Below are 70,920 nucleotides of genomic sequence, written 5' to 3' on the forward strand. Positions count from 1 at the left end.
TCAACTTACTGAAAATATTGTTAAAAATTGTAAGGCCTGTCAGCTCACCAAGGCCCCCAATCAACCAGTTACTAAAGGAGCTCACTTCCATGTGGATAGGCCAGGAGTGTATTGGGAAGTAGATTTCACAGAAATTAAACCTGGAAGATTTGGATACAAATATTTGCTAGTTTTTGTAGACACCTTTTCAGGATGGGTTGAAGCTTATCCAGCAAAGCATGAGACCGTGAATGTAGTGGCTAAGAAGATCCTGGAAGAAATCCTACCCAGGTATGGCTTCCCATCCACCATTGGGTCAGACAACGGACCGGCCTTCGTCTCAAAAGTAAGTCAGGGAACAGCTGCCACACTGGGGACGGATTGGAAATTGCATTGTGCTTATAGACACCCCAGAGTTCAGGACCGATAGAATGAATCGGACTCTAAAAGAGAACTTAACTAAATTGGCCTTAGAGATTGGTGCAGACTGTGTGTCACTCCTTCCTTTTGCTCTGCTTAGAGTAAGAAATTCTCCCTATCAGCTTGGCTTTACTCCTTTTGAAATAATGTATGGGTACCCCCCGCCCATTATCCCTAGCCTTCAGACTGAATTGCTTGCTGATTTGGATGATGCTGAATTTTTGTGTAAACTTGATTATTTGCAGCTCATGCACAAGAATATATGGCCCCAACTTAAGGCATAATATGATTCTGCTTCTGCCCTTACCCCCCATTTATTCAGACCAGGGGACTGGGTGTTCATCCGGAGGCATAACCCCAAATCCTTAGAACCACGGTGGAAGGAACCCTACGTAGTGCTACTGACTACTCCCACTGCCCTCAAGGTAGACGGCATTGCCACTTGGGTACATTGCTCCCCGCCAGGCTAGCTGACCCCTTTGCCCTGGACGATGACTACCGTGGTGGAACATGGGAGGTCTCCAAGCACCCGACTCAGCTGCTTCGCCTTCGCCTCAAGAAAAGAAAGTTAGACTGAATATTGTTATAATTTTCTTTTTGCCTTCTTTCCTTGCTACCCTGGCTAATAATGTTGATGTTAACCCTCACCAGCCTTTCCAATTATTTTGGCAGCTCACTCCAAAGTGGGGTGACCCCCTTATTTTAGCAACTAAGGAAGCCCCCTAAGGAACCTGGTGGCCAGACTTAGTAGTAAACTTATGTGATCCGGCCAAGGCAACTGGGATGTGCCAGATCACTTGGACCCGAACCTGAATAAGTGACTTCCTGAGTGTGATGAGCAGGAGTCCTGTCCAGTTTGATGTATGCAGTCCCTTGGTAAAGTAGACTAAGGTTATAGGTTCCTGGCTAGGTAAGGTCAACGCCCCTGAGTCAGCCTGAAGAAGTTACAGAAGATGGATGATCTTCACCCATCAGCCCCCCTTTAAAACTGAGGGACCAGAGTTGTTTTTGGGAAGATGAGGCAGGATAAACTAGAGGCATGCAAAACAGAGGTACAGAGACTGTACTTGTGAGAAATGGTGACAGGCCCTTTGGTTACTACTTTGGGCCCTATTGGCCTGTGCCTTATCTCTATATCATCCCCTAGACATGCAAGCCATTGAAATGGACAGAATGGAGCCATGATTGGCTCCCAAGGTACCAAAGAAAAAAAGGGGAAATGAAGTGCCAGACTTTGAAGTCAGGCCCCACTTTACCACACGAACCCCACTTTACCACGTGAACCTGAGATAAGCAGGCCCTGTGAGCAAACCCAGGACAAGCTTATTAGGGCCCAGTTGGTCAAGAACTCTAACCACTGGGAATGCTTAACTCTGACTGCCCCCAGAATGCCTCGAGCCCTGAGCCAATCAGATTTGTACCGGTGTCCTAATCTTGTTTGCTTGAACACCTGAGTGCTATAACTTTGTTTTTGCCTTTATAAGCCCTGTGTAATCGCAGCTCGGGGCTCCCTCCTAACCTCCGTTGTGTTGGTGGGTAGGACGAGGCCTGAGTTGCAGCTAGCTAGCTTAAATAAAGCCTTGCCTTGCTTTTGCATTTCGGAATGTCTGAGTCTTGGTGGCCTTCTTGGTGGTCGTCTCGCAACTCGCGACTCGGCATAACAGTAGGTAGTGAGTAGGAGTGGCTCATTAGGTATGGGTGGATCTGGGGGTTAGTGGGAGGTGAGGACCTGAGGCTAACAGATCCTGTCTAAAAAAAAAAAAAAAAAAAAAGGAAAACTTTTTAAGTTTATTAGGAAATTAATGTTAATTTTTTTCCATTACATTATACGAATTTGGGCATTTTGAGTGAAAAAAAATCCCAAACACCTCAATGGAGTATATGCCAGAATAAAATAAGAGGGTGGTAAAGTAGGTTCACACTCCATCATCCTTGTGCAAATTTACTTAGTGCCTGATAATTATTTGCCCACACTCATCCATCTTCCTAATCTTTACCTTTTCTTCCTTCTATTATTTTTCTCCTTCTCCTTCTTCTCCTTCTCCTTCTTCTCCTTCTTTTTTTGTGCCAGTCCTGGGGCTTGAATTCAGGGCCTGAGCACTGTCCCTGGCTTCTTTTTGCTCAAGGCTAGCACTCTACCTCTGGAGCCACAGCACCACTTCCGGCTTTTTCTGTTTATTTGTTTTGTTTTTGTTGCCAGTCCTGGGGTGTGGACTCAGGGCCTGAGCACTGCCCCTGGCTACTTTTGCTCAAGGGTAGCACTCTGCTACTTGAGCCACAGCACCACTTCCGGCTTTTTTCTATATATTTGGTGCTGAGGAATCGAACCCAGGGCTTCATGTATATTAGGCAAGCACTTTGCCACTAGGCCATATTCTCAGCCTGGCTTTTTATGTTTATGTGGTGCTAAGGAATTGAACCCAGGGCTTCATGCATGCTAGCAACCACTCTACCGCTAAGCCACATTCCCAGCCCTCTTTTTCTTCTTATGAGACTTGAACTTTGCATTTTATTCTCTGGTTTCTCCAACTAGGTAAGGTGTCATGCCCAAGTTGGGAGACGACCACCAAGAAGACCACTGAGAGCCAGACGTTCTGAAATGCAAAAGCAAGGCTTTATTCAGGCAGTCTGCAGCTCAGGCCTCGTCCTACACTCCAACACAGCAGAGGTTAGGAGGAAGGCCCTGAACTGAAATTTCACAGGGCTTATAAAGGCAAGAAAACCACAAAGTTACAGCAATCAGATGTTCAAGCAAGATTAGAATACAGGTACAAATCTGATTGGCTCAGGGCTAGAGACATTTCGGGGCGGTTAGAGTTAAGCATTCCCAGGCGGTTAGAGTTAAGCAGGGAGTTTCCTGACCAGCTGGGCCCTAATAAGCTTGTTCTCCTAGCCGGGATAATTGGTGGCCTGGGTTACTCATAAACAGTTAACAAAATGGCTACTGCCTCAAAAATGGGGTTTACTTCAACTCTACAAATGTAGCTTTGTACCTTCTCTAACATAGCTAACTGCTTCTAGCTTCTTACTGATCAATGTCATAACAGCATTTATATGTTTGGGTTCTCCGTGTCCTTATTGGGAGGGAATGTCTGCTGTTTTCAGTCTTCTCAGGGTTCTTAACTAAGTGTTGGCTTTTGAATCTCATTGCTTAATAGATGTTATGTTCAGCAATGTCCTCTCTGACTGCCAGAGTCCTTCGGTTTTGTCTAGCTCTGGAAGTTTCTTTCACAGTTTTGTCCCACCATCTGCATTTCCTTGGTGAGCTCACCCTTTATATCAGCACTCCTTCCCCTGGGTCCTGCTAGAAAAAAATCAGGTACCGGGCTGGCGATATGGCCTAGTGGCAAGAGAGTTTGCCTCGTATACATGAGGCCCTGGGTTTGATTCCCCAGCACCACATATACAGAAAACGGCCAGAAGTGGCGCTGTGGCTCAAGTGGCAGAGTGCTAGCCTTGAGCAAAAAGGAAGCCAGGGACAGTGCTCAGGCCCTGAGTCCAAGGCCCAGGACTGGCCCCCCCCCCAAAAAAAATCAGGTACCACAGCTGATTCAGGCAGTGCCCCTGTCCAGAGGTTGCCATTCACATTCCTTCCCCCCAACTATGTTAGCACCAGGTTTGAGAAACAATCCATCTCCACTGCTTCCAGTCCAGCCTCCTACAACTTTTCCACTTTTGCCAATTTTGGGGGGGAAGATCCTGGTAGCCTAGTATTACTTCATCTAGAATATGGATCATTTTCTCTCCTTGTTGGTCTTGGTTGTCTATCCATAAATGTGACAATGGTACAACTCTCAATATATAAACCTTATTCTGAGCCAACTAATAATACAAAGGTCAGGGCTGGGGGTTTAGCTTAGTGGTAGAGCTCTTCCTAGCATGCAGAAGGCCCAGAGTTGGCAGGGTTCTGTTGTTAAGTAATAGGCAAAGAGCGAAGCATCAGGTACAGAATTTAAATCCTGATCTCAAACCTAAAAAAGAAAAGAAAGGCTCAATACTCATTGCAGTGAGAAATTAAAAACTTGTATAGCCAGGTGAGCACTGCTGGCTTATGCCTGTAGTCCTAGGGACTCCGGAGGATGAGATTTGAGGATTGTGGTTCAAAGCCAGTCTAGGCAGGAATGGCTGTGAAAGTATTATATATATATATATATATTTTGGCCAGTCCTGGGCCTTGAACTCAGGGCCTGAGCACTGTCCCTGGCTTCTTTTTGCTCAAGGCTAGCACTCTGCCACTTGAGCCACAGCGCCACATCTGGCCATTTTTCTGTATATGTGGTGCTGGGGAATCGAACCCAGGGCTCATGTATACGAGGCAAGCACTCTTGCCACTAGGCCATATCCCCAGCCCCCTGTGAAAGTATTATCTCCACTAGAAAACAGGAAGTGAAGCTGTGGCTCTGAGGTAGAGCACTGGCCTTGAGTAAAAAGAGCTCATGTACACTGCCCAGGCCCAAAGTTCAAGCCCCACAACCAGTAACAACAAAAACTGTACAATATAATTCCTCTCTTCCTCCTGTAAAGATTGTCCTCAGCATGAAGGAAAGAAGAATTTGGTAGCAAACATGTTTCCAAAGCTAGTATTGTGCTGTGGTTCTTAGAGTTCATGTTTATACTGTGTTAAAGTTATTCCTAAAGCTTTTGGGGGTTTTTTTTTCTTTCAAATTTTTATTATCAAACAGATGTACAGAGAGGTTACAGTAAAGCTTTTGTTTTTCATTCGGCTATAACTGGAATTATTGGTTATTTTATCTTTGGATCTTTCATTTTATAGTTACAGCAATGCAATTGATTTACACACATTAATTTTGAAAGCTGTTACTTGTCTGAGCTTGTTTTATCAGTCATCATAGTTTACATCTGATTACTTGTGATTTTCTAAATAAAATTAAGTCATATGTACATCAAGCTGATTTACCTGCCTTCCAATCTAGATGCATTCTTGTTTCTGTTACCCAGCCATCCTAATTAGTCCCTCAGTACAAAGATGAATAGGTGTGAGAATGGAAATATATGTTACATTTTATTTTTCACTTTTTTGTGCTTCTTTTGGAGCTTGAATTCAAGTCCTAGATACTGCCCCTGAGCTTTTTGCTCAAGTATAGCATTCTACCACTTGAGCAACAGCTCCTTTTCTAGGTTTTTTTTTATAGTTAGCTGGAGATAAAAAGTCTCATAGTTGGGTGGCTCACACCTGAAATTCTAGCTACTCAGGAGGCTGAGATCTGAGGACCACTGTTAAAAGCCAGCCCAGGCAGGAAAAGTCTATGAGACTCTTATCTCCAATTAACCACCAGGAAACTGGAAGTACATTGTAGAACTGTGGCTCAGAATGGTAGAGCACTAGCCTTGACCAAAAAAGGACAGTGCCCAGGCCCTGAATTCAAGCCCCACAAACAACAACAAAAATGTCTCATGGACTTTCATGCCCAGGCTGGCTTTTTTTTTGGGGGGGGGGGCAGTCCTGGGCCTTGAACTCAGGGCCTGAGCACTGTCCCTGGCTTCTTTTTGCTCAAGGCTAGCACTCTGCCACTTGAGCCACAGTGCCACTTCTGGCTGTTTTCTGTATATGTGGTGCTGGGGAATCGAACCCAGGGCCTCATGTCTACAAGGCAAGCACTCTAGCCACTAGGCCATATCCCCAGCCCCCCCCCCCCCCCAGGCTGGCTTTGAACTGCAATCCTCAGATCTCAGTCTCCTGAGCCACTGGTACCCAGCTGGATATATTTTTGGTTTTTGTTTTGTTTTTTGCTAGTCCTGGGGCTTGAACTCGGCCTGAGCACAGTCCCTGGTTTCTTTTTGCTCAAGGCTAGCACTCTACCACTTGAGCCACAGCACCACTTCTGGCTTTTTCTATATTTGTGGTGCTTAGGAATCGAACCCAGGGCTTCATGTATATGAGGCGAGCACATTACCATTAGGCCATATTCCCAGCCCCTCCCCCCAGCTGGATATATTTTTAACACACTAAGGATACACACAAAATTTACCTCTAGCATGGATTTAGATACTATTCATAAGGTTTTTGTTTCTTTTTTTTTTCTTCAAGTCCTGGGTGCTTGAACTCAGGGCCTGGACTAACACTCTACCATTTGAGCCAGAGTGCCACTTCTGGCCTTTTCTCTTTACATAGTACTGAGTAATCATAACTAGGGCTTCATGCATTCTAGGCAAGCACTCTAGCACTAAGCCACATTCCCAGCCCTATTAATTAGATTTTGGGGGGGGTTCCATTTCTGTTTTCCTCAATATATCTTTTGTACTATATACTTTATTTTTCATTAATAAATGACAATCATATATTTACATTGTATAGGAGCATTTTAGTACATTTATACATTATATATTGGTAATTTCAGGATACTTAGGCTACTTATCACATGAAATATTATTTGATGAGAACATTCAAAGTCATCTGTTCTAGGTAATTTAATTATACAATGGGTTTGTTTGTTTGCCAGTCTTGAGGGTGTGAACTCTACCACTAAGTCACATTCCAAGTCCCAGTTGTCACATCTAACCAAATGGCTATATACAGTCTCTAATAATCCCAAGGAAAGTAGGGGAAAGAAGAGGAGGGAAAGGAGAGATACAGGTAGGCAAAGACAAGGTGAGGGGCGCTGGGGTGTTGGCGCAGGGCGAGCATCTTCAGGAAGAATAGTCCTCGCACTCGAGCAAGTGCATTGGGTCCCTCCAGCTCCATCTGCAGAGCCACCCCCCAATCTCTGCTCTAGTTGGACCCTGGGCCTGGCTTGGAAACCTCAGCCGCCTTGGCTCAGCCTTTGCCGCCCTCTGCTGGTCACAGCTGAGTAAAACTGATAGGAAAATCATCCTTGGCACCAGGGGTCCATTTATCACCCACTGGGAGGAAAAGGTCGGTCCTGCAGTCACCCTTGCACCCAATGTCCTGATGATGGGCGCGGTGCCCAAAGCCGCTGCAGGGCTGGAGCATACCCTGCGCTATGGGGCAGGGGCCATGCATCATGCATGGGGTTCTCCAGGCAGCCTCCAGTCTTACAGTCAGAAGATCGCCAAGAAAGCTTCGGCCCCACTATTGCACCAAGGGGCTGCGGGAGAACGACCCATGTCCTATGATCATGTAGTTTCTAATGTAATGGGGTCCCCCCAAGGGAGGGGACCACAATGTAATGGGGCTTGAGAGGGGATTCCCCCATCTCTCCAAGAGTCCACCACTCAAGAGACAGTCTCAAGTAAAAAGATGGATTTATTGGGGAAGTAAAAAGTATACTGACTGGCCAGGGCTGCATTCCAAACTCGGGAGCTGGGGCGGTGGACCCTAGGCCATATTTGAGGTTGGGTTATAAAGGCAAATACCACATGGTCAAGCCGGCCACACGCAGGTGGCCAATGAGGTTACACTTACAGAGCATGCCAGGTCACGTGCAGGTGGCCAATGGAGTTACAGTCTGCCTCATAGCAACTGTTTGAACCAACCTATCATTTTAGTTAGAATTGGGGCTCAGATTTGGCTGGGCTCACATGATGCAGGCAGATACCCCTACTCATGGGAGGGCACAGGTTTAACCTTGAATGTTCTACTAAATTGGTCAAGCAGTTTACACAATCTTATCACAGGGGAACTTCCCTGGATAGGGCAGGGGAGATCTTAGTGCAGATGCTCTCTTTAATTTGAGATGGAGTCAATCTGATACCCCTCAACAGCCAATGATGGCGCTGACCAGATCTGACCATATTACATCTACCATTTGCTCCAGCCACTCCCTTCAATATTGCACTGGCGGCTCCACTTCTGACCAGCATCAGGGCACAGCCCTTCATAAAGCTCCCAGGTGGGTTGGCTCTATGAGCTAGGCCGAGCCTGCTCCAGGCCTTGGTTCAATGCACAGAATCTTGAAGACAGAACCCCCCCCCACACACACACACACATACACACAGACATGGGGTAAGGCTTTGTGTTTATTCTCTTTCCTTAGGAGGGGCCTGTAAGGTCCTCTCCCTGAGGGCTACATGCAGATGCGCCCACCTCATTAAGTCTCCACCCAGTTACCTGGGTAACCTGCAGACCTGGAGGCAGTTACCTCCCCTTTCCCTGAGGTCACATCCTAATCCACCTGGCCACACCCCTTGGCCCTTGCCCTAGATATAAGGCAGGGCTGGGTGGGGGTCGCTCTCTCACTCACTCTCTCTCCCTTCTCCCCAGCCATGGATCACCTCAGCCACAGGCCAGCAGTTCGGTAATAAACTTTCTCTCCTGCCTGAATACCGTGTGGCGTTCTCCTTTACCAGCTACCTACTTTAAAAACCTAACAGGGCCCAGTTGTCCAAAGCCCACCACAGGGCCTTGGGCTAAAAGTGAAGCTTCAGCCTTTAGAACTTCACCTTGCCTGGGGAATTTGTCTTTTATTCCATTTGAAAGTCCAGGAAGTCGGGGGGGGGGGGGGCAGGTGTTGGAAATGTGGCTTCATAGTAGAGTGCTTGCCTATCAAGCATAAAGCCCTGGGTTCAATTCCTTAGCATCACAGAATAGAAAAAGCCACAAGTGGTGCTGTGGCTCAAGTGGTAGAGTGCTAGACCTGAGCAAAAGAAGTTCAGGGACAGTACTCAGGCCATAAGTTCAAGTCCCAGGACTGGCAAAAAAAAAAAGTCCAGGAGGGCTAGGCCCTGGTCTAGAGTCTGAGCTGGAAAGTCCCTCTGACTTTTTTTTTTGGCCAGTCCTGGGCCTTGAACTCAGGGCCTGAGCACTGTCCCTGGCTTCTTTTTGCTCAAGGCTAGCACTCTGCCACTTGAGCCACAGCGCCACTTCTGGCCATTTTCTGTATATGTGGTGCTAGGGAATCGAACCCAGGGCCTCATGTATACAAGGCAAGCACTCTTGCCACTAGGCCATATCCCCAGCCCCAAGCCCCTCTGACTCTTATCTCTAATTAACCACTTTAAACCCTGAAGTATCAGCAGGTCAAAGTGGTAGAGCACTAGCCTGGAGCAAAAGAACTTAGGGACCTTGCCTAGAACCTAAGTTCAAGCTCCAACAATAACAAAAAAGTCAAAGTGAGAAGATAATATCTCATAGAGCCTTTTTCTAACCTTTTTGATTAAGAGACCCACCTAGAGCTGAAGGTATGCTAAGAGACAGAACATTGCCACCCTAGTTTTAGGCCCAGGGTTGGATCCCCAGTGGAGAGACTGGGCAGGAAGACAAAAGGAAGGCAAAACAGCTCCTAGGTCTCCAGGAACTCTAGGACCTTGGAACTCTCCCAGTTAATGATAATTAGTTTCAATGGAGGAGGGTTTCTGCTCTACTTTGAGAAATATTGAAGTGTGGAGATCTGACTGTATAGGCTAGGCTTTGCCCTGAAGGTCTGTTTTATAAAACAGCACCCTGCTTCATTTATAGTGCAAATGCTGAGGCAGAATAACTACATCTTGCTTGTGCAAATAAAGCACCACCCGTGGGAAACAACTTAATTATATAAATAACATATAACCACCTGTAAACTTACCAAATTAATTTTAGAACAAACTAAGATCCACCCCTGGGAGGGCTCCCTGCAGATGTCCCGCACCGATTTAAGTCTCCACCCAGTTACCTGTGTAACCACCATACTAGAGGCAGTTGACTACCCTCCCCCCCTTCTTTAAAGTTACAACCTAATCCACCTGGCCACACCTCTCTGCCCCTGCCCTAGATAAGGCATCACCTGCAGGTGACTCCCTCTCTTGCCCACCACACCTGCCCTGGACTTGGCCAAAGGCCAGCAGCTCAGCAAAATTCAGTTCTCTCTCCTGCCTGTGTACTGTGTGGTGTACTCTACCATTGGTTGCTTATTTTAATAACTCTTACACCCAGAACCTGTGTTACCTAGGTAACTGGCACACCTGGAGGCAGTTACCTCCCTCTCTGAGGTCATATTCAATCCACCTGGCCATATCACCTGCCTTTCCCTATAAAATCTGGCTCAACAGGAGTTCCGCTCCCTTTCCTTTTCTCTCTTGCTCTCTTTCTTTTTCTCTTCTTCCTTCCCCTCTGTCTCCCCATGCATCCATCTTGTGTGGGCTGGCAGTTTGCTCTCCCTTCAAAAAACTCTCCTCTGCCTAATCCTGTGGCAGTTTCCTTTCCTGTGAACCTTACACAAACCAGTATTAGAAAACCTAGGCCCATGAACTAAGTTATCTAACACAGCAAACCAATCAATGGCTGAAACTCTTTCCCCCAAATCCTATGGAAGGAGACACTTCTATTCCTGCCTTGGGCAAGGTCTTTGAACCCTTTGGTTGCTGTAGCCCTGTCTTAGCAATCCTTTTACCTTTAATATGTGTCTTGTGTGATATCACTGGATTCCATGTAAGGGTTTGTAAAGTTTGCCTCTAGAAGTAGATTCCTCACTTAGGGTCCTTGACTTTGATTGCAGAATAAGAATTTCTTGGGCTGGTGGCTCACGTCTATAATCCTAGCTACTCAGGAGTCTGAGATCTGAGGATCGCAGTTCAAAGCCAGCCTGGGCAAAGAAGAATGTGAGACTCTTATCTCCAATTAACCACCTGAAAACCGGAAGTAGTGCTGTAGTTCAAGTGGTAGGTAGAGTGCTAGCCTTGAACAAAAAGAAGCGGGGGGGGGGGGGGGGGGGGGGGGGCTGGGAATATGGCCTAATGGTAAAAATGCTCACTTCGTATACATGAAGCCCTGGGTTTGATTCCCCAGCAACACATATATATAGAAAAGGCCAAAAGTGGTGCTGCGGCTCAAGTGGCAGAGTGCTAGCCTTGAGCATAAAGAAGCCAGGGACAGTGCTCAGGCCCTGAGTCCAAGGCCCAGGATTGGCAATAAATAAATAAATAAATAAATAAATAAATAAATAAATAAATAAAAAAACTGAAAAAGGAAAGGGCTGGGGGCATGGTTTGAGTGGTAAAGTGCTGCCTAACGAACACAAAGTCCTAAGATCAATCCTCAGAACTACCAAAAAAAAAAAGCAAAAAAATAAAAATAAAAAAAAGCCAGGGACAGTGTTCAGGCCCTGAGTTCAAGCCCCAGGACTGGCAAAACAAAACAAAACAAAACATAAAAAACTTGGTAGAGCTTTACTGAATAACTAATCAAGCAGACAAGCAGACAAAAAGCAGTCAGACAAGTAGAAAGGAGGTGCTTTCAAAGGAAGAGAGATGTGGCAGGTACTTTGCCATCAGGGGTATTTATATGTTAAAAGCAGGGTCTGACTTAAAGTTATGAAGATAGGTGTTTATCTTTGCTCTTAATCACTCTTGTTACACTTTTACCACTCAAGGACGCTGAGACTCTGAGACTGATCTGTACTTTAAATACATGACCATTACGTTTGGACATCCCTTTTAGGAAAGAATACATTCTGCCATATATTTTTATTTATTTATTTATTTATTTATTTATTTATTTATTTATTTATTTATTTATTTATTTTGCCAGTTCTGGGGCTTGAACTCAGGGCCTGAGCACTGTCCCTGGCTTCTTTTTGCCCAAGGCTAGCACTCTACCACTTGAGTCACAACACCACTTCTGGCTTTTTCTATATATGTGGTACTGAGGAATTGAACCCAGGGCTTCATGTATATGAGGCAAGCACTCTACCACTAGGCCGTATTCCCAGCCCACATTCTGCTATATATTTTAAAACTGGTGTTTATCCTTGAGCTAGAATGCATTCTGCTACAAATTTTTATCCTTTGAGATAAAAACTTTGTGCCAGGAGGAGCCATTTTTCCAAGTGTTTGCTTCTCCAGGATACATGCTTTCTTTTCTTTTTTTTAAAAATGCTTTTTCTCAGTTTTTAGAGCACACTAATTGTGTGGGGTTAGCAAGCAAGGTCAGATGATCTTTTCTTTTTTTTTTCCCTTGTGTTAATACTGCACCTTATGAAGGGTTAAAACAAAGAAGATAGTGCTATGTATCTAAACACACTGTTTCTAATTTCCTGGCTGCCATTCACCTTATTTTCCTAGTTTATCCTGCCTCAATGTGACATTATTACAAATTCAGACTCAGATTTGCCAGTGGCATATGCTGTCAATCAAATCAGTTGTACTGGCAAATTAATGCCAAGCAAAATGGTTGTTGCTTGTAAATGTATGGTTTTCAATAATTTATAACCTTGTGGAAAGACATAAGCATATTTATGTTTTTTTGTTTTTTGTTTTTTGGCCAGTCCTGGGCTTTGGACTCAGGGCCTGAGCACTGTCCCTGGCTTGTTTTTGCTCAAGGCTAGCATTCTGCCACTTGAGCCACAGCGCCACTTCTGGCCATTTTCTGTATATGTGGTGCTGGGGAATTGAACCTAGGACCTCCTGTATACGAGGCGAGCACTCTTGCCACTAGGCCATATCCCCAGCCCCATATCTATGTTTTTTTTTTCTTTTTTCTTTTTTTTTTTTGGCAAGTCCTGGGACCTGGGCTCAGGGCTTGAGCACTGTCCCTGGCTTCTTTCTGCTCAAGGCTAACACTCTGCCACTTGAGCCACAGCGCCCCTTCTGGCCATTTTCTGTATATGTGGTGCTGGGGAATTGAACCCATGGCCTCATGTATATGAGGCAAGCACTCTTGCCACTAGGCCATATCCCCAGCCCCCATATCTATGTTTTTGACACAGCTCACTGACTACACTTAGCTGACGTGGTGCAAAAGATGCAGCTTCCAGTGACTCTTGTCTGATAGAGGTCAGAAGTGGGCATTTTCAGCCAGGCACTAGTAGCTCATAATCCTAGCTACTCAAGAAACTGAGATTTTAGGATTGTAATTTGAAGCCAGCCTGGGCAGGGAAGTCTGTGAGATCTATCTCCAATTAACCACCCCAAAAGCTGGGAATTGGGTGTGGCTCAAGTGGTAAAAAGCTAACCTTGAGCCAAAAAGCTCAGAAACAGCACTCAAGGGGCTGGGGATATGGCAAGCGTGCTTGCCTCATATACATGAGGCCCTGGGTTCGATTCCCCAGCACCACATATACAGAAAATGGCGAAGTGGCGCTGTGGCTCAAGTGGCAGAGTGCTAGCCTTGAGCAAAAAGAAGCCAGGGACAGTGCTCAGGCCCTGAGTCCAAGCCCCAGGACTGGCCAAAAAAAAAAAAAGAAAAAAAGAAACAGCACTCAAGCCCTGAGTTCAAGCCTCAGGATTGGCACACACAAAAAATAAAAGAGGGCTGAGGATGTGGCCTAGTGGTAGAGTGCTTGCCTAGCAGCATACACAAAGCCCTTGGTTTGATTCCTCAACACCACATACACAGGAAAAGCCAGAAGTGGCCCTGTGGCTCAAGTGGTAGAGTGCTCTAGCCTTGAGCAAAAAGAAGCCAGGGACAGTGCTCAGGTCCTGAGTTCAAGCCCCAGGTATTGGGAAAATGGAGGAGAACAGAAAAGGAATAGGCCAGACTCAATCCTCAACAGGCAAGGACTGTTTATTGAGGAAGAGTGAGGGGCACAAACCTTCCTGCGGGTTTGGAGGTGCTGCTGACTGGGTTTTGGGGTAAGCTTATATAGGGCTTAACAGGAAATAGAAAACAGAAAATGGATTATGGTCCCAGGGTGATGTCTTTGACCAGCCCTACAGTGGAATGCTCCACATGGGGTGAGGGGCTTTTGCCCCTTGGGGACCAAGGGTGGTGTCCTTGGCCTGGCCTGGATTGGAACTGCCTTGGACAGGCATGTGATCAAACTTGTTGTCTTGTTTGACCTTGGTTTTTTTTTTTTTGCCAGTCCTGGGCCTTGGACTCAGTGCCTGAGCACTGTCCCTGGGTTCTTTTTGCTCAAGGCTAGCACTCTGCCACTTGAGTCACAGCACCACTTCTGGCCATTTTCTGTATATGTGGTGCTGGGAAATCGAACCCAGGGCTTCATGTATACGAGGCAAGCGCTCTTGCCACTAGGCTATATCCCCAGCCCCTCTTGTTTGACCTTGGAAATGGGGCAGGAATCAATCCTTCACCAGGAATGGCAATAATAATAATAATAAAAATAAATAATAATTATTATTATAGAATTGGGCATTTTTAGCCCCCACACTATTCTACTGCAACTGCAAGTATTGCATAAATGTTTCACCATTTTAAACACTGAAAGCCCAGCCCAGAGATGGTGTCCCATGCCTGTAATCCAGTATGACTCAGGAGGCTGAAATCTGAGGATCTTGGCTTGAACCTAGATTGGGTAGGAAAGTCCAGGAGACTTCTATCTCCAATGAACTACTCAGAAGCAGCTGGAAGTGGAGCTGAGGCTCAATGGTAGAACACTGGCCACAAGCAAAAGAAGCTGTAGGACAGCACCAGGCTCTGAGTTCAAGTCCCAGGACAGGCACAAAACAAAAACAAAATCCCTGAAAGCTAAATCAACTGTACAACTCATGGAAGGAGATGGAAATGGGGAAGGGGGAGGCAAGGGATAAGTGAGGGAAGAGGTAACAAGTTGGATAAGAAATATACTCACTGTCTTACCTATGAAACTGTAACCCTTTGTACTTCACTTTGACAACAACACCAAAAAAATTAAAATTAAAAAATCCCTGAAAGCTCAACTGTTTTCTTTTTTTTTTAAATACACTTTTGTTGTTGTTAAGACAGAGCCTCAATAACAAATGTAGTGTCCCGCACTGGTGGCTTACACCTGTAATCCTAGCTACTCTAGAAGCTGAGATCTGATGATTGTAGTTCAAAGGCTGCCTGGGCAGACAATCTGATAGACTCTTCATCTTCAGTTAACCAGCCAAATGCCAGAAGTGGAGGAGTGGCTCAAGTGGGCCAGCCTTCAGTGGAAAAGGGAAGTGAGGTGAGACCTGAGTTCAAGTACCAGTATCCACAGGCATATATATATATATATATATATATATTTACTGTATCTAGTACAGCTGTACTTGTGTGTGTGTACAGTGTGCAGTTATTTATGAATGGGAACACATTCCAGAAAAGTGTCTACCTTATAATGTGAAGGGAAGCAGCCCCTTTGCAATGGAAACTTGGGTGACATTCAGGAACTTACACACTGAACCCAAGTCCTCACTTGTCCTCTCCACTTCACTTTCTGATAATCTCTGGATGTCACTAACATTTCTTCACTACAATCTATGCACAATTGGGTCATTTTGAAATACACTGTATTCCAGATTTTGCTAACAACAAACAACACACCCTACAATGCTTGTAGCCACAGTATGCAAGGCAAATTGGCCTTATATAGCTTGCAAAAACACTGTGGATCTCTGACATTTCTGGAAAAGAAGGGGAGGGAGAGCAGCACACCACCTTCCAAATTGTGAGAGCTCAGAAGTATTTAGGGAAGCTGAAAGCTAAGTTGCCAGCAGTTTGCCTTTGGGGAGGAAAAGTAGCACTCAGAGGAATCTGCATTTTTATTGCTGGGTAATGTGTAGTCTGAGGCTCCACCCCTTTCCCCCTCTTACATTTACTTAATTTGTTCCTGGTAAAACTGTAGAATAGGGGCTGGGAATGTGGCCTAGTGGCAAGAGTGCTTGCCTCCTACACATGAAGCTCTCGGTTCGATTCCCCAGCACCACATATATGGAAAAACGGCCAGAAGGGGCGCTGTGGCTCAGTTGGTAGAGTGCTAGCCTTGAGCGGGAAGAAGCCAGGGATGGTCATGCTCAGGCCCTGAGTCCAGGGCCCAGGACTGGCCCAAAACAACAACAACAACAAAAAAAACCCACACAAAAAAACAACACTGTAGGACAATCCAGTAAAGAAAACCTACTAATTTCCTATTAAAAAAGATTAAGAAAACTTTTCGCCATCACTTAAAATGTTTTCTCTATCACTGAATGACACCTCCACGCTCCAACCCTTCAATTTCTTTAGAAGGTCCTAAAGTCAGATACCACATGGTTAATTTGGAAATCTACCTTCCTCTCTAGTGGGAGGATGTTGAATCCCTGTTCCACTTGTATCCAAGCTCCAGGGCATGTGGGGGAGCTCTTCTTAGAGCTGGGATTTCTTGGACCAAAGTTGTGGGCACCACGGAGGCTGGTGGTCCCGTCCCGACAACCACGGAGAAAAAGACAAAGGGACACTGAGGCAAACACTTCTGCGGAGTCTCAAGAAGAGGGAAGGTGAGGAAGGCGCCTGGGGTGGCATTTTAAAAGAAATCTCTTCCTCAAGAGATGCAAATCTGAGTCCTACCCTTTGCGGATTCTGACTCCACCTTGTACTTGAAGGGCTTTGTCCTGGTGATAAGATTAGCTAGGTGGAGTGAGTGCTGAGGAATTGGTTCCATTCCAAACATTGCCCCCCAGGGAGAGAAGACCTTTTTTTTTTTTTTTTTTTTTTTTAAAAATCTAGCTGGGCACTGGTGGCTCAAGCTTGAACCCTAGCTGCTCTGGAAGCTGAGATTTGAGGATTGTGGTTCAAAGCTAGCTTGTGCAGGAAAGTCTGTGAGATTCTTATCTTCAATTAATCATCAGAAAACTGGAAGTAGTGCTATGGCTCATAGTGGTAGAGTTCTAATCTTGAGTAAAAGGGCTTGGGGATAGTGCCTAGGCCTTGACTTCAAGACTTACAACTGACCAAAAATCATATTTACAGAATATGAACTAAGGGCTTCTCTCATCCCTGAAGGGTCTTTGTCTATCTGCAGAGATCAACGCCAAGAGACCCAGAGATGAATCCCACACTGGACTCCTTGTGTGGTGATCATTGAGTGCAATGGCCCTCACTGAATGCAAATGCCTTTGGGTTTGGGTTGGGTGACAGAGCCAGGCTAGAGGTCGCCTACAGAGAGCAGGGCTTAAGGAGGGCTCTTTAGAACCAAGACAACACTCTGGGATTCTAGAACAGTAGAAAAGAGACACGATGTGACACTGGGAGACAGGATCAAGTATTGTAGCTCCATAGATTCCTTCAAGGTTCTAGATCTCTAACTTTTCCTGACCTGTTTTTTTTTGGCCAGTCCTGGGCCTTGGACTCAGGGCCTGAGCACTGTCCCTGGCTTCTTCCCGCTCAAGGCTAGCACTCTGCCACTTGAGCCACAGCGCCGCTTCTGGCCGTTTTCTGTATATGTGGTGCTGGGGAATCAAACCTAGGGCCTCGTGTATCCGAGGCAGGCACTCTTGCCACTAGGCTATATCCCCAGCCCTTTTAAACTCAGTTAAAGAGCTCCAAGTTGGATAAGATCTCTGTGTTAATAAAGTATGCATATTTTTTTAAATGGTAAAAGAAACATCACCAAATAGAATTATCAATGACAAAGGAAAGTTAAGGCACACTAACTGTTACTGGGGTTCAAAGGAGGGGATTCCCTGTCCTTTCAAGAGTCCACCACTCAGAGACAGTCTCAAGCAAAAAGATGGATTTATTGGGGAAGTAAAAGCACACTGACTGGATGCAGCACAGACTCGGGAGCTGAAACTGCAACCATAAAAAGCAGACTGAGGGCTGGGAATATGGCCTAGTGGTACAATACTTGCCTTGCATACATGGGTTCGATTCCTCAGTACCACCACACACACACACACACACACACATATATATATATATATATATATATATCAAAAAAACAAAAATGAGGGTGTAACAGATATGGTAAGACACGTACTCACTACCTTATTATGTAACTGTACCCCCTCTGTACATCACCTTGTCAATAACATTTAATTTAAAAAAATCACACTAGGGGCTGGGGATATGGCCTAGTGGCAAGAGAGCTTGCCTCGTATACATGAGGCCCTGGGTTCGATTCCCCAGCACTACATATACAGAAAACGGCCAGGAGTGGCGCTGTGGCTCAAGTGGCAGAGTGCTAGCCTTGAGCAAAAAGAAGCCAGGGACAGTGCTCAGGCCCTGAGTTCAAGCTCCAGGGCAGACAAAAAAAAAAAAAGAGTGGGCTGATGGGCTGGGGGCACAGTGCAGATGTGGGTGTTGACACTGTGACCTGGAGCAACCCTCAAATTGGGGTTAATAAGGATAAAAGTGTAGCACAGATGTAGGGGGTTGATGCAGGGGGTAGTAGAACAAGCAACAAACAAGCCATTTACAGAAGCAGAATTTTGGGGTCAGGATGACCTAATTTACTCCCCCAACATTTCCTACTGTAATAGGGAGGTCAGATCTGGCCAGTGCCATCATTAACTGTGGAGGGACTTCAGGTTGACTCCAGCTCAGATAAGAGCAGAATCCAACTCCATCTCCACTAAGCTCTCCACCACCCTATTCAGGGAAGCTCCCCTTTATTATGATAAGTTATGTAGATTGACTACCTGAGGCCTGGGAGCTTCAAGGGAACCTGCTATGAGTAGGCATATCCATCTGCATCATGTGAGCCCTGCCAAATTCATGCAAATCAATTCTAACTAAAATGATAGGTTAGTTCAAATAGATATTATGAGACAGACTGTAACTCTATTGGCCACCTACGTGCGGCCTAGCATGCTCTGTAAGTGTTGTATCTTCATTGGTCACCTGCGTGTAAGTTTGTCTGTGTTGTTTGCCTTATAACCAGGCTGGAAGGCCACACGGACATGCGGTCCCAGCTCTGGAGTCTGGGCTGCACACGTGCGGGCGGTCCCAGCTCCTGAGTTTGGGCCCTGATCCTGCACACGTGGTCAGCAGTTTTGGCTCCCGAGTCCGGGCTGCGACCAAGGCCAGTTGGTTCACTTTTGTTCACTTTTTACTTCCCCAATAAATCTGTTTTTTTTTTTTTTGTCACCTTGTAGCTGGAGACTGTGTGGTGGACTCTTGGGGGGGGACCCCGTTTCATTGTAGTGAACCCCCACTCTACTTCACTACCATGTTTCCCTAGTCAAGATGGAGTCAGCTCTTCTTCCTACAACACTAACCAAGTCAATAGAGTTGCCCAAATCCTAAGGGGATGACCTAGGGGTAATGGACAAATTAGATGTCCATTTAGCATCACTCATTACTCCCTAAGGGGCATCCCGGGGATCTGGGGTTTCGTAAAATAAACTAATGGAAATGGCTACAACACACATGGTGATGTTAAACATGACTACTTCATTTATCCACACTAGCTAAGAACTTGAAAAGGAAGAGGTTTTTGCTGAGGTTAACATTATGATACCAAGGAGTCCACAGAAACCTGTTGCAGGGTCTATTTTTTTCTAGTTCTAGGGCTGGGATCTGTCCTTGAGCCCCTCTGTGCTCAGGGCTAGCACTCTACCACTTGAACCACAGCACCACTTCCAGCTTTTTCTGCTCATGTGGTACAAAGGAAGTGAACCCACAGCTTCATGTATGCTAGGCAAGCACTCTACCACTAAGCCACCTCTGAGGCCCTGTTGCAGGGTCTTATTGACCAAAGACAAAAATGAAATAGAGGGGCTGGGAATATGGCCTAGTGGTAGAGTGCTTGCCTCATGTACATGAAGCCCTGGGTTCATTTCCTCAGCACTGTAATGGGGTCGGGGCAGGGAGCATCCCCAATACCTCCAAGACTCCACCACTCAGAGACAATCTCAAGTAAAAAGATGGATTTATTGGGGAAGTAAAAAGTATACTGACTGGCCAGGGCCACAGCACAGACTCAGGAGCTGGGATCAGATGCCCCAGGCCACACTTGGGGGTCAGGTTATAAAGGCAAATACCACATGGTCAAGCTTGCCACATGCAAGTGGTCAAGGGATTACAACACCTACAGAGCATACCAGGTCATACACAGGTGGCCAAAGGGGTTACAATCTGCCTTATAGAAACTGTTTGAGCCAACCTATCATTTTAGTTAGAATTGGGGCACAGATTTGGCAGGGCTCACATCATGCAGGGGATATGCTTACTCATGAGAGGGCACAGGTTTAACCTTGAATGTTCTACTACTCAAGTGGTCAAGCAGTTTACACAATCTTATCACAGCGAGGGGATGGGAATATGGCCTAGTGGCAAGAGTGCTCGCCTCCTATACATGAAGCCCTGGGTTTGATTCCTCAGCACCACATATATAGAAAACGGCCAGACATGGCGCTGTGGCTCAAGTGTCAGAGTGCTAGTCTTGAGCAAAAAGAAGCCAGGGACAGTGCTCAGGCCCTGAGTTCAAGGCCCAGGACTGGCCAAAAAAAAAAAAAAAATCTTATCACAGCTAAGGGGAACTTCCCTGGATAGGGTGGGGAAGATCTTAGTGAAGATGGAGTCAGCTTTTGCTCTCTTTAACTAATCTGAGATGAAGTCAATCTGATGCCCCTCATCAGCCAATGATGGCGCTGGCCAGATTTGACCTCCATATTACAGCACCACATATATAGAAAAAGCCAGAAGTGGTGCTATGGCTCGTAGTAGAGTGTTAGCTGTTGTAGAGCTGACTCCATCTTAATTATTAGGTCAACCTGAACCCAAAATTCTGCTTCTGTAAATGGCTTGCTTAACTTGTTATTTGCTCTACCCACTGTGTCAACTTCCAACATCTGTGCCACGTTTGCTTCACATGTTTGCTGTATCCCTGCATCAAGCCCCTACCTCTGTGCTACGCTTTCACCTTTATAAACCCCAATTTGAGGACTGCTGGGGGCACGGTGTTAGCTCCTGAGTCTGCACTGTGTCCCTGGCCAGTCAGCCCCCTTTGTTATGGTCTAAGTTTCAGTTCCCGAGTCTGTGCTGCGTCCCTGGCCAAGTTTCAGTTCCTGAGTTTGTGCTGCGTCCCTGGCCGGGCAGTTTGCTTTTTGCTTCCATCTATTTGCTTGAGACTGTCTTTGAGTGGTAGACTCTTGGAGGGACAGGGAACCCCCTCCCTCAAGCCCTGTTACATTTCTAACCCTGTAACACTAGCCTCGAGCAAACAGTGCTCAGGGGCTGAGTGCAAGCCCCAAGACTGGCAAAAAACAAAACAAGCAAAAAAAAAAAAAGGAATAGAAAGAGGAGGAAGGGGGATTGGGGGAAAGGAAGATAGTGATATCACTGGTGATACTGACCCAGGCCAAATAACTCTATTTCAATTGTGTATGTGAGATATCTGTGAATGACAGTGCACATGTGTGCGTGATATTGTAATCCTTTCTCAGTTTCCCTTTTCCATCAAAATCTTCCTTTATACCATTAAAGGGCACTGGTGGCTCATGCCTATAATCCTAGCTACTTAGGAGCTACTGAGGATCATGGTTCAAAGCCAGCTTGGGCAGAAAAGTCCTTAAGACTCTTATTTCCAGATAACTACCAGAAAACTGAAAGTGGTACGGTGACTCAAAGGGGCAGAGTACTAGCCTTGAGCAAAATATTAGAGACAGAACCTAGACCTTGAGTTCAAGCCTCACAACCTATAGAGCCAGATCCCATTCTGTACCTGATTGACCTTACCATAAGTCCTAACCCCCACCCCTCGCTTTCTGGTAAAGACCATATCCAACCATGAGTTATGAGTGGAATTTTCAGTATCTAATTGTGAGTGTGATTTCCAGTATTTGTGAGAGGGATTTCCAGTATCCAATTGTGAGTGCAATTTCTAATATCTAATCAAAACCCTGCAGCTGTTCACACCCCCCACCCCTTGCTAAACCCCTATGGCTTAACCAATCAATTTTAAGTGCATCAGTCCCTTGAACTGACCAATGACCCTTTCCAGATTCCTTCCCACCACCAAATGCTCCAAACATGCTTTAGGATTATTTTTTAATTTTCCCGCGGTGTGTGTTGATTTGTTAAAAGATACTATGATGTATGCTAAGTCCCTTGCCTTCCCCCCAAAATGTATAAAACAGCTGGGAGCCCAAGGCTCAGGGCCTCTTGCATCACCATCATGCTGAGTGCGCGGAGGACCGAGCTAGCTCGAAATAAACGCCCTTTTTGCTGCTTTCATTGGTCTTGGTCTCTGGAGGTCTCTCGAGGGATCCGAACTTGAGCATTTCAGACCAATCAAAACAAAAAAACAAAAACAAAAATGATGGACTGTGGTGCTAGCTGGGTACTGGTGGCTCATGCCTGTAATCTTAGCTACTCAGAAGGGTGAGATCTGAGGATCCCCAGTTCAAAGCCAGCCCAGGCAGAAAGTCCATGAGACTCTTATCTCCAATTAACCAGCAGAAACCCAGAAGTGGCACTGTGGCTTAAAGTGGTAGTAAAGTGATGTAAATAATTAATCTATTACTATACTAACTTTACACAATAAGTATTGCTAATATTGTTCAGTATTAATGTCATTGTTCAATGAGAAACTTTTCTGAAACTGACACTTTGCTCTGATTTGTGTAATTGCAATTGCCCATACCTGTATCTCTGCCTACCCCCTCCCCCCCCACCCCCACCCCCAGCTACATCAGATGGCTAGATGGTTTCTGCTATGGTCAAGATGCCCAGACTTGTTTGAAACCAGTTTCTGGACATTCCTCGAAAGTAATGAAACCGGTTTCTGGATATTTCTTGAAAGTAATGAACTGGTTCCTGGGCACTTCTGGAAATGAGCTAATACAATTAGACAAAAGGGGAAATTCCTGTGGTTTGGGTGTTTAAAAGCAGCCTTCTGAGATAGCTCCGCATTGCATCTTGAGATCCTGACCTCCAGTGCATTCCTGGCAGGTCAGTACTTTCTAGCTCAATAAAATTCTTTCCATCCCCTATTATCATCTGAGTGGTCTCATTGATAGTCAATTTCTGGACCCATAACAGTAGAACACTAACTTGAGCAGGAGAGCTCAGGGACAGTGCCCAGGCCCAGAGTTCAAGCCCCAGGACTGACCAAAAACAAAAACAACATGGGAAAAAAACAAAAAATAACCCAACAAACCCCCAAAAACAAGGGGGGTGGGTATGTGGCTTAGTGGTACAGTGCTTGCCTAGCATGCATGAAGCTGTAGGCTGGATTCCGCAGCACTGCATAAATAGAAAAGGCCAGAAGTGGTGCTGTGGCTCAAGTGGTAGAGTGCTAGCCTTGAGCAAGAAGCTAGGGACAGTGTTCAGGCCCTGGGTTCAAGCCCCAGGACTTTTTTTTTTAAGCCATTATTGAGGCTTGAATTCAAGGCCTTGTGCTCTTGGTTAACTTTTTCACTCAAGGCTGGCATTCTACCATTTGAGCCACAGCTCTATTTCTTCCTTTTTGATGGTTAACTAGAAATAAAAGAGTGAGCCAGGGGCTGGGAATATGACCTAGTGGTAATGTGCTCACCTCGTTTATTTGTTTTGTTTTTGTTGCCAGTCCTGGGGCGTGGACTCAGGGCCTGAGCACTGTCCCTGGCTTCTTTTTGCTCAAGGCTAGCACTCTGCCACTTGAGCCACAGCGCCACTTCCGGCTTTTTTCTATATATGTGGTGCTGGGGAATCGAACCCAGAGCTTCATGTATACGAGGCGAGCACTTTACCACTAGGCCATATTCCCAGCCCCAAAGTGCTCACCTCGTATACATGAAGCCCTGTGTTCGATTCCTCAGCACCACATATATAGAAAAAGCCAAAAGTGGCACTGTGGCTCAAGTGGCAGAATGCTAGCCTTGAGCAAAAAAGAAGCCAGGGACAGTGCTCAGGCCCTGAGTTCAATCTCCAGGACTGGCAACAAAACCAAAACCAAACAAAAGTGTGAGGCAGCATTGGTGGCTCATGTAGTTCTAGCTACTCAGGAGGCTGAGATCTGAGGATCATTGTTTGAAGCCAGCTTGAAGCCAGTGGGGGGGTGAGGGAGGGGGGAGAAAGTTTAGAGATTCTTATCTCCAATTAACCACCAGAAAACCAGAAATGGAGCTGTGGCTCAAAAGTGGTACAAAGCTAGCCTTTAGCAAAAAGAGCTCAGGGACAGCTCCCAGGTCCTAAGTTCAAGCCCCTTGACTCACACACACACACGCACACACACACACACACACATACATACACACACACACACATCACAAATAAAAGTGTCATGGACTATGTACCTCAATCCTCAGAGCTCAGCCTCAAGAATAGCTAGAATTACAGACGTGAGCCACTTGTTTATGGCTTTGCAACTTGTTAATTTCTGGAATTTATTACATTCATTTGCTAGTGCTAATTTTTAATATTTAATGTATTATGTATGACAGACATCATAGCAAACATGATTTATTATGTGTGTATATATACACGTGTGTGTGTGTGTGTGTGTGTGTGTGTGTGTGTGTGTGTGTGCACAGGTCCTGGGCTTGAACTTAGGGCCTGGGTGCTGTCCCTGAGCTTCTTTTGCTCAAGGCTAGAGCTCTACCACTTGGTCACAGTGCCACTTCCAGCTTTTTCTGAGCAGTTTGTGGGAGATAAGTCTCCCAGCCTTTCTTGCCTGGCTGGCTTTGACCCAATATCCTCAAATCTCAGCCTTTGGAGTAGCTATGATTACAGGAGTGGGTCACCAGAGCCTGGCAAATATCTTTTTGTTGTTGTTGGTGGTGATCGTGGGACTTGAACTCAGGGTCTGGGCACTGTTCATGAGCTCTTTTTGTTCAATTCTACAACTCTACCACTTGAGCCACAGCATTACTTCAAGCTTTGTCTGTATGTGTGGTACTGAGGAATTGAACCCAGGGTGTCATGCATGCTAGGCAAGCACTCTACCACTAGGCCAAACTCCAGGTACCAAATATCTGTTTTCATAAAGCTCTACTTGAGGACAGCAGAGAGTAGTTAGAAGGAATGGGAAGGAGGAAGGATGGTAGAGAAGTGCACTGTGATCACAACAGTCTCTACACTGAATTAATGAAGAGAGGCAGTAAGCTGGGCAGAGACTTAGGAAACCCAGACACAGAAGAACATATAAAAAGGTCCTGGGTGAAAAAGCATTGCGAGCAGACTGATTAGAGTTAACTGAGTTATGGGGAAAGGGATGGAGGTGAAAGCAAGGAAGAGGAGAATGGTGGCCCTAAGGAGAGTGAACATCCTTCTAAGTGTGAGTGATATGGGGTTTGAGGAAGGGGAGTCCCCGTCTGTCCCTCCAAGAGTTCACCATTCAGAGACCGTCTCAAGCAAAAGATGGATTTATTGGGGAAGCAAAAAGCGAACTGATGCAGCACAGACTTGGGAACTGAAACTGCGACCATAACAAAGCAGGCTGTGGGAAAGGTAAATGAAGTCCCAGAGAGGCAGGGTCTCTTGTTTGGTCTGTAGCACAGTCCCCCCTCTGCTCCTCTCTTATGAGTCTAGTACAGACAGGGAAAGGACCTCAGTTTGATCAAAGGGTAAAATTTTTTTTGTCAGCAGCAGCCTTGCCTTTTCTCTAGTAGAAAAGAAGATAAGAAGAATTATCATTTTAACATGTAGGCATTTTTCAGAACTTTAGGCGCCCCCCCCCCCAAAAAAAAAAGTGAGAAACTCTGGCTAAAGTATCTAAAATCTGCCAGGCAATGTGACTCAAAGTGGTAGAGTGCTAGCCTTGAGCTGAAGAACAACTCAGGGACAGTGCCCAGGCCTAGAGTTCAAGGCTCATGATAATAATAATAATAATAATAATAATAATAATAATAATAATAATAAAATCTAAAATCTTCAGCTCTGACCTCCCAGTTTGTCACACAAGTTTCCTACAAATACAAATGTGTCTAGAGGCTTTGCTCTTGTGGAAGCCCCTGTCTTCGAACTAGTGATTCCCCCAATAAATCAGAAAATGAATGTATGCTGGCACCAGTGGTTCACATCTGTAATCTTAGCTACTCAGGAGGGTTGGGATCTGAGGATCAAGATCAAGTTTCAAAGCCAGCCCAGGCAGAAAATTAATACTCTTATCTCCAATTAACCAGTGAAAAAACTGGACTGAAGGTATGGCTCAAGTGGTAGGCCAAAAAGCCAAGCAAGAAAGTGAGACCCTGAATCCAAGGCCTGGTACTTGTAAGGTTTATTAAAGTAGGTGATGAAAGAGAACACCACATGGTATTCAAGAGAAAAGTTTATTCCTGAACTGTTGGCCTGTGGCAGAGATGATACATGGCTGGAGAGAAGGGAAGACCTCCTCCAGCCCTGCCTTATCTAGGAGGTGAGGGGAGGAGGCTGCCTCTAAGTATGCCTGTTACCTAGGTAATGCAGGTACTGGGCAGAGACTTTAGACAGATGGGTGCATCTGCATGGAGCCCTTCCCAGGTGGACCTTACAGTACTAACACACACAGATACACAAACAATAAAAAAAAAAAAAGCCACCTTGGTTCCATCATGGCTGACCTAGAATGGGCCTAGCTAGCTTGCTGACTGCCCTATTACTTCTGCCCAAGTACACTGTGATCCTCTACCTCTGTCTCCTCTCCTGGTGTCTACTCACAGCTTGGGGAAGCGATACTTCTTTTCTTCTTGGTAGGAGGGAATCATATCACCACATATTTTCCTCCCTGTCCTGGGGTGGTGACCAACTAGCCCACTTCTTCACACCACTGCTCCTCCTCCTTCTTATTATTGCACTCATGGGTTTCATGTCCTCTTGATAAACTTACTTACTCACCCTGAGCTGAGTTGCTTTCTGAATGGACACTCCACCAAGTTAAAATAACACACACACACACACACACACACACACACACACATTTATTTCTTTATTTATTTTTGTGCCAGCTCTGGGGCTTGAACTCAGGGCCTGACACTGTCCCTGAGCATTTGTGTTCAAGGCTAGTGCTCTACCACTTGAGCCATAATTGCACTTATGGCTTTTGTGTGTGTGTGTGTGTGTGTGTGTGTGTGTGTGTGTGTGTGTGTGGTTGGTTGGAGATAAGAGTCTCATGGTCTTTCCTGCCCAGGCTGGATCTGAATAGCAATCCTTAGATCTCAGCTTCATGAATATCTAGGATTCAAAAGCAGCTTTTTAATTTTTTTTTTAACAGCCCTGGGGCTTGAATTCAGGGTCTCTGTACTGTTCCTGAGCTTTTGCTCAAGGATAGCATTCTACCACCTGAGCCACACCACCACTTCTGGTTTCTTTTCTGTGCATGTGGGATTGTGAGATCGAACTCAGGGCTTCATGCATGGTAGGCAAGCACTCTACCATTAAGCCACATTCCCAGCCCCTCAAAAGCATCTTTTAAGTTGCCTCTTACACTAGGTTTGCTTGCTAAGTAAGTGCTGTACCAGTTAAGCCATGCCTTCAGCCCTGATTTGGCTACTTTCCCTTCTCTCTGATAATCAGTCGTGTTCATAGATAAGGTCCTGAAAAGTTTCAAGCACTAGAAGTACCTAAGTAGATTCATTTTTTTTTGGGTGTGTGTATGCCAGTGCTGGGGCTTGAACTCAAGCTCTCATTCTCGTTAGGTTTTTGCTCAAGGCTGTTGTAACATTTACTTGACCCACACCTTCAAGTCCAGCTTTTTGCTAGTTAATTGAAAATAAGAGGTGGGGACTTCTTAACATTTCTGCCTGGGGAGATCTCAGCCTCTAGTGATTACAAGAGGGGTGAAAATTTGCTGAATGATCACACACAAACAAAATGACAGCACTGCCCCATCTTCTGGTGAGAAAAGTGAAGCACAGGAAAGCTATGCAGGTGTGAGATCACCTGGCTAGGACTTGTTGAGGCAGTATTAAACTCAGGTGCTCTGATTATAGAACCCCCTCCCTTCCCCTCAACTCATAGCCTCTGTGCTGAGCTAAATGCAGAAGTGGGGAGCAAGGACATATTCAACATAGAGGATTAGGGGGAAAGGGCTTCTGTACAGGTAGGCAGGCTCAGGGGAAGGAGCTAGAGCAGTTAAGGGGATTAAACCACATGCTGTGGGCCAGCAATCTCTGAGCTCTGCATTTTATCTGCTTCCTGTCTTCAAGGGTCTCAACTATGAGCAACATTTCCAGACACTCCACAGCTGGTTCCAGCCCCAGTCACAGGCTCAGAGACTGAAGAAAGGCAGTTTAGGCTGGATTATTTGCTGAGGTCCCTGAGCCTGGTCTGCCATTGACTGGTACCTGCACATCTTTCCTCCAGGGGGTGGTTCCAGGCTTAGGTTCTCAAGAAGTGATTGTTTCTGAACCTGGGTAGTACTGAATTCAAGAAAGTCCTAAAGGATGGTTTCTGCTGGCGTCTGCTGGTTCTAGCAGTTGAGAGAAAGAATTAGAGGCATCCAGGTCAGCAGAAGATCCAGAGCAAGCCCACCTGCAGACTCATGTGGTCTGTGTCAGTTATCTTAGCTCTCAGCCAGGTAACCTTTGGCAGAACTGGCCTCCTTCCACGTGCTTTTGAAACGGGATCTGGAGGAAACCAGAGCAAGGCACCGTTGGTACTCTGCACATAATTTACTCTGCGCATAATTTTCTCTGCCTTCACTTCCCCAGGACAGTCCAGACACTTTGGGGACATACTTTCTCCCAGATTCCGGACGATGAAAAGTTAAGGACTTAGGGAAGATACATCTGAGAATTTGGGCTGTATTCAGTTTAGGAAATAAGGAGCCTTGTGTGTTGGGAGTCTGGAGGCCCTGATTCCTGCTTGTTACTCCTGTGTTATACCAACATTCCTGTTCCACGACTGCGGGAAACACAGATCCTCTTTGCGGTGGGAAACTTTCACTAACCAAACTGAACTTCATGACACCTCAAACTCGGGGCCGGAATTCACACCGTAGTTCTGCCCCCAGGGTTCTGATGCTTAGGAGGGCCACAGACACACGGCTTTTTTTAACTGTGAAACTGCACATCAGCTCTAAGCCAAGAAAGGCGCCAGGCTGGTACCTCGGGCGTGCCCAGTGGACTGAAAGGGAGCGGGGTTGACCTTCTTCAAGTCCCCTCGCCTAGGCGGCTTGGAGAGCCAGGCTTTGAAGTTGGGTTTTGGCTGGAAAGGCCTAGACTGGGTGGCGATGGTCGCAGTGGGCTTCCCTGACTTAGAGGAGGTCCTCAGGCCCCCCTCCACGTCCCAGCGTGCGGGCAGAGCGGCCAGACGGGCCCCTCGCGGCGCCCACACGCCCGAAAGGGAGAGCTGGGAAGGGCAGACTGCGGGCTAGCCTTCCCGATCCGCGGCGCCCCAGGTCAAGCATTCCAGTCCTGCGTGTCTCCCGCCCCCGAGGCACCGCGCCTCGCCCATCGCTGCCCCGCGCCCGTCACAGCGCGCGCACCTCGCGCCCGCCCCAGGGAGGCCCACAAAGCCCCGGGCTAGGCGCCCGGGTCTGGGCGCGCTGAGCTGGGCGGGGCGCGAGGGCCGGGCCGGGCCGGGGGTGTCGGATGTCACCCCCCGCGCACACCTCGGCCGGGGGGCGGGGAAGCGAACCACTGAGATGCGGAGACCTCCTCGGTCCTAGAGCGGAGCAGGAAGTGTCCCAGGGGAGGGAGCCGGAGGGCTCCGGCCTTTCCTTTCGGCGGCAGCCCGGCCTGCGCGGCCCGCCAACCGGGTCGCACCGTGGCGGTGAGTGTGAGTCGGCTCCGCTGCCCGCGCGCCTGGGCCCCGCTGCCCGCGCGCCCGGGCTGGCTCTCAGCGCGGTACGCGAGCCCCAGCCCTGCTCTTGCCTCCTCCCGCGCTGCATCCCCGCGCGGAGCTGGGTGTCCGCGCTGTTCGGGCGAGGACGAAGCTGTGTTGTTTTCTTTCAGGCGGCTCCATTGGCTCCCCAGCCGAGCCGTAGCATTCTGGATGATCTGGGACCGTATTTGGACTGGCCAGAGACGGAGTCTGCTCCCTGCGGAGGACCCGCCTCGACAGGGCCACCCAGGAGATAGAGCTGGAAGGATGAGGAGCTGCTGTTACTCTGGACTTGCAAGCTGCGAGGTGAGCAGACCAGAGCGGGTTATCCTGGAGGCGTGTGTGTGTGTGTGTGTGTGTGTTATCCTGGAGGCGTGTGTGTGTGTGTGTGTGTGTGTGTGTGTGTGTGTAGTGCGCGCGCCCTGAGTGGGGTGGAGGAGGTTGCCTCCCATTTCCCTGGCCTAAAATGCCCTCCTCTCTTCACTCTTTTCTGCCGATCTTGCCGCGTCCCTCCTAGGGTAACCGCTCTAGTCAAGCCCCGCCCCTGTGAGAACCCTCCCCTGATAACTAATGTTAGTTCATTCATCTGGTTTTCCTCCTGAGCCTCCTCGGCGCAGGGTGCCAGAGCGACCGAAGGGAAACCAGCCTCACTGTACCTAGGTAGATGCCCCCGAGGCCTGCCCCACTTGCAGGAACTGGATGCTGAGGCGCCTGTGCCCCTGGGACCTGAGTAATCAGAGCCCAGCAGGGAGATGGGTGGGGTGCAGATTAGGTTCCTGATGGTGGTAGTGGAAGGGGAACTCCGTGGTGGGGAGGGTGGTTTTGGGCCCCAGCAAGCTCTACTCTGAGTCCCCTTAAGCAGGTCTGTATGTCTTGGCTGGGAACCTGAAGGAAGTCCAGAGGTTTCTGGTTCTCAGGATCAGCATAGTTACTTAGTGATTTTCTTTGGCATCAGTTGATTTTTTGCTGGGTGGGAGTGAGGTCTGTACTTTTGAGCTACCAGAGGTTAGGATGATACTAGAATAGGGAGTTACCTACAGATCCTACCTTCTGACTGCTAATGGTCAGTGGCTATGATTATACCTGTGGATCATGCCTGAGGGCAGTGTACTTTCTGAGTGTCCCAAAGTGTGGATCTGGGAATAGGGAATAGTCAGATGTAGAAACCTAGTTTCTGTTATGGCCCTGTATGTGTTGGCTGGATTGTCTGCTTAATAACAGCCCCACCCTGGGAATGTGGCCAGTTGTGGTGACCAGGAGTTCCTCAAGAGCTAGAGCTCTGCCATGGATATTCTCTTCCCTGTGGGGTGTAAGCCATTGCCTTGGGCAATGAAGAGCAAGGGTCAAAGAGGATGGAGGAAAGATTGAAGTCAAGTTGTCTTTATATTTATTTATTTACTTATTTTGGCCAGTCCTGGGCCTTGGACTCAGGGCCTGAGCACCATCCCTGGCTTCTTCCCGCTGAAGGCTAACACTCTGCCACCTGAGCCACAGCGCCCCTTCTGGCCGTTTTCCATATATGTGGTGCTGGGGAATTGAACCCAGAGCTTCATGTGTAGGAGGCAAGCACTCTTGCCACTAGGCCATATTCCCAGCCCCTCAAGTTGTCTTTAAATATGATAAAGATTACTCAGATAGTTGGCTGAGTTGAGCAGAAAGCTTGTCTGAAAGAGCCAATTGTTATTATTTTGTTTTTTGAAGTGCTGGGGATAGAACCCAGGGTCTTGCACATGCTAGGCAGGTGCTTTAGACCAAGCCACACTGTAGCCTTAGTGCTGGTTTTGTGTTTATACGTGTGCGTGCACACGCATGTGAGTGTGCGTACTTGTGCCAATCCTGGGGCTTGAACTCATGGCCTGGGTGCTGTCCTTGAGCTTTGTGCTCAAGGCTAGCTACTCTACCACTTGAGTAGCTTCACTTCTGGCTTTCTCAGATAGAGTCTCATGGACTTTCCTGTCCAGGCTATCCTAGAACAGTAATCCTCAGCTCTCACCTCCTGAGTTGCTAGTATTACAGGCATGAGGCGCCAGCGCCTAGCTGGTTTTAAAATACAATGTTATTCCTCTCTGGTCCCTCCATTTCTGAGAGTCTTCTCTTCCTCTATGTTTCAATCTCTGCCTTCTAAAGTAATCTTTTCTGGGCAAGATGAATTCTAGCTTCTTGTGTGTCCAGGATGTAGTCCTGGCCCTCAGCCCTTGACCACCAGCAGAATGGATTTCCTCCCCTTGCCCCTGCTGAGAAGTCTCTTCCCATACATGTCTGTCTTCCTCCCCTCCCCCCAGCTTATTTTATAAAGTTCTCAAGAGCCAGGACAGTGACTTCAACTCCAGAGCATGAAGATAGTGGCCTGCTTTGTACATCTGTCCATCTTTGGTTCTCTCCAGAAGGACCTGGCCCCCAAAGGTACTTGAGAGCCTTAATTATATCCTTTACCTACCTGCACATGGTCTCATTGGCCCCTGGGATGCTGGAAATACCAGTGCTCTGCTGAAATGCCAACACTTTTCTCCAAGATCCGTTCACCTCTCCAGTTAGGGAATTACAACCAATGATAATGATGGGAAGGGTTATCGTTCTCTGTGTCCCCATACGTAAGGACAAATCACATAGACACTCCTTACATTTCCCAGGGCTTCTCCAAAGGGCTGGTCTCTGTGGGCTTTGTCTGCCACCACCCAGAAACGACCTCAGGAAACCAGAGCATTGAAGCCAGCGATTTCTGTTTGGAAATAGGGTCGTCTTCTGCCGCTGACCTCCATCAAATCCCATCATGCCCACAGCCCTATGCCCCCGAGTCTTGGCTCCGAAGGAAAGTGAGGAGCCCAGGAAAATGAGAAGCCCTCCTGGAGAGAACCCTACCCCTCAGGGGGAGCTTCCGAGCCCCGAGTCCTCCCGGCGCCTGTTCCGCCGCTTCCGCTACCAGGAGGCTGCAGGTCCTCGGGAGGCTTTGCACCGCCTCTGGGACCTGTGCCGGGGCTGGCTGCGGCTGGAGAGGCACACCAAAGAGCAGATCCTGGAGCTCCTCGTGTTGGAGCAGTTTCTAGCCATCCTACCATGGGAGATCCAGAGCTGGGTGCGTGCCCAGGAGCCCGAGAATGGCGAGCAGGCCGTGGCTGCAGTGGAGGCACTGGAACGGGAGCCAGGGAGACCTTGGCAGTGGGTGAGCAGGGGGCAGGCTGGGGGAAGGAGAACCTGGTTGGATAGCCCGGGCTCAGGGTTTTGGTAGGGGTAGGGTATGAGGAATTGTGTCTAGAGGCATGTCCTTTAATATCAGGCCCAGATTGAGGTTTGCTTCCTAGGAAAGCAAATCTTGCTAAGGGGTCTGATTTGGGCACGATCCTAGCATCCTTTTGAAAGCCTTGTTAAAGGCTCAGGTTGAACAGTTGGTGGCCAGCTATGGGATGCATGGTCACTAGGTAGAGAAGGTTTCTCCTTAGGCCCTTACGGAGCCTACTGACTGAACCTTGGCCAGGGTCCTTTCTACCTAGCCTTGAATAACTCTCTGGGATTGCAGCTCAAGCACTGTGAAGACCCTGTGGTGATCGATGATGGGGATGGCCCTCTGGACCAAGAGCAGGAGCGGTTACCAATGGAACCCCAGAATGACCTCACAAAGAGCCAGGATGCTCAGCCTGCAGCTCTGACACAGGGCCTAGGGCTCCTAAGTAGAGCACCAGGCCAGCTCTGCGAAGACCCAGGTATGCAGCCCATAGAATGTGTGGTGTGGTGGCTGTGTCGGTGGGAGACATCTATACTTCTCCTGAGGAGACAGAATTACAATGATTTGACCTTCCCTTACACTATTGAATGAGAATTTCGCAAGATGTAGGTCTCATTTATTGGAAAATGTACCTCTTGTGGGCTTTGTCAGTGAAGACAGCCAGGGATTGTCACTATAAACCAAGGCTTGTGGCCTGAGCAGGTCATGTACATTTCCTTTGCTAGGCAACTTTGGCTCACAGGGTCAATATGATGCTACAAATAATTCCAGACTGGCCTCAGTGTACAGTACAGGGTTCTCTGCAGTGTAGGGACCTAGATACTACTGAAATGGAGTTTTGAGTAGCTGTACAGAACGTATCAGTGGCCTTGTCTCCAGATATGCTAGATTCTGAATCCCCTCGTAGGGATGACCTGGAGCATGGTCCTGACCCTTCTAGTCTCATTGTCTTCTGTCCAATGGAGATAGTAGTCATCCTTTTTTTTTCTTTTGTTCCTTTTGTAATGGTGCTGAGATTTGAACTCAGGGCATCATGCTTGCTAGACAGGTCTTCTACTCCTTGGCCCATGCCTCCAGTCCCTCCTTTTCACTTTGTTTTTGTTTATTTTTGGCCTGAACATGGGGCCTAGACACTGTTTCTGAGCTTCTTTAGCTCCAGGCTAGTACTCTATCATTTTGAGCTACAGCTCTATTTTTGGCTTTTTTTGGTGGCTAATTGGAAATAAGAGTCTTAGGAGCTTTACTTACTGCCTTTGAACCATGATCCTCAGAGCGCAGCCCCCCCCCCTTTTTTTTTGTCTTTCAGTTAACTTTTTTTTTTAATGGTAAAAAAAATGTATATAATTAACCAGTTGGACTGAGTTTAGATGATTCCATTTTTGTTGGCAACATCTAAAGAAAGCATCATAATCAAGAGCCAGTGGAACCTATGTCTTCTTATCTCCATCAGGTTTGATCACAGTATTTACCTTAGCCACATCAGTGTCACTGAGCTTCTTCACAGCCTGTTTGATGTGATGCTTGTTGGGCTTTACATCCATAGTGAACACAAGTGTGTTGTTGTCTTCTGTCTCCTTCACGACTGATTCAGTGGTCAGGGGGAACTTGATGGTAACATAGTGGTCAAGTTTGTGTCTCCTCAGGGCATACTTCTGATGATATTTGGGCTGTCTCCAGCATTTTGGGCCATTGGAAAATGGGTGAAGTGCCTATCTTCTTTCAGCACTGCCTTGGCTTTCAAAGCCTTTTCCTTGGCTTCAACTTTATGAGGGGCAGGAGCTCCTTTTGCTTTCAATGCCATCTTGGTGGAAAGGGTTTCCAAGCTCAGCCTCTTGAGTAGCTAGGATTAGAGGCATGAGCCACTGCCACCCAGCTCTCTTTTTTTTGCCTGTCCTGGGGCTTGAACTCAGGGCCTGGGCACTGTCCCTCAACTTCTTTTGCTTAAGGCTAGCACTCTACTACTTGAGCCACAGGGCCACTTCTGGCCTTTTCTGTTTAAGTGGTACCGAGGAATCGAACCTAAGGCTTCATGCATGCTAGGCAAGCACTCTACCATTAAGCCACATTCACAGCCTCCTCCCCTTTTAAATTAAAGTGCAACTAGTAAAGTATTAAGCATGAGGCCTGAGTGTCCTGTATTTTTTAAGCTAAATTGGGCCATTCTGTGATATCTGAGGGTATTGGTTCCAGGACACTCCAGTTCAAAGCTCAAGGACATTTACATTCCTTCAGTAAAATTGCATAGTATTTGCATAATTTAGGCATATCTTCCCATGCTTTAAATTGTGTCTGGGTTATTTGTAATGCCTAATACAATGTAAATGTTGTATAAGTAAGAGTTGCATATGTTCAGTATAGACCTAGTTCTGTTCTTTTTTGTCTGAATGCATTTGAGCTGTAGTTAGTCCAGTTGGGCTTACTAGCCAACTTCATGGGAAGCTGTGGTACTTTCAGGTTGAAGAGTATCTGTGGCCTGTTGTTTATCAGGCTAGAGTTGCCACATTGCTCTTTCGTTACAATGGAGAGTTCTGGAGATCAGGACCAGTTCTTGTCATTTGCAGAAGAGTCCTGGACATTGTAATAGGCTACTCAGTGGGCTAGGCAGGGAGCTGAGTGGTAGAGTATTTGTGGAACATGTGGGAGACACTGTTTTATCTCTAGCACTGAAAAAAAACTTTTTTCAGGTTTTCAAGTTTGTTGTTTTGAGACACAGGCTTGCTGTGTGGATCAGGTTAGCCTCAAACTCTTGGTCTCAAATGCAGGGATTACAGAACTATGTAAACACTTGGAGATATAATAAGCTTTTCAGTTTTTTGTTTTTTTTTTTGCCAGTCCTGAGGCTTGAACTGAGGGCTTGGCCACTGTCCTGAGCTTCGTTTGCTCAAGGCTAGCACTCTACTTGAGCCACAGCACTACTTCCTGCTTTTTCTGTTTATGTGGCACCTAGGAATGGACCCCAGGACTTCATGCATGCTAGGCAAGCATTCTATCACTATGCCATATTCCCAGTCTGTTCTTTTTTTCCTTTCCCTTGGTTGTGTGGCTTGAACTCTGGGTCTGGGCCTGGGCACTGTCCCTGAGCTCTTCAGCTCAAGGCTAGCGCCCTACCACCTAGCCACAGTGCCACTTCTGGTTTTCTGGTGATTAATTGGAGATAAGAGTCTCACATTCTTTCCTGCCTGGGCTGACTTTGAACTGTGATCCTCAAGTCTCAGCCTCCCGTGGAGCTGGGATTAAAGAATGTGAGCCACTGGTGCCCAGCATTTTTTTTTTTTTTTTTTTGGTAAGTCTGTTAAGTTTCCATACATGTGAAAGGGTAATAATGTCTTCTGTACAAAGCAGATAACTCTTCAACCCCTGCTTGGTTAAAAGTCATGACAAGGGCTGGGAATGTGGCTTAGTGGTAAAGTGCTTGCCTAACATGAAGCCCTGGGTTCTATTCCTCCGTACCATGTAAACAGAAAAAGCTGGAAGTGGTGCCATGGCTCAAGTGGTAGAGTGCTAGCGTTGAGCACAGAGGGATAGAGCCAGTTTCAGTTCAAGCCCCAGGAATGGCCAAAAACAAAAGTGGTAACAGGTATATTAGTTTTCTGGGTAGATATGTCATACCATGGTACCACAGACGAGGAGGGGAGGGTATTTATTTTCTCACAGTTAATCAGAAAACTGAGGTTAAGGACAAGTCAGCCTTGAGTTCTTCTAAGGCTCCTTGCCTTGGCTTATAGACAGCTGCTTTCTTACTGTGTCTGGTCAAGGTTGTTCCTCTGTGTCTTATCTCTTCTGTTTAGGGACATCAGTCATGTTGAATTTTCATCCATACTAATGACTATTTTAACTTAATTACTTCTGTAGAGACATTTTCTCCAAATGCTATCTGTCCATTCTGCGGTATGTAGGGTAGAACTTCAGCATAGAAATTTGAAAGAGCCACAGTTTATTAGCTCATACCAAGCATAAGAAGCTCAAATAAACAGTCCATTTGAAAGCAACCTGGTGCATTGGAGAGGAAGTACTCGGAAGAGGCCCTGCTGTGGAGGATCAAGCCCTGGCCTTGTGATTTCTGTCTGTCTCTCTCTCTCTCTTTCTCTCTCTCTCTGTCTCTGTCTTTTTAAATTTTTTTTGGTGGGTCCTGGAGGTCCAACTCTGGGCTTGGTTGCTGTCCCTGAGCTCCTTTTTGCTCAAGGCTAGCACTCTACCACTTGAGCCATAGAGCCACTTCTGGCTCTGCAGTTCTCAGATATTAGCCTCCTGAGTAGCTAGGATTACAGACATGAGACACCAGTGCCTGGCCCACCTATGGTTTTTAGTTTATTTTGTGCCAATACTGGGGCTTGAACTCAGGGCTTGGGTGCTGCTCCTGAGATTCTTTGCTCAAGGCTAATGCTTTACTGTTTGAATGATAGCTTCTGGCTTTTTGGGGTAGTTAGTTGGAGCTAATAGTTTCATGGAGCCGCTGCTAGTGGCTCATGCCTGTAATCCTAGCTACTCGGGGGTTGAGGTAATCTTATCTACACACACACACACATACACACACAAACACACACACAACCACAAGTAGAGCTGTGGCTCAAGAGGTAGAGTACTAGCTTTGAGCACAAACTGAACCACAATACCACTTCCTCCACCTATGGGTTTTGAGTCAGCCTGGTCAGTAGTTATTATACAGAGTTGCTGTGATAAGAGTTAACAAGAAGGCTGGGAATATGGCGTAGTGGTAAAATATTTGCCTGGTATACATGAAGCTCTGGCTTTGATTCCTTAGCACCACATATATAGAAAAAAAGCTGGAAGTGGCGCTGTGGCTCAAGAGGTAGAGTGCTAGCCTTGAGCCAAAAGAAGTCAGGAACAGTGCTCATACCCTGAGTCCACGCTCCAGGACTGGCAACAAAAACAAAAACAAAACAACAACAAAAAAGAGTTAACAAGACTTGAACAAGCTACCAATCACAATTATCTTTCTGATCCTGAAGGTCTGTTGGAAATGCTAGGCTTTGTGCTGAAGCCTTCTATCATGACATCCCAAGTGTGACACTGATAGTGGTCTTATATTATCAAGGTCAAAGTAGTAGGTTTGCAGGAGCAGAATTTAAATACTCCTGTTATCCTACTCAGGAGGCTGAGATCTGAGGATCATGATATGAAGCCAACTAGAAAACTCTGTGACACTCTTACCAAAAAGCTGCAAATGGACTCAAGTGGTAAAGTACCAGGCTTGAGTGAAAAATCTAAAGGATAATGCCCACGCCCTGGGTTAAAAAATAAATGAATAAATAAAATACTCCTTCTAGCTGGGTATGGTAGCTTAAGCCCATAATTTGAGCTACTTGGGAGGTGGAGATGTAGTTCATGGGACCTTTCTTCTGAGCCCTGATGAAAGTTTGAGTATCATCTCAATGGATGGCTTGGTAGAGTGGTGTTGCCTGTCATTCTAGCTAAAGAAGGAGCACAGTGGCTGAGCACTTGTTCTTCCAGTGACACACAGAAGCACAAGTAGGAGGATCACAGCTGAAGCTATCCTGGATGTAAAAATGAAATATTACTTCAAAAATAACCAGTGCAATCCCGCTATGGATCACCTCTAAAATAACAGTAAATAACAACAAAAATGAAATAGTACTCTTGGTGGAGGTAGCTCACATCTATAATCCTAGCTACTCAGGAGGCTGAGATCTAAGGATTGTGGTTCAAAGCCAGCTTGGGCAGGAAAATGCAGGAGTCTCATATCTTCAATTAACCAGAAAGAAACTAGAAACTACAAGTGGCACTGTGGCTCAAGTGCTAGCGTAGAGCACAAAAGCTCAGACAGTGACCAAGCCCAGAGTTCAAGCCACAGGACCAGCAATTAAGAAAATTAATATATAGTGGAACAGAGAAGTCTAAGTTTCAAAGTTTCAATTAGACAGGATGAGTAAACTCAGGAGGTCTGTGGTATATAGCTTAATGGCCATAGTATTGAGTGCAAAATGATCTCAAAAAAATGATAAGTTATGTGAGGTTATGTTATGTTATTTAGCTGGATGAATTATCTTACTTTGTATATGGTTTGTACTTATGACTTTGTGCATAGTTTTTGTACTCAAAACATATCCTTTTATATTTTTCTATTATGCTGAGTAGTAAAAGTAAAATAAAAAATGAAAACACAAGCCTCAAAATTGAACACAAAAAAATACATCCTTCTGGGCTGGGAATGTGGCTTGGTGTTAGAGTACTTGCCAAGCATGTGTGAAGCCCTGGGTTCAATTCCTCAGTACCATATATGCACAAAAAAACCCAATGCTTAAGTGGTGCTGTGGCTCAGGTGGTAGAGTACTAGCCTTGAGCAAAAGAAGCTCAGGGACAGTGCCCAGGCCCTGAGTTCAAGCCCCAGGTCTGGCAAAAAAAAACACACCTGAAAACAAAACCCAAAACAAAAAACTCCTCCTTCAATCTATGCCCACCTAACTGGACCTCCTCTCCAGGCAGGCAGCAGAGTGAAGACTGTCCTCTCTTAGGCCCCCAGAGTTAATCTGCACTAGTCCTCCCCGACCAAGTTACTGTTCTAATTTCTCTCCCAACCCATGTTCACTGGCTGCTCCTGTCCCGACTGGGTCCCTGTAGACTTACTGTCCCAAACAAGATCCTGGCTTCTAGTGCTAGCTTCCTCCTCCCCCCCTTGGTCTTGGGGCTTAAACTCTGGGCTTGGGTGCTATCCCTGAGCTCTTTAGTTCAAGGCTAGCACTTTACCACTTGAGCCACAGTGCCACTCTGGCTGCTGGTGGTTATTTAAAGGTAAGAATTTCATGAGCTTTCCTGCCTAGGCTGGCTTTGAACTGTGATCCTCAGATCTCAGCCTCCTGAGCAGCTAGGATCACAAGTGTGAGCTACTGGCACCTGGCTTTAGTGCTAGCTTTGATATGACTGACTTAACAGGTGACCTTGGATTATATTCTAGGTGGACTGGGTTATATTCTGTAAGCTGAGAGTTGTATATAGGTAGTAAACTCTCATAAGTTTTAGTCTATCAAAGGAACAACTTTTTTGTGTGTAGTGCTGGGGATCATCAAACCCAGGGCCTTGTGCACAAGAATCAAACACTCTGCTACTGAATCCCCTGTCTTGACAGGAGGCATCTTTGGAAACATAATTTTTACCTAGTTGGACCTTTTTTTTTTCCTTTTTGCGTCCTGGGGCTTGAACTCAGGGCCTGAGTACTGTCCTCGGGTGCTTTTTGCTCAAGGCTATCACTTGAGCCACAGTGCTGCTTCTGGGTTTTTCTTTTTTTTTTTTTTTTTTGGCCAGTCCTGGGCCTTGGACTCAGGGCCTGAGCACTGTCCCTGGCTTCTTCCCGCTCAAGGCTAGCACTCTGCCACTTGAGCCACAGCGCCGCTTCTGGCCGTTTTCTGTATATGTGGTGCTGGGGAATCGAACCTAGGGCCTCGTGTATCCGAGGCAGGCACTCTTGCCACTAGGCTATATCCCCAGCCCCTCTGGGTTTTTCTGTTTATGTGGTACTGAGGAATCGAACCCAGGGCTTCATGCATGCTAGGCAAGCAGTCTACTGCTAAACCACATTCCCAGACCCTAGTTGAGCCTTTGACCAGGTATGTGGTCATTGTTGGCAGAGCTTGAGCGAGGCATAGTTTCCAGACAGAGAAACATTAGATTATGGCAAAGGCCTTGAAGGCCCAAAACAAGAAGTGAGGTGTTTCCAAAGTCCCACTCTGAGCTCAGTCAGGAGATGGTGCTTAGGTCCTGTCCGGTACTCTTCCAGGAGCTTCTGACAGAAACGATTCTCACTTTTCCCTCCCTTCTCTTCCTTCCCTTCCCTTTACCACCTTTCCTTTCTCTTTCCTCCTACTCTCTTTTTCCTTATTACCTTTTCTCCTCACTTTGTGTTTTTCCCCTTCTGGTGCTGGGGCTACTCAGGTCCTCATGCTCACTCACATTCAAAAGGTGTGGCACTCTACTGCTTGAGCTACAGCTCTACTCTGGCTTTTTTGTGGTTAATTAGAAATAAGAGTCTTGTTTCTGCCTGGGCTGGTTTTGAATCACAATCCTCAGATCTCAGTCTCTTGAATAGCTAGGATTATAGGCCATTAGCACCCAGTCTGAGTTTGATTTTTCAAAAATGTGTTAATTTTTTAGTACTAGGTTTTAAACTCAGGGCCTCATGCTTGTGGGGCAGATGCTCTACCACTTAAGATAATGCCTCCCAGATAGAGTCTGATGTTTTTGCTAGAGCCAGCTTGGACTACTTTCTTCTACTTATGCCTCCCAGCTATAGCTGATATGACAGGTGTTTGGTATTTTTTTGTTTGTTTAGACAATGTCTCATTATGTAGCCCAGACTGTCCTCAAACTCTGAGCCTTTCAGCCTCCTGAGTTCTGGGACTATAAGGGTATACCACCACAATCTAATATCAACATTTTAGACTCAACATAAGTAAGATCAGGCAGCATTTGTCTTTCTATTTGAAGCTTGTTTCAAATAGTATAAGATCCTGCTGCTTGATCTGTGTTGTTGCAAATGATAATACTACCTTACTAGTGTAGGCTAAATAGTACCCCATTGTGTATACATAGCACATTTTCTTTATCTAATCACCAGCTCTAGGATACCTAGGTTGACTCCACTCCTTGGTTATTGTAAGTACTGCAGTGAACATGAGACATTTTTATTTCATTCCTTAGAGACTCATGGTGGGATTGTTAGATTGTTGGGTAATTCTGTTTTTCATTTTGAGACCCTCTTATGTTTTCTCTAATGGCTGAGATTCATGTTCTTACTGGCAGTGGATAAGTGTTCTTTATGTAAATGTATGTGATGACCAGAGTCCCGTGGAGACTCATTCCCCTTTGGTCCTTGTTGGTACTTTCTTTTCCTTTTTTATTTATTTATTTTTTTGCTTTTTGCTGGTCCTGGGGCCTAGGCTGTGTCCCTGAACCTCTCTGTGCACAAGGCTAGTGCTATGCCACTTGAGCCACTGTTCTACTTCTGGCTTTTTCTGTTTATGTGGTAGTGAGGAATCAAACCCAGGGCTTCATGCATGCTAGGCAAGCACTTTACCACTAAGTTATATTCCCAGCTCTGGAATTTTTCTGTTTGTTTGTTGGTTTAACTTATTTTTTTCGGTCATGGGACTTGAACTCTGGGCTTTGGTGCTGTCCCTGAGTTCTTCAGCTCAAGGCTCCTTCTGGTTTTCTGGTAGTTGATTTGAGATAAGAGTCTCACAAACTTTCCTTCCCCGGCTGGCTTTGAACCTGGCTTTGAACCATGATCCTCAGGTCTCAGCCTCCTGAGTAGCTAGGATTACAGGTGTGAGCCACTGGTGCCTGGCTGTTAGTTTATTTTGTGTGCCATTCCTGGGGCTTGAATTCAGGGCTTTGGCCACTGTTCCTGAGCTTCTTTTGCTGAAGGCTAGTCATAGCTCTACTTCTGGCTTTTTTTTGGTGATTTGGAGAGAAGAGTTTCAGAGATTATACTGCCTGGGCTGCCTTAGAACCATTGTTCTCAGAACTCTTCTTCATGAGTAGCTAGTATTACAGGTGCGAGCCACCAGTGCCCAGTTTGTTTTCCCTGTATTTTAGACAACAAAACTGAAGTCCTGAGGTGAGGTCAGGTAGCTAATTATATTTAACCCAGGCATCCCTGTGGTAGCCAAAATGGTACATATCTGAAATGTTGTGGTTTGCAAAGCACTTCTCCTGTGCTTCTTATCTTCCAGGTGAGAATAAACCTGAGTTTTAGGAAAAGCATCAAGAATGGCTATTGGTTTTCACTTGAAATTTTCTTTGCTTGCAAAATTGGAAGTAGACAAGCCCTAAGGAGCCCAAGAGGTAAGGGTGCCAGGCCCGGCTCCCTTCTGAACACTTTTCAATCTCTTTCAGTTCCTCAGGATGTTGTCCTTCAAGAGGAGAGTATGAGGGATGCCCAGCCAGTGACTACCTGCCAACTGCCCCTGGTGAGTAATTCCTGCAGAGTCCTTGAAAACCTGGCATTTGCCTCTCTGAGCTACATCACAGGGCTGGGCAGCTTTCCTGGGACCTTGGCCAGTTTGCTGTTAGATGGTTAGCCGCAGCCCGGAAAAATGAGCAGGACTGGATTGAGCCATATCTCATGCTGCCTTGTGCAGACAGTGGTGACAGAGTGGCCAGGCGTCCTTAGCCACAGACCTCTGAGCATCTCTAGATTCTCTTGTGAAGAGGAGATGCTCAGCTCTTTGTTTCACAGCATGTTTTTAATATAATCTTAAAAGCAACAGCTGTAGCTGGGAATGTGGCTTAATGGTAGAGTGCTTTGTCTAGCATGCACGAAGCCCTGGGTGGGTATGATTCTTCAGTACACATAAACAGAAAAAGCCAGAAGTGGTGCTGTGACTCAAGTGGTAGAGTGCTAGCCTTGAGCAAAAGCTCACTCATGGACAGTGCCCAGGCCCTGAGTTCATGCCCCAGGACTGGCAAAACAAAAACAAAAAATAAAAAAGCAATAGCTATATTTCAGAGGTATTAGGGAATAGCAGAAGAAGAACACATAGGCAATTCTATATAACTCCGGTGGTCACAAGAGAATTTCCTGGGTCTTTCTTTGCAAGGCTTGCTCCCTTGGGTTTTCTAAGGGGCTGTTGCTGGGGGCTGCTTGTGGGTGCTCTCCCACCACCCCCCCCCCCCCGGCCCAGCCCCCCAGCTTAGCTGCTCCCAGCAGCTGACATCTTGACATTTCCAACTAGCCCTCTTTACTTTCCTCCTACACATTTCACTGCTGGTGTGGTGTTGAGTTACCATAGTATTACTTGTTCCTAGAAGGTTTGAACTTGCTGTATTTCATTGTTCCCAGTGATAGATTATGAACAGCAGCTGGGCCGCTGGTGTTAAAGTACCAGCCTGGTAAGCACTAAGCCCTATGTTCAAAGCTCGGTACTGTCAGAAAGAAAAAGAGAACAGACAACTCCCTTACCCAAAATTCTTGGGCTCAGAAGAGTTTGGCTTTTGGGATATTTTCATTAATATATTGAGATGCCTGGGAATGGGACTCGATTCTAAACATAAAGTTCATTTGTGTTTCATATAAACTTTTGAATATATCACCCCTGGTGGCATGAGCCATCAATGTCTGACTGTATTTTTCTCATTAAACTGACCTAGTCTTGCTTCTGTCCCCTCCCTTCTACTATTGAGCCCATCTACTGAGCTTTTACCACAGTATTATGCTTTCTGTGCTTACTTTTCTACTTATCCTTGTGTATGTGTGTGTGTGTGTGTGTGTGTGTGTGTGTATGTATGTGTATACATTGTTATTTGTTAAATGGCCTCATGCCTTATGGTCTTGTTTTTCTTTTTTTTGGCCAGTCCTGGGGCTTGTACTCAGGGCCTGAGCACTGTCCCTGGCTTCTTCTTGCTCAAGGCTAGCACTCTGCCACTTGAGCCACAGCGCCACTTCTGGCCATTTTCTGTATATGTGGTGCTGGGGAATCGAACCCAGGGCCTCATGTATATGAGGCAAGCACTCTTGCCACTAGGCCATATCCCCAGCCCTGGTCTTGTTTTTCTTTCTTTCTTTCTTTTTTTTTTTTTTTTGGTGAGGTAGGGGGGTGTCAGTCTTGGGGCTTGAGCTAGTACCCTGGTGTCCCTGAGCACTTTTGCTCAAGGCTAGCACACTATCATTTTGAGCCACAGGGCCACTTCCTGTTTTCTGGTGGTTAATTGGAGGTAAGAGTCTCATGGACTTTCCTGCCCAGGCTGGCTTTGAACCCTGTCCTCAGATCTTAACATGAGCCACCAGGGCCCAGCAGCTTAGCTATTTTGTGCAAGGCTAGTGCACAAACTTGACTCATACCTCCATTTCCACTTCTGCCTTTTTGCTGGTTAATTGGAAATAAGAGCCTTACAGACTTTCCTGCTTGGGCTGGTGATCTTAACATTTCAGCTTCCTGAATAGCTGGATTACAGGCGTGAGCTACCAGTGCCCCAGCTGTAATTATTTCTATTATGTTGTGTTTCTTTGTAGAAATTTCTAGCTATCTTTTTCCCTCCCTCCCTCCCTCCCTTCCTCCCTCCCTCCCTCCCTCCCTTCCTGTAAGAGTTAATGAAGTAGGTTGCCCAAGTGGCATTCAGGCAGGAGAGAAAGCTTTTTACTGAACTGCCTGGCCAGAGAGAAGGGAGGGACCACCGCCCAGTCCTGTCCTGCCTTATCTAGGGCAGGGGCTGGAAGGTGTGGTCAGGTGGATTAGGATGTGACCTCAAGGAAGGGGGAAGTAACTGCCTCCAGGTATGCTAGTTACCCAGGTAGCTGGGTGGAGACTTAACCAGGTAGAGCCTTCCGGGGTGGACCTTTCCCTCCCTCCCCCGCTTCCTTCTTTCCTTCCTTCCTGTGTTGGTCTTGGGGCTTGAACTCAGGGCCTGGGATCTGTTCCTGAACTTCTTTATGCTCAAGGCTGGCGCTCTACCTTCTGAACCACAGTGCCATTTAGTTTATTGTAGATAAGAGTCTAATGGGGGCTGGGAATGTGGCTTAGTGGGTAGAGTGTTTGCCTGGCATGCATGAGGCCTCGTTTTGGTTTCTCAGTAACACATAAACAGAAAAAGATATAAGTGGTGCTGTGGCTCAAATGGAGTGCTAGCCTTGAGTCAAACAAGCTCAAGGACAGTGGCTAGGCCCTAATAAGTTCAAGCCTGCGGAATGGCCAAAAAAAAAAAGTCATGGACTCTGCCCAGCTGGCTTCAAACTTCAATCCTCAGCTCTCACCCTACTAAGTAGCTAGGATTACAAGCCTGAGCAACCAACCAGTGCCTGGTTTTTCCCTTCCTTCCTTCCTTCCTTCCTTCCTTCCTTCCTTCCTTCCTTCCTTCCTTCCTTCCTTCCTTCCTTCCTTCCTTCCTTCCTTCCTTCTCCCTCCCTCCCTCCCTCCTCCCTCCCTCCCTCCCTCCCTCTTTGGTTTGTTGTAGGGCTTGAACTAAGGAACCAGGCACTGTCCCTGTGCTTTTTTGTTCAAGGCTTGTGTTCTACCTCTTTGAACCACAGCTCCACTAATGATTTTTTTGGTGATTAATTGGAGATAAGAGTGTCATAGACTTTCCTGCCCAGGCTGGCTTTGAATTGTGATTCTCAGATCTCAGCTTCTTAAGTAGCTAGGATTACAACTATTCTTATCCTTAATTAACCACTGAAAAACTGGAAGTGATTGTTTTTGTTTTTGTTTTTGCCAGTCCTGGGGCTTGGATTCAGGGCCTGAGCACTGTCCCTGGCTTCTTTTTGCTCAAGGCTAGCACTCTGCCACTTGAGCCACAGCGCCACTTCTGGTCATTTTCTGTATATGTGGTGCTAGGGAATTGAACCCAGGGCTTCATGTATACGAGGCGAGCACTCTTGCCACTAGTGTATATTCCCAGCCCCCTGGAAGTGATTCTGTGGCTCAAGTGGTAGAACGCCAGCCTAGAGCACAAAGGTCTCAAGGACAGCACACCTAGGCCCCTAGTTCAAGTCCCACAGTCCTCCCCGCGCCCCCCCCCCCCAAAGTCTTTCAGACTTTCTTGCTGGGGCTGGCTTTGAAATGCAATCCTCAGATCTCTAGCTTCCTGAGTAGCTAGGATTATAAGCAAGAGCCACTTATGTCTGTTTTTTTTGTTTGTTTGTTCGCTTATTTTCCATTTGTTTTTTTTTTTTTTTTTTTTTTTTGGCCAGTCCTAGTGAGCACTGTCCCTGGTTTCTTTTTGCTCAAGGCTAGCACTCTGCCACTTGAGCCACAGCGCCACTTCTGGCCATTTTCTGTATATGTGGTGCTGGGGAATCGAACCCAGGGCCTCATGTATAGGAGGCAAGCACTCTTGCCACTAGGCCATATTCCCAGCCTCCATTTGTTTTGAATGTCCTTATTGCTCTTGGGAGCATCTTCATTTGTCTTCCTAGGAGCAGCTCTGCATAGCAGTGTTGGCATCTGTCTTTTTTTTCTGTTTGAAATCTGTTTTGATTCTTGATTAAAAAAAAAAAAAGTGTGATTTCCCCCCTCACCCCCCACCCCTTAGCCTGTAGCCTTTGTGATTTTATGGGATAAGATCTTACTTAAGCCTTGAGTAAAACAAGCTCAAGGACAGTGTCTAGGCCCTAACAAGTTCAAGCCTGAGGAATGGCCCCCCCCCCCCCAAAGAAAGTCATGGACTCTGCCCAGGCTGGCTTCAAACTTCAATCCTCAGGTCTCAGCCTACTAAGTAGATAGGATTACAGGCATGAGCAACCAACCAATCTCTCATGGGATTAAAATCTTACTGAAGTTTGTTGCAGGTGGCTCATTCTAATCCTACCTACTCTGGAGGCTGAGATCTGAGGATTATCCAAGATGACTGGGGCACAAAAAGATTTATTTCCAATTAATCACTGAAAGGCCAGGTGGAGAGCTATGACTCAAGTGGTAGAACTCTAATTTGGAGTTAAAAAAAAACAAAAACAAACAAAAAAACACCAACCTCAGCTGTGGCACCCAGGCCCTGAGTTCAAGCCCCAGTACTGGGATAAGATAAATTAAAAAAACAAAAAAATTCCTTCAGTTTAATCATTAACATCCATCACACCTCCCCCACACACTGGAGTTTGAACTCAGGACTTTGTTCTGGTAGAGCTCCTCTGGTAGAGCAGGAGCTCTACCAATTGAGCCACAACCTCAACCCTGTTTTTTTATTTTGACAAAATCTCCAGTGAGAGAACTAGTCAGCTTCTTACCTGGTCTCCATTAAAAGGGAAGTGAGTGCATTCTTTTTCCAATACCTGAGTGGAAGGTGTTCCAGCTTCTCTGTGATCTCTGCTGATCACATGGGTGAGGGAATTCCAGCTTCCTACTCATCCTTCTCTGAGACTGCCCTGCAGTGGTGTTGGGATGCCTCATGGCAGCCTGATGAGAAGTGTACATTTCTCTTTGTTCTTCGGTCTGTCTTGGTAGGCTGCCTCTCTTCTGGCCCTGTGACTGAGAAAGCAGCTTCTGTTAGGGTTTTATTTGTTTTGTTTTCTTGTTTGTGCTCATGGTGTGTCTGGTTTGCCGCCTCCTTCAACTTCAAGTCTGGTATATATGAGGCAAAAAGAAAACTCACCACCATGATGTTCCTCAGGTTCAAAGTTGCCTGGGTCATCTATTGCCTTCTCTTCTCTTTATTGAGTCTTTGTTTTAGATATAGTATCCAGGGCTTTTAGTTGTTTTTTTAAAAATATTTTTGTTGGTTGTGGGGCTTGAACTCAGGGTCTGGGTGCTGTTCCTGACTCTTGCTCCAGGCTAGAGGTCTACCACTTTAAGCCACAGTACCACTTCTGGTTTTCTGTTGGTTAATTGGAGATAAGAGTCTCATGGCCTTTCTTGCCTGGGCTGGCTTTGAACTGATCTCAGCCTCCTGAATAGCTAAGGTTATATGTGTGAGCCACTAGTGCCTGGCATTTAGTTCCTAGTGTGAGGAAGATTTCATTCATTCATTCATTCATTCAGTGCCTGTAATTAGCTTTTTCACTGCAGGCTGGCTACCACTCAATTCACAGCCTTACTTTTGGCTTTTTGCTAGTTAATTAGAGATTTAGAGTGCCATAGACTTTATGACCCAGCTGGCTTTGTTGTTTGGTTTTGTTTTTTTGCCAGTCTGGGGGCTTGAACTCAGGGCCTGAGTATTGTCCCTGGCTTCTTTTTGCTCAAGGCTAGCACTCTGCCACTTCAGCCACAGCGCCACTTCTGGCTTTTTCTGTATACATGGCACTGAGGAATCAAACCCAGGGCTTCCTGTATACGAAACAAGCACTTTACCACTAGGCCATATTCCCAGGCTCCCCCCTCCTCCCCCCAAGCTGGCTTTGAATTGTGATCTTCTGATCTCAGCTTCCTGAGTAACTAGGATTATAGGAGTGAGCATCCAGTTCCTGGCTTTGAAATCCTTTTTTAAGAAATTGCCTGTTCCTGCCTGGGCAAAAGGGATATTTCAAATAACTATATAAAAATATGAATCCCAGGCACCAGTGGCTCATACCTGTAATCCTAGCTACTTAGGATGAGATTTGAGGATCGTACTTCAGAGTCAGCTTAGGCAGAAAAATTAATGAGACTTGTATCTCCAACTATCTACCCCCCAAAAAAATGCCCAAAACAAACAAAAAACAACCCAGAAGTGGAGCTGTGGCTCAAGTGGTAGAGCATTAGCTTTGAGAACAAAGTTTAGGGTCAGCACTGTGTCCCCAAGATTAAGCCCCCAGGACTAGTATACACGCACACACACATACTCTCTCTCTTTCTTATTTTTGGCAGCTAAGACAATATGACTTAGACTAGATAATCTAAAACACAGAAAGGATTGATTTTTGGGTAACACAATCAAAATTCCCCAAAACAAAATTACTATAGTAAGTCCAAACTAAGTATAAGGATCATAGCAAGATTCAGCAGCTTGTAGCTCAGAGAAGCCTGGTCTTGACTTGAGCCATCAGTAACATTTTCTTTTTTCTTTTTTTCTTTTTTTTTCATCAGTAACATTTTCTCTGGTCATATGGCGCCTGAGGCCACTGTGAATCATTTCACCTAGTGTTCTGTGGGACACATGAGTCACAGAGAAAATACCCTGAGTTTGGTTGCCTAGGGCTCACATCTGGAAAGGATCTTTCTGGTATAGGGCAGTATGCAGAGCCATCAAGTGTAATTCTAGGGAGAATGTTACTCTCTTTGCCTTCTGACTTTTTTTGTTGTTGGTTGTGGGGCTTGAACTTGGTCTGGGTGCTGTCCCTGAGCTGTTTTGCTCAAGACTAGTGTTCTACTACTTTGAGCCACAACTCTGTTTCTAGTTTTTTGTTTTTTTTTTTTCTCCCCGCTGTCCCTTAGCTCTTTAGCTCAAGGATAGCACTCTACCACTTGAACCACAGCATCACTTCTGGTTTTCTGGAGGTGATTTGGAGATAAGTCCTGGACTTTCCTGCCCGGGCTGGCTTTGAACCTTGATCCTTAGATCTCAGCCTCCTGCGTAGCTAGGATTACAGGTGTGAGCCACCAGAACCTAGCTCAAATTCTGGTTTTTAGGTAGTTTGGACTTGCCTGCTTAGATTGGCTTCAAACCATAATTATCAGAATCTCAGTCTCTTGAGTAGCTTGGATTATAGGTATGCGCCAGTAGTGCATGGCAAGGCATATTTTTGAACCAAAAGGCAGATCTTTACAAGAGACCTATTCTGTTGGTACCTTGATCTTGGATTTTTCAGCTTCCAGAATCGACAGAATTGTTGTTTAGAGGCCACCAGTCTATAGTGTTTGGTCATAGCATCCCAAATGGAATAAGATACCTAGTTCATCCCTAAACTGAGATCTTCTGTTCTTCTATGGTTTCAGAACCGGGTTTCTCCATTCAAGGACATGATCCTATGCTTCTCTGAAGAGGACTGGTCCCTTCTAGACCCTGCTCAGACTGGCTTCTACGGAGAGTTCATCATTGGGGAGGACTATGGGGTCTCAATGCCTCCAAGTAAGACCTAACTCCCTATGCTCACCAAGACAAGGAACTGGAGGAGGTCTCGCTCTGAGTCGGTATCTTCCTCCTGGAAGATAGGACACTGGGCACAGCATCCAGTCTTACTGTTCATCTTCCAACCTTGAGAGGAGGCCATTGTGCAGGGTCTCTGTAGCCACCTACTTCACTGCACATGTAGGCCAGGCTTCCCAGTCTGTCCTATAAAACCAAATATGACTATTTCAGCATTTCCATTCTTCTTCAATCATTCTTGCCCTATCGCCTCTTTTCAGACTTACAAGATTGTCCTCTGAGAGCTGCCCTGGGCCTGTGCTGTCCTTCCAGTGTGCTGCCTCTATTGCCCTTCCCTGCTTGCCCTGGACTTTGCACACCTTTCATCCCCTCCTGGTCCCTGACTGTGTCATCCCTCAGGGGCTGGATGGGGAGCCCCACACTGGGCCTGGCCCTGATTGCCTGCAGGAACATGTCACAAATCTAGGTGTGTCCTGCCCCTCTCTAAACAGATGAAGCACCAGCCCAGCCAGATCTTTCCCAGGGAGAGGAGAATGAACCACAGGTTCCAGAGTTTCAGGATCTCCAGGACAAAGAAGGGCCTCAGGTCTCCTATTTGGGTGAGTATGATCCAGAAGTGGGTGGTGTAAAGTGACATGTTTTTTTTCTCACCAGAGCTGGGATGCTCCCTTATTTTCCCATAGTCCTCAGCCACTCATCTAGATCCTCTACACAGTGTTGGTGATGTTCCATGTCTTGCTTTGTCCCTGACTTGCTAAAACAATTGGATTCTCTTTTTGTCATCAACATGGATTGTTCTCCCTTTACCAAGAACTCATAAATAACAGGAGTTCCCTGCCTATAAGAGCAGCACCTGATTCGTACTGACAAGCCAGTGAGCCCTCCAGGAGTGAAGTCAAGATGCTTGGGACAAGCCAAGCCACTGGGGGAGTCTCTTCCTGATCAGGCACTGAGCATAGCCCCTCTGACACTTTGCCTTCTGCTCCTTTTACCTACCTTTACACAAGTGCTGTGGAGAGGGGGTAGGCCTTGTCTTGGTGTTCAGTTGTCCACCACACATTCTGTGCGTCTAAAATGCATGCTTGTAACCTCTGTGTCATGCTGTGAACAGCTTGCCCCTTTGGAGAAATAGCTTTGTGTTCAGTGAGCAGCAGCCCTGGAACTCCTGTGTGGCATCAAGGTGGTCATGTTCTGGTGAACCATCTTCATGTGGAACAAGTACCCTGAGCCTCTGGCGTGGTGTGGTAGCTCCTATCCCTCTGGTCTTTGCCCCACAGACTACATGGGCCGTGTTTGTAGAGAGTCTGCAGGTCTGTGTGTAGAGAACCTTGCAGTTGAAGCCATTACTTGTGGTGGCTACAAAGATAAACTGACCAAGATCTACAGTGATCCTGTCTAGCTTCAGAACTCAAATTGATGGTATCAGCACATTTTACCCTTAGCTTTGTTCAGTCAGCAACATGGAGTGGCTACTTCCTTGCTAGGCCCCAGTGGGAAGCCCCACAACCTCAACTCAGCCTGGCCTCCTTTCTGGCTCCAGGTAGTGGTAACAGCACAAGACAATCACTTCTCCCATTTTCTTTTTTGGAAAGACTTTCCCAGTCTTCAGCCATTCCAGGTGGATGAAAGAAAGAAGTGGGAAGAGCTACAAGTGTCAGCTCCCCAGGCCTGTCAGCAAGTGATGCTCAATCAAAGCAACTGCCCAGGTAAGGGGGGTGGGGAGTGTGGGGCTCCAGGCATGTACAGGGGCAGGAGGTGAAATTCAGTGACTCTGGGCGGTCTGGGAACATTAAGCAACCTTAATGTGAAACAGCAGTGCAGGGCTAGGGTCTCACTGCAAGATTTGCAGCCACAGATCACTTTAGTTATTGTGTATAACTTGCTAAGTCTTTGTCCCTGGTGCTCACACATGGCATCTGGCGCCCTCTGGCCCCAGAGGTCTTTGGCATGATCCTGACAGACTTTTTCTGTGCTTGGATAGATAAGTGAGGTGGCTTGTGCACAGAAGGCCTGGGATACATTTCACAGGACACATTTACTGGTCCTGGTGTGGCCCCAGGTGTTTCCTTCTCACGCTCCAGTGGCCCCTGCAGTGTACCTTAAGCCCTTTGGTCACGGAGCTCTCCAAGCAGAGCCTTACTAGACAGAGTTTCTAGGGTGGGATGTGGCTGGATGGCACCACTGACCCACGCTGATTGCCTGTAGCTGGAGGTGACTCATCCTCCCCATCCTTGAAGAACAGCCTCGACCAGGAAGTGACCATAGAGATTGTCCTGTCCAGCTCTGGGGATGAGGACTCCCAGCATGGCTCGTACTGCACAGAGGAGCGGAGGAGCAGCCCAGAGAAGCAGCCCAGCCTTCCTGCCTCTCGTCGGAGCAGCGCTGAGGTGGGGGGTGAAGTGCAGACCTCCCAAAAGTCCTACGTGTGTCCCAACTGTGGGAAGATCTTTCGCTGGAGGGTCAACTTCATACGGCACCTGCGGAGCCGCAGGGAGCAGAAGCCGCACGAGTGCTCGGTGTGCGGGGAGCTGTTCAGTGACAGCGAGGACCTGGACGGGCACCTGGAAACCCACGAGACCCCAAAGCCCTACAGGTGTAGCGTCTGTGGGAAGAGCTTCCGCCTCAATGCGCACCTGCTCTCGCACAGGCGGATACACGTGCAGCCAGACAGACTGGAGCCAGTGCAGAAGAGAGAGGAAGACGCGTCGGAGAGCGAGGGTACCGAGCCCCTGCTAGAAAAGAGCAAGGCCAAGCCGAGCGTGCAGTGCCGTGACTGTGGGAAGGGCTTCCAGCGGCAGGACCAGCTGCTCAGACACCGCAGCACCTTCCACCTGAAGGATGAGGCGCGTCCCTTCCGGTGTCGGTACTGCGTGAAGAGCTTTGTGCATAACTACGATCTCCTCCGCCATGAGCGCCTGCACATGAAGCGGCGTTCCAAGCAGGCCCTGAACTCCTACTGAGCCCCGCACTAGGTGCAGCCCCACTCAGAGTGGTCACTTGCCCCACATGCACTACGCACCTGCCCCAGGACAGACACTGCAGCTCCTTCTGCCTTTTGCTCTCAGGTAGTGTCCGACTTCTGGTGCCATGGGAGTCCCCTTCCTCCCTAGACAAGGAGAGTGGCCTAACCAGCCTTCCTTCCGATTCTGCTGTGCCAAAAACCAGGGGAGTCATGTCGCTACCAGCTTTAGCATACTCCATATGTGTGTCTTAACAGACCCTCCCTCTAGTATTCCCTAGATCCTGGGGGGTGGGGGGTGGCTGCCCCCTACTTCAGTTGACCCCCTCAGTGATTGCTAACCATTCCTCAGCATATTCTCTTCCAGCATACTCCCTTCTATCCTCCCCTGTTTGAACATCTTCCCCTGGCTCTAGGGTTGCTGCATTTCCTGTCTGGCAGTGAGAAGCTGACAGTGGGATGATAGGCTGACAGGAAGACAGTGTGGGACTAGGACACAGTAGAGAGCAGGGCCAAATACACTGAGCTATATCCTGTTACCAGAAACCAGTGCCAACCCACCCTGTCCACAGGATTACCCCACAGATCCGAGACTATCATTAGGCCTTTGGGCTTGGAGTCTGTGTGTAGGGGGGCCCAGATCTCCTTGGAGTGGGAGAGAGACATAGACCTTTTCATTTGCTCTGGCAGCTGAGTATTACGGATGGGGTGCTCATTCCAGGCAAAGCTCCCATTTTAAACTTGTCTACCTACTCCAACCTATCCTTTTCTTTTAATCCTGAAGGTCCTTAGGAAATGTGTGGTAGAAGTTGAGTTGTCATGGCCCTGTTCCTCCCCTGTTCTGTCTGGGGCCGTGTAGCTCAGTCCTGGAGAAGGGCTCTTCTGCTGAACAGAAGGTCCTGTGAAGTCATGTCCTACATAGATACTGACTTGGAGACTGGCTGGGGTAGTTTCCTACCAGTGTTGTACCATGGTAGCAAACAACAGGAGACTATACTTGGACTCGGCTGCATTTCCAGAGTCAGGTGTTAGCAAGGCTGGTTCTTTGTGAGGATATGAGGGAGAATTGGTCTTGTCCCAGGTTTGTTGGTTTGTAGTCACATTACACCCTTTTCCTTCATGTGCACACAGCAGTTCTCCATGTGTGTCTGTCTCCATATTTCCCTTTTGGATAAGGAGACCAGTCCCTGGCTCAGGGCCCATCCTACCTGTGCCAGTATAACCTTTTCTGTATTTGCAGTGACCATTTCCTAAAGTCCCATTCTGAGGTACTAGGGGTCAGGACTTGAACCTTGGGATTTTGAGGACACAGTTCAAGCCACAACTCCATATAACATCATGGCACTGTTGTTGGTCCTGATTCAGATGAGCCAGTACAAGCTTCAATTGACTTGTTTGCCATTCCAACAAAGGTAGGATCCAAACCCAATAATTCTCATTCAGGGCTGCTATTGTTAGGATGGAAGAATCTTCATAACCTTTAGAGATCAAATCCTGGGGTTCTGGACTGTGAGTGACATAGTAGGTAGTAAGACCTCAAGCAATCAAAAACACGGTCTTAATTATTCTGACAGACTGGTGAAGTGGGCCAGGCTTCGTGATGACAAGGCGTCGAGGCTTGGGTATAGCTGTGGCTGGACCTGAACACTGTAACCAGGCTGCTCCTTTGTGTTCTGTGGCAGACAGGAAGCCTGGGAAGATGAATTTAAGGCTCCTGGTGCTCTTTGTCACTTGATTTTCATGTCAAGAAGCCTCTACCCAAACTGAAAGAGTTATATGATTTTATAACTAAATTTCTATTTCTGAGTAGCTGCATCTATATACCCAGGAATAGTAAATGCAATAAAATTATTTGGTCCTACTTGGAACATGAAATAAACTGCTAAATGTCTTGGTTTCTAAATAGTCTTTCTTGTATTGATATACCTGGAAAGGGGAGTAGCTTTTAATTTTTTTTTTTATTATTATAAAGGTGATGGGGCTGGGAATGTGGCTTAGTGGTAGAGTGCTTGCCTAGCATGCATGAAGCCCTGGGTTCCATTTCTCAGTACCACATAAATAGGAAAGGCCAGAAGTTGCTCTGTGGCTCAAGTGGTAGAGTGCTAGCCTTGAGCAAAAGAATTTGCTCAGAGACTGTGCCCAGCCTCCTATTTCAAGCCCCAGGACTAGCCTAAAAATAAAGATGATGTACAGAGGGGTGTAACTCTGTTATTTTGTTGTTTATTTAATTTTTGTTGCTGTTATGTTTTTGTTTCATTTTGGTGTTGGTACTGGTGCTTAAACTCAGGGCCGGAGCCCTGTCCCTAAACTTACTTGCTCAAGGCTAACACTCTACCACTTGAGCCACAGCTCCACTTTGGCTTTTAGGTGGTTAATTGGAGATTGAAGTTGCATGGGCTTTCCTGCCTAGGCTGGTTTCAAACCATGATCCTCACATCTCAGTATCCTGAGTAGCTAGGATTCTAGGTGTGAGCCATTAGTGCCCAGCTATGACTTGGCATTTTCCTCTCAAGGTTGGCACTCTACCACTTTAGACATACCTCCAGTTCTGGCTTTGAATGTGTGTGTGTGTGCGTGCATGTGCGTGTGTGCTGGTACTAGGGCTTGAACTCAGGACTTAGGAACTGTTACTTAGCTTTTTTTGTTCAAGGCTGGTGCTTTACCACTTGAGCCACAGTTCTATGTCCTGCTTTTTGTTATTTAATTGGAAGTAAGAGGTACATGTACTTTCCTGCCTGGGTTGGCTTTGAACCATGATCTTCAGATCTCAGCCTCTTGAGTGGCTAGGATTAAATGGGTAAGCTTCTGGCACATGCCAATTTCTTGCTTTTTGCTAGTTAATTGGAGATAACTCAATTTGTATGCCCAGATGGGCTTCAAACCACAGTCCTTAGATTTCAACCTCCTGGTTACTAAGATTACAGATATGATATCTGGATTAATCACACTAAAAAGATAAAAAAAAAATTGGCTCACAATTTCAGTTCATGGTCAGCTGGCTCCTTTGATTTGGGGCCTGTGGTGAGGTTGAACATCATATCAGGGAGCATGTTGTGGAGTCACCTGCTCAGCTCATGGCAGCTGAGAAGCAGAAAGAAAAAAGATGGTAAGAGTCCCTCATCCCCAATGACTTAACTTCCCTTCAGCCTCACCTCTTCCAATTACCTCCTAGTAAAACCCAGACAGGACTAAGCCTTCCATGTTGCACCTTTTAGGGACACTCAATATCCTAACTATAGCACTGGCTATTTATTTTTTGGCCAGTCTTGGGGTTTGAACGCGGGGCTTGGGCACTGTCCCTGAGCTGCTTTTGCTCAAGGCTAGTACTCAGGTTTTTCTGTGTGTGGTGCTGAAGAATCAAACCCAGTGCTTCATGCATGCTAGGCAAGCACTCTACTGCTAAGCCACATTCCCAGCCAAAATTACTCTTTTTTTTTTTTGTCATTTGTGGGACTTGAACTCAGGGCTTGGGTGCTATTTTTGGCCTCTCTTGCTCAAGGCTAGCACTCATCACTCTGAGCCATGGTGCCACTTAGCACTGGCCATTTGTAAATTTGAGGCTTGATTATTTACTAAAATAACTATTAGAACTTTCCCAAAAAGTGATATATAGATCAATCTGTCTGCCTATCTATTATTATTATAAAAGATGCAATTTAGAAAAAGCCAAATGAGGGGCTGGGGATATGGCCTAGTGGCAAGAGTGCTTGTCTCCTACCCTATGACCCAGCCATACCACTGCTAGGCATCTATCCTGAACAACAGGTCCCAAGATATCAAAAAGACATTTGTACTTCCATGTTTACCGCAGCACAATTCACAATAGCCAAAATATGGAAACAACCCAGATGCCCCTCCACAGATGAATGGATCCAAAAAATATGGTACCTATACACAATGGAATACTACATAGCGATTAGGAATGGTGAAATATTGTTATTCGCAGGGAAATGGTCAGAACTTGAACAAATAATGTTGAGCGAGACAAGCCTAGAACACAGAAAACAAAGGGGCATGATCTCCCTGATATATGACTGTTAAGATGGGGTGATGGAGAGACAGTAGAGACCAGGTCTGTGAAACCAAAAACTGCTTGTCAAATGGTATTTCCCACAGGATTGGGTCAGCAACCCAACATTATGTAACTAAAACCAAACAACTACTCTACATATAAAGATCAAAAATTGACCTCTCAGTGGAATACAACAGCTCAAAAGCTATGTATGTACGTTCATATAAGACTACTGTCGACATATTGTCTAATGTCGACGTTACATTTAAAGTCCTAGGTGAATTTTCTTTGGCGTAGGCCACGTGGCTACTGTGTATGTTCTTGGTACATTGGGTATTGTATATATGTCTGCCTGACCTAGGGAAGGGAAAGAAAAACAGGGTGTAAGATATCACAAGAAATGTACACACTGCCCTACTATGTAACTACCCTTTTTGCACAACACTTTATCAAAAATTTTTTGTTTAATTAATAAATAAATTTAAATTTAAAAAAAGTGCTTGTCTCCTATACATGAAGCCCTGGGTTCAATTTCCCAGCACCACATATACAGAAAACGGCCAGAAGTGGCGCTGTGGCTCAAGTGGCAGAGTGTTAGCTTTGAGCAAAAAGAAGCCAGGGACAGTGCTCAGGCTCTGAGTTCAAGGCCCAGGACTGGCCAAAAAAAAAAAAAAAAAGCCCATTGAAAGTGTGTATAGGGTAGGGCCTAGAAGGGTTGGGATACAGAATTGATAGAATTTTGATATTCTCTGTGGCAAGTTAGGACACAAGCATCTGCCTTGAAGCCTGGTGCTGGTGACTCATACCTGTAATCCTAGATACTCAGGAAGTTGAGATAAGAGAATCTTCTTTTTGCCTGGGCAGACAAATCCAAGAGACTCATCCCCAATTAGCCAGCAGAAAGCTAAAATTGGAGGCATGGCTCAAGTGGTAGAGTACCAACTGTGAGTGAAAAAGCTCAGCCCAGGTGAGAGGCCTGGAGCTCAAGCCCCAGACAGGAAAACAAAGTTCTCTTGAGTTTCAGTCCCAGTTTATTGAGGTTTCTTTATGTTTAGGCATGATTGGTTGCATTTCACCAGAGCATGAAGGAGGGCCTCCCTCAGCTTCTCAGCCTTCACATAACATCACAGGTCCGCTTGTGAAAAACATTTCACCTTATTTGATTTACTGTCTTTATATTTTACTCATCCTGAGGCTTGAACTCTGGGCTTGGGCGCTGTCCCGTAGGTTCTTTTGCTCAAGGCAAGTGCTGTACCACTAGAGCCACATCAGCCACTTCCAGCCTTTTAGAGTAGTTTGGTGTTTTTTTTTTTTTTTTTTTTTTTTTTTTTTTGCCAGTCCTGGGCTTGGACTCAGGGCCTGAGCACTGTCCCTGGCTTCTTTTTGCTTAAGGCTAGCACTCTGCCACTTGAGCCACAGCGCCACTTCTGGCCATTTTCTGTATATGTGGTGCTGGGGAATTGAACCCAGGGCCTCATGTATACGAGGCAAGTGCTCTTGCCACTAGGCCATATCCCCAGCCCCTAGAGTAGTTCGTTAGAAATAAGAATCTCAACTTTCCTTCCTAGGGCTCGCTTTAAAGATCCTCACATCTCAGCCTCCTGAGTATCTAGGATTATAGGCTGAGCTTTTTTCTTTTTTCTTTTTTACCCAAAGTGAGTGCTCTATCACTTGAGCCACAGCACCACTTCTTACTTTTTTGAATGGTTTATTGGAGTTGAGTAACATACTTTCCTTCCCCAGGCTGGTTAAAACTAGATCTCAGCCTCTTGTGTATCTAGGATTAAAGGTGAGAGCCACCAGCATCTGGATCACTTTATTTTATTATTTATTTACTTATTTTAGTCAGTTGTGGAGCTTGAACTCTGGGCCTGAGCTTCTTTTGCTCAAGGTAGCATTCTACCAATTGAGCCAAGTGCCATGTCTGGCTTTTTCTGTGTATGTGATGCTGAGGAATCGAACCCAGGGCTTCATGCATGCTTGGCAAATACTCTACCAGTGTTACGGGGTTTGAGGGAGGAGATTCCCCATCCCTCTAAGAGTCTACCACTCAGAGACAGTCTCAAGCAAAAAGATAGGTTTATTGGGGAGACAAAAAACGAACTGACCAGCCAGGGACGCAGCACAGACTTAGGAGCTGAAGCTGGGACAGTGAAAAGCGGGATGACCGGCCAGGGACACAGTGCAGACTCCGGAGCTGACACGGTGACTGTTATGCCAAGTCGCAAAATGACCACCAAGAAGGCCACTGAGACTCAGATGTTCCGAAATGCAAAAGCAAGGCAAGGCTTTATTCAAGTGAGCTGCAACTTGGGCCTCATCCTACCCACCGACACAGCGGAGGTTAGGAGGAAGCCTCCGAGCTGCGATTACACAGGGCTTATAAAGGCAAAAAACAAAGTTACAATAATCAGGGAATGTGGCTTAGTGGTAGAGTGCTTGCCTAGCATGCATGAAGCCCTGGGTTTGATTCCTCAGTACTGCACAAACGGAAGGGGCTGGAAGTGGCCCTGTGGCTCAAGTGATAGAGTGCTAACCTTGAACAAAAGAAGCTCAGGGACAGTGCCTAGGCCTCTGAGTTCAAGCTACAGGACTGACAAAAGACAGAAAAGCCTATTGTGTAGCTGGGTGCTAGTGGCTCCTATCTGTAATCTTCCCTACTGAGAAGGCTGAGATTAGAGTTTGATTAGGTTTGAAGCCATCCCAGGCAGACATTATCTTCAATTAAGTAGCAAATAGTTTCAAATAGTAGAGCACCATCAAGCGAGAGTATGAAGTATTGAGTTCAATCCCCAGAACTGACTAAAATAACATAAAATGAAGTTATTAATAAAAAAAGAAACCAACCATGTGTTCTGTCAAGGATAGTGAGATAGGAAAACGGAGAGGGAAAAGGTGAAAAACAAGTAAAATGTTAAAAATAAATCTTTCTACTTTGTGAGCTCATCCCTGGAACTCCCAGGAAGGCCCCACAGAGAACAGTAAAATCCCTTTCCTCCACACTAACCACACAAAGAAACCCCACAGGGAACTGTAAACAGCCTGAGCCTTAAAGGAAGTCTATGTTAAAGAGCTGCTAAGAACATCAAAACCATCCTTAGAGTAATAGTAAATAGGGATGTGCCCTCTGGTTTGACTTTTACTGGAACCCTCAGATAAGATTCTAAGGCCAAAGAAAATAAAACCAACATTGGTCAGAATCCCAAAGATATAACACCCAAAACATTTATCTGTCACTAGCACCCACCCAGACTCTACCCTTTTGTCACTCAAAAACAAGGCTCCCGCAGCTTCTCAGCTTCCATGCAAAAACCACAGGTCCTGGAGATCCACTCGTGAAAAAGCATTTCAGGGCAATTCTCTAAAAAGGAGATGAAAGTTTCAGTAAGCATTAATTTTAGAATAACAGAGTAAAGTTGGTAGAAATGGAGAGATTTCCTCATCCCCAGTACAAAATGGGAGTTTCTCAAAATCACAGCTTTGTACTTACTGAGCTAGGCTAAAATTACTGGTCTGGTGTTTAGCAACTCATTAGGCAACAATGCAGTGTAAGATGGGTGGAAGGCCTACTCTAAATGCCTTTCATTCTTTCTGTGGCTAACCCATTAAAGATTTCCCAGCTTTTACCATTTCAAAGGAGAAGGTAGATTTTTAGCATAACTAGAGAAAGTAGGAAGAAATGAAAAACTGGAGGGAACGTTCATTTCCTGCATCCCACACAAAATAGTAGCTCTTACCTGTGGCTATACTTTGAAATGGAAGGATATACCTTAACCCTTAGACAATGGTTTTTAAAAAAATTTATTTGTTTATTAATTGAACACAAATATTTTATTTATTTATTTTTTTGGCCAGTCCTGGGCCTTGGACTCAGGGCCTGAGCACTGTCCCTGGCTTCTTTCCGCTCAAGGCTAGCACTCTGCCACTTGAGCCACAGCGCCGCTTCTGGCCGTTTTCTGTATATGTGGTGCTGGGGAATCGAACCTAGGGCCTCGTGTATCCGAGGCAGGCACTCTTGCCACTAGGCTATATCCCCAGCCCCGAACACAAATATTTTGACAAGGTGTTGTGCAAAAAGGGTACAGTTACATAGTAGGGCAGTGTGTACATTTCTTGTGATATCTTAAGTCCTGTTTTTCTATCTCTTCTCTAGGTCAGGTAGACATATATACAATATACAATGTATCAAGAACATATACAGGGGGCTGGGAATATGGCCTAGTGGCAAGAGCACTTGCCTCGTATACCTGAAGCCCTGGGTTCAATTCCCCAGCACCACATATATAGAAAATGGCCAGAAGTGGCGCTGTGGCTCAAGTGGCAGAGTGCTAGCCTTGAGCAAAAAGAAGCCAGGGACAGTGCTCAGGCCTTGAGTCCAAGCCTCAGGAAAGGCCAAAACAAAAAACAAAAACAAAACACAAAAAACAAAAAACACATATACAGTAGCCAGGTGGCCATGCCCAAGAAAGTTCACCTAGGGCTTTAAATGTAATGTCGATATTAGACTATATGTCAACAGTAGTCTTATATGAACGTACATACCTAGCTTTTGAGCTATTGTATTCCCCTGAGAGGTCAATTTTTGACCTTTATATGTTGAGTAATTGTTTGGTTTTAGTTACATACTGTTGGGTCGCTGCCCCAATCCTGTGGGAATACTATTTGACAAGTAGTTTTTGGTTTCACAGACTTGGTCTCTACTTAGACAAGGGTTTTGAATGGGGTGCTGTTTAGTCTAAAAAAGCTTCCCCAAAGCACAAGGATAAACAAAAATAAGAAAATCCAGGTGTTAGTGCCTCATGCTTGTAATCCTAGCTACTCAGGACACTCAGATCTTGTTATGAGGTTCGAGGGAGGGGAGTCCCTGTCCCTCCAAGAGTCCACCACTCAGAGACAGCCTCAAGCAAAAAGATGGATTTACTGGGGAAGAAAAAGAAATGAACTGGGGGCTGGGAATATGGCTTAGCGATAGGGTGCTCGCCTTGCATGCATGAAGTCCTGGGTTCGATTCCTCAGCACCACATAAACAAAAAAGGCCAGGCATGGAGCTGTGGCTCAAGAGCTAGAGTGCTAGCCTTGAGCAAAAAGAAGCCAGGGACAGTGCTCAGGCTCTGAGTCCAAGGCCCAGGTCTGGCAAAAACAAAAACAAAACCAACAAACACAACTGCCTTACGTATGAACTGTAACCCCTTTGTACATCACTACTCTGTACATAACAATATAGAAATGGATGGAAAAAATAAAATTCTTTTAAAACAAAACAAAACAAAACCCCAAACTGACTGGCCAGGGAGGCAGCACAGACTTGTGAGCTGAACTGCGACAGTGAAAAAGCGGGCTGACCGGCCAGGGACACAGTGCAGACTCAGGAGCTGACACCGTGATCCTGAACAGTCCTCAAATTGGGGCTTATACAGGTAAAAGCGTAGCACAGATGTAGGGGGTTGATGTTGGGTGGAGGGGGTAGAGCAAGAAACAAACAAGTTAAGCAAGCTATTTACAGAAGCAGAATTTGGGGGTCAGGTGGTCCTAATCTACTCCCCCAACATTTCCTACCATGTTTCCCTAGTCAAGATGGAGTCAGCTCTGCTCCCTACAACAATCTGAGGATCACGGTTCAAAGCAGCTTGGGCAGGAAAGTCTGTAACAAACTACAATAAAAAACTGGAAATGTTGCTCTGGCCCAAAGTGACACAGCACTAGCCTTGAGCACAAAAGTTCAGGGACAGTGAGTTTTGTTTTTTACAAAATATAATTTTAGGGTATTTTTTTTGTTTTGCCTGGGCACTGTCCTTGAGTTTTTCAGTTTTTTGGCTCAAGGGTAGCACTGTATCACTCTGAGCCATAGCTCCACTTCTGGTTCTCTGGTGGTTAATTGGACATAAGACTCACAGACTTTCCTGTCAGTACTGGCTTCAGTCCACGATTCTCAGATGTCAGCCTCCTGAGTAGCTAGGGTTACAGGCCTGAGCCACAGGTGCCTGGCCTGATTTTGATGTCTGAAGAGTATTTTTTCCCCCAGTAATACCACAACTGAAATAAGGATACTGGGTCAAACTGGAACATCTTGTCCACGTGGTAGATGATAGGGAATTGGGCTTAATTGGGTCCATCTTAGTAAGGTATGCCCCTGGAGGGCTCCATGCAGATGTTCCCCACCTGGTTAAGTCTCTACCCAGTTACCTGGGTAACCAGCATACCTGGAGGCAGTTACCTCCCCCTTCCCTGAGGTCACATCCTAATCCACTTGGCCATACTCCCCAGCAGGGCACACTTTACAATCTTGTCTTCTTGGTAGAGGCAGGGAAGTCCAACCCCCAGGTGATGCTTTTGCTTTACTACTGCCATGGCTCAGCTTTCCTTTCTTTCTTTCTTTCTTTCTTTCTTTCTTTCTTTCTTTCTTTCTTTCTTTCTTTCTTTCTTTCTTTCTTTCTTTCTTTCTTCCTTCCTTCCTTCCTTCCTTCCTTTCTTTTTCTCCTTCCTTCCTTCCTTCCTTCCTTCCTTCCTTCCTTCCTTCCTTCCTTCCTTCCTTCCTTCCTTCCTTCCTTCCTTCCTTCCTTCCTTCCTTCCTTCCCTTCTTTATGTTTTTTTTTGCGTAGACTGAAGGATTGGACACTGTCCCTGAGCTTTTGCTCAAGGCTAGCACTCTTCCACTTGAGCTACAGAGCCACTTCTGGCCTTTTCTATTTATGTGGTACTGAGGAATCAAACCTAAGGCTTCATGCAAGCTAGACAAGCACTTTACCACTAAACCAAGTTCCCAGCCCGATGGCTCAGTTTTCTAACAGTGTTAAGTATATTCAAGGCTGCAAGTTTTCTGGGGACATGTGTTTGTCTGTCTGCAGTTGCCACCTCTCAAATAAAGACTCTATTTCAGCCAATCAAAATGTGGCTACTCTGTTTCTTGCAATTGAATTCCCATACAGTGCAATAGTTTATTAAATGAACTTGATATTTTCAAATTATTAATATAAATGGGCTTTAATTGCATGTAAAGAATTATCCCAGGTTGGGCTGGGGATATGGCCTAGTGGCAAGAGTGCTTGCCTCGTATTCATGAGGCCCTGGGTTCAATTTCCCAGCACCACATATACAGAAAATGGCCAGAAGTGGTGCTGTGGCTCAAGTGGCAGAGTGCTAGCCTTGAGCAAGAAGAAGCCAGGGACAATGCTCAGGCCCTGAGTCCAAGCCCCAGGACTGGCCAAAAAAAAAAAAAAAGAAAAAAAAAACCAACAAAAAAAGAATTATCCCAGGATGCTTATAATTTTGCTAAGAAGATATAGAAAAGTCTTGAAATTTTTTTTAAAAATCACATTTAGCAATGTTCTAGTTATGTAATCTAATCTAGGAGCTGAATCCCTATTTTGTTTAGAGAAAAGTTTGGACAGTTTTCCTTTCAGAATACTTTTAGTAAGAGGCCAAATTAAGACCCAGAGCCAAGGACTAACTCCTGAAATCCTAGCTACTTTAGAGGTTGGATTCTAGAATCTAGGTTCAAAGCCATTCTGAACAAAAAAGTCAAAGTGACTCTTATCTCCAATTACCAAGGAAAAAACTGGAAGTGGAGCTGTGGTTCAAATGGTAGAGTGCTAGACTTTAGTAAAAAAAAAAAAAAAAAGCTGAGGGTCAGGGTCCACAGTGCCCAGGCCCTGAGTTCAAGCCCTGGGACTAGATTGTATGTGCATATACACATTCCATTCACATACACACAAAAGTCAATCTCTAAAAGTAACTTATCTAAGAAATGATGAGAACGTTGATTAAAAAAAAAAAGACAGAGGGCTGGGCTGGGAATGTGGCTTAGTGGTAGAGTGGTTGCCTAGCATGCATGAAGCTCTGGGTTCTATTCCTTAATACCACATAAACAGAAAAAGCCAGAAGTGGTGCTCTGGCTCGTGTGGTAGAATGCTAACCTTGAACAAAAGAAGCTCAGGGACAGTGCTCAAGCCCTGAGTTCAAGCCCTAGGTGTGGCAAAAACAACAACAACAACAAAAACCCAAACCAAACCAGAATAACAACAACAACCAAAACAGGGCTCCCAGGCCCTAGTGGCTCCTTACTGTATACCTAGCTACTCAGAAGGCCTAAGGATCATGGTTCGAAGACAGCTGAGGCAGAAAAATGTGTGTGACTCTTATCTCTAATAAACTACTCAGAAAAAAGTTGGAAGTGGCATTGTGGCTCAAGCAGTAGAGCACTAGCCTTGAGCACAAAGAGGTTCAGGGACAGAGGCCAGGCTCTGAGTTGAAGTCCCAGGACTGGCAAAAAAATAAAAATAAAAAAGAGGGAAGGCTTATGGAGACATTGCCTTCATCCTCTTTCTTTTTCCCTTTTCAGTCCACATTCAGTCCTTAGGCCAGGCAGCAGAGGCTTAGCAGGTCTGCAGATTTCAGTGGAGCTCCATGCTGAGCTGTGCAAAGCTTTATTACTTCCCTTTCCCAGTCCTGGGGCTTTAACTCAGGGCCTGGGCATTGTCCCTGAGCTAGAAATGGAGCTGTTTTTCAAAGTGGTAGCCTTGAGCACAAAAAGTTCAGGGATAGTGATCAAGCTTTGAGTTGAAGCCTCAAGACTGGCATGCTCAAGCACACATATACACACATGCACAAATCCATGTCCTGTAGTACATTGTGATAGCTTTTGTATGTTGGAGTTGAACTCCAGGACTTGAACTCTTACCTGAGCTTTTCACTTAAGGCTGGAGCTCTACCACTTGAGCCACACTTCCATTTCTGGCTGTATTGTTCTACTCTTGCCTTAAGTAACTGATTTAACCATTTCCTGGATATCCTGGAACCTCTATGTTATTGTATAGTGTGTGGTTAGAGTGATATTATTAGTATTTAAGATTGGAACAGCAGTGCACAGGTGGCTCATGTCTGTAATACTAGCTACTCAAATCTCAGGAAGCAGAGATTTGAAAATTGCATTGAAACTCTTTTTTCTTTCTTTCTTTTTTTTTTTTTTTTAGATGGTGGGGCTTGAATCCTGGGCCTGGGTGTTTTCCCTGAGCTCTTTAGCTCAAGGCTACCACTTGAGTCACAGAGCCACTTAAGGTTTTCTGGTGGTTAATTGGAGATAAGAGTCTTACAGACTTTCCTGCCTGGGCTGGCTTTGAGCCTTTATCCTCAGATCTCAGCCTCCTGAGTAGCTAGGATTACAGGCATGAGCCACTGGCACCTAGCTGCAGTGAAACAAACTCTCAACTGCAATAAACTACCAAAAAAGCTGGAAGTAGTGCTATGGCTCAAGTGGTAGAGTACTAAACTTGAGCAAAAGAAGCTCAGGGATAGTAGCACCCAGACTGAATTCAAGCACTAGTACTGGCATATGTGTGAGAGTGAAGTGCCAGACTTTGAAGTCAGGCCCCACTTTACCACGTGAACCCCATTTTACCACGTGAGCCCCATTTTAGAATCGAACCCTGAGCCAATCAGATTTGTACCTGTGTCCTAATCTTGCTTGCTTGAACAGCTGATTGTTGTAACCTTATTCTTTGCCTTTATAAGCCCTGTGTAATCACAGCTCGGGGCTCCCTCCTAATCTCCGCTGTGTTGGTGGGTAGGACGAGGCCCGAGTTGCAGCTCGCTTAAATAAAGCCTTGCCTTGCTTTTGCATTTCGGAATGTCTGAGTCTCAGTGGTGGTTTTGCGACTTGGCACAACATTTGGGGGCTCGTCCGGGATAGCCCCAGAGACCCCTGAGATCCCAGACTCCGAAGGTAAGAAAACAGCGCTGTTCATTTGTCTTGTCCTGTAATTTGTCTGTTTGTCTTTTTGTCTGTTTTGCTTTTGCTTATTTCTTGGAGGGGTTGTCGAAGCGGACGCGCTTACTTGGCAATCCTGGGGAGACTGGGGGACGCCCCATACTCTCCACCCTTGAAGGGGGACCCCTGGAGCCCCGCCTTGAACTCGGGTCCACTCCTTCTGCACCCTTGCAGGAGGTTGTGGGCCAACTCGGGTCCACTCCTTCTGCACCCTTGTAGGAGGTTGTGGGCCAGCTTGGGAGATCTCTAACTTGTAGCTTTTCTTGTTCTCAGGCCTGTGTGTTTTCCTCCTTTTGTATTAATTGTTTTGTTTTTTGTAGCCTTTTGGACTGAACATCTGATCAGAGCTATGGGTAACGTTCTATCTTGGGGACCTCCATCTAGCCCCCTAGACTTGATCCTAGCTCACTGGAGGGAGGTTAAGGAGATAGCTCAGAACCAGGGTGTGGCCCTTAAGAAGGAAAAGTGGATCACCCAGTGCAAGTCAGAATGGCCCACCTTTGAGGGAGCTAATTGAGGGAGCTTTGACATAGGTAAGATCAGGACTTTGCAATGCCTAATCTACACCCCTCATTCCGGCCATCCAGACAAGAGAGAAACCAAGAAGGAAGAGAAGAAATTGTACCCACCTGTCCTCCAGGGAGGAAGCACGGAGGAGGAAATGTTTCCCACTCCATACTCCCCACTCCAGTTAACTCTACAAGAGGAGGACTCTGGGGAAAATGTTTCAGCTGTGCCCTCCGCTCTGGAGGGTCCCGACCAGTTCTGGCGCCGGCGCCGACAGGGGCAGACTCTGGGCCAGCCCAAACCACCCGCAGGCAGTGGGGAGTGACCTCACCACGCAGGGCTGTTGTCTCTGTGTTTATAAGTCTGACAGTCTCTTTTGTGTCAAACCTGCATGAGACTTACAGGCAACAGCTCACAATCAGTGTGAGTGTCCGCAAAAAGAACTCTGGGGGGACCCCCACCCAGCCTTCTTAAGCAGGAAATTATTTGGTGTGCTAAGATGTTTTACTAAGACTAAAGTGTTTTACTAAGACTATCAAGCCCTGGAAAATGAGGCTGGAGAATGCTAAAATCATATATTAAAGGTTTTGTCTTAAAATTTGCGTGTTGCAGGAGTAAGATTGGCAAAAATATCTCTTGCCACTGGAAAATGTACGGCGATGCCTATTTTGCGCGCTTTAAGATCTTTTGAAAATGTATGTGTGTGTGTGCCTGTGTGAGTGTGAACATGTTCAAGACTGCAGTATGATGCAAAACTAAGTTTAAGTTTATAGTCAAAGGGTCATCAAGTTTGGGCATTACCAAATGCTTTACAGGATTTCTCAGGGTTCTTTAAAAAAAAAAAAAAAATCAGAGCTAAGTGTCAGAAATTTGGATTTAAAAAGCTATATATATATACTAAACTAATGGGGATAGAAGTAAACTCTCATTAACTCTGTATGTAGGAAGAAATGGGCCAATGTTTCTCACTAATATATTGGAAAGCTGAATGGATAAGTATTTCTAATTGTAATTCTTGCATTAAGGAAAAATTCAAAGGTCTTCATGCCATGCAGTAACTGGGACTGAAGAAAAAAGAAAAAAGAGGCTCTTTTGAAACAAGCAGCCCATAGGCAAAGGGCGGCACCTGGTTTCAGAATGCCTGTGAGCTTCAGTTTTTCCAATGCAGATAAAAGCTAAAGTGTTGGGTTAGTAAAAAGGCTTTGGAAATCAAGAATACATTTCTAGATAAGAAATTTGGAAGTAAAATTGTCCTAAATAATTATTGCAAAGTGAGAAAAGGAGAATTATGGCTACCAAAATGTTTAATTGCCATTCCAGCTTCTTTGTAGGTTTTTTGTAACAGTTTCCAGCAGGCCCACAAAGAAGCACAGGTGATTCCTACAAGTTTGTCAAGATCTAACACTGGCTCTTAATAAGTTCCAGGTAAGAGCAAGCTTAAAAACTACTTCTGTGTGGACCACCTTGTTGCTTTAATTGGAGTAAAGTGGCCTCTTGTAAGACTCACTGATCTGAAATCTGCAGTTTGAAGCCAGCCCGGGCAGAGAAAGGTCCCTGTGAGAGACTTGTCTCTAATCAGCCAGCAGAGTGCTGGGAACGGAGTTGTGTGGAGCTCAAAGTGGTAGGGTGCTAGCCTTGAGCTGGAGAGCTGGAGGACAGTGCTCAGGCCCTGAGTCCAAGTCCAGTGGAAAGTCACTCCTCCTGGGACAAAAGTGATAGAGCATCCAGAGGCAGTAAGCCACTGCTTGGATGGCAGAGATGGTGTCAGATCCTAGAGTCACTCCTGTTTGGCCTTTCAAAAGTTAATCAAAGCCGGGAAGTCCTAGAAGAATAGTTGATAAGCATGCCTTTCCAATGCCCATGTCTGTCTACTGGGCAGGAACTTGCCAGTCATCTGTGATAGTGGTTAGTAAGGGTAAGTTTGTCAAATGAGAGGATAGTTTAAAATCCCAACCCCCACATCTACTCAAAGCTCTGACTGGCAGTGAGAATTTTAAGCTGATACATCTGTTTAGGAAAGAAAGCTTGTAGACCTGAGATTGTGTCCTTAAGATATTATTAAAAATTGCAAGGTCTGTCAGCTTGCCAATGCCCCCAATCAACAGATTACTAAAGGAGCTCGCCTCTGTGGGAATAGGCCAGGCATGTATTGGGAAGTAGATTTCACAGAAATTACAAATATTTGCTAGTTTTTGTAGACACCTTTTCAGGATGGGTTGAAGCTTATCCAACAAAGCATGAGACCGCGAATGTATTGGCTAAGAAGATCCAAGCACCACCCAACTCAGCCGCTTCACCTTCGCCTCAAGAAAAGAAAGTTAGACTGAATATTGTTATAATTTTCTTTTTGCCTTCTTTCCTTACTACCCTGGCTAGTGTTAATGTTATTTTGGCAGCTCACTCCAAAGTGAGGTGACCCCCTTATTTTAGGTAGTTTTGGGCTTGCTCAGGAATACGGGTATAGCCACCCGACCCTTAGAGCACAGTTGAGAAGTTTATGTATTATTTTGTTGCTTACATTTGGATACTAAACACTATACAGCTAATGGTAAGTCTGTATAGCTGAAAGTTAATTTTCAGTTTGCAGTAATCCTGCAGTCCCTTGGTAAAGTAGACTAAGGTTATAGGTTCCTGGCTAGGTAAGGTCAACGCCCCTGAGTCAGCCTGAAGAAGTTACAGAAGATGGATGATCTTTACCCATCAGCCCCCCTTTAAAACCAAGGGACCAGAGTTGTTTTTGGGAAGCTGAGGGCAGGATAAAGTAGAGGCATGCAAAACAGAGGTACAGAGACTGTGCTTGTGAGAAATGGTGACAGGCCCTTTGGTTACTACTTTGGGCCCTATTGGCCCATGCCTTATCTCTATATCATCCCCTAGACATGCAAGCCATTGAAATGGACAGAATGGAGCCATGATTGGCTCCCAAGGTACCAAAAAGCAAAAGGGGGAAATGAAGTGCCAGGCTTTGAAGTCAGGCCCCACTTTACCACATGAACCCCATTTTACCACGTGAGCCCCATTTTAGAATCGAACCCTGAGCCAATCAGATTTGTACCTGTGTCCTAATCTTGCTTGCTTGAACACCTGATTGTTGTAACCTTGTTCTTTGCCTTTATAAGCCCTGTGTAATCACAGCTCGGGGCTCCCTCCTAACCTCCGCTGTGTTGGTGGGTAGGACGAGGCCCGAGTTGCAGCTCGCTTAAATAAAGCCTTGCCTTGCTTTTGCATTTCGGAATGTCTGAGTCTCGGTGGTCTTCTTGGTGGTGGTTTCGCGACTTGGCACAACAAGAGCACACACACACAGATTGGAATAAAGAATCTCTGTTGCTAACAGCCTAGGCTGTTGAAGCAGGATAGACATGGGGGAAAATGAGGT

General features: G+C 46.1%; 1 protein-coding gene across 4 annotated transcripts; it reads left to right on the forward strand.

The window, feature by feature from the left end:
• The first annotated feature begins 29,465 nt into the window (after nucleotides 1-29,465).
• Nucleotides 29,466-55,152, forward strand: Znf496 (zinc finger protein 496). 4 transcript variants are annotated; one of them, XM_048357289.1, is made up of 10 exons: nucleotides 29,466-29,566; nucleotides 29,749-29,923; nucleotides 31,900-32,020; nucleotides 32,248-32,777; nucleotides 33,132-33,315; nucleotides 42,708-42,781; nucleotides 50,153-50,285; nucleotides 50,795-50,902; nucleotides 51,896-52,009; nucleotides 52,509-55,152. In XM_048357289.1, exons 4-10 carry the CDS (start codon nucleotides 32,388-32,390, stop codon nucleotides 53,261-53,263), a joined length of 1,758 nt encoding a protein of 585 aa, XP_048213246.1. In that variant the 5' UTR covers nucleotides 29,466-29,566; nucleotides 29,749-29,923; nucleotides 31,900-32,020; nucleotides 32,248-32,387; the 3' UTR covers nucleotides 53,264-55,152. The 4 variants fall into 4 exon arrangements, with proteins under 4 accessions (XP_048213246.1, XP_048213247.1, XP_048213248.1 ...); XM_048357290.1 differs by having other exon boundaries at nucleotides 32,351-32,777; XM_048357291.1 differs by lacking the exon at nucleotides 31,900-32,020.
• The last annotated feature ends 15,768 nt before the right edge of the window (nucleotides 55,153-70,920 follow it).

The sequence above is a fragment of the Perognathus longimembris genome, chromosome 11, assembly GCF_023159225.1.
Source record: "Perognathus longimembris pacificus isolate PPM17 chromosome 11, ASM2315922v1, whole genome shotgun sequence".
NCBI classification, from domain to species: Eukaryota; Metazoa; Chordata; class Mammalia; order Rodentia; family Heteromyidae; genus Perognathus; species Perognathus longimembris.

What these genes read in the sequence shown, in the direction of transcription:
- Znf496 (XM_048357289.1), top strand. Translation starts at nt 32,388, where the DNA reads ATGCCCACAGCCCTATGCCCCCGAGTCTTGGCTCCGAAGGAAAGTGAG. An exon ending in CAGGGAGACCTTGGCAGTGG is followed by an intron (nt 32,778 to 33,131) that starts GTGAGCAGGGGG and finishes CTGGGATTGCAG; the next exon opens with CTCAAGCACTGTGAAGACCC. An exon ending in GCCTCAGGTCTCCTATTTGG is followed by an intron (nt 50,903 to 51,895) that starts GTGAGTATGATC and finishes TTTTTTGGAAAG; the next exon opens with ACTTTCCCAGTCTTCAGCCA.